Source organism: Helianthus annuus, chromosome 15 (assembly GCF_002127325.2).
Source record: "Helianthus annuus cultivar XRQ/B chromosome 15, HanXRQr2.0-SUNRISE, whole genome shotgun sequence".
Taxonomy (NCBI): domain Eukaryota; kingdom Viridiplantae; phylum Streptophyta; class Magnoliopsida; order Asterales; family Asteraceae; genus Helianthus; species Helianthus annuus.
The window spans coordinates 53,946,452-54,018,540 of NC_035447.2; the positions used below are offsets into that span (position 1 = coordinate 53,946,452).

At 36.8% G+C, this 72,089-nt stretch overlaps 4 protein-coding genes and 1 long non-coding RNA gene across 5 annotated transcripts in view; all 5 read right to left on the reverse strand.

The window, feature by feature from the left end:
• Positions 1-21,861: 21,861 nt before the first annotated feature.
• On the reverse strand, positions 21,862-40,216 carry LOC110876393. The gene is made up of 5 exons (XM_022124566.1): positions 39,805-40,216; positions 39,030-39,721; positions 38,712-38,949; positions 22,061-24,888; positions 21,862-21,909 (listed from the first exon to the last, which is right to left on the reverse strand). Exons 1-5 carry the CDS (start codon positions 40,214-40,216, stop codon positions 21,862-21,864), a joined length of 4,218 nt encoding a protein of 1,405 aa, XP_021980258.1.
• A 249-nt stretch (positions 40,217-40,465) lies between these two features.
• On the reverse strand, positions 40,466-41,524 carry LOC110876392 (F-box/kelch-repeat protein At3g17530). Its single transcript, XM_022124565.1, has one exon. The coding sequence runs from the start codon at positions 41,522-41,524 to the stop codon at positions 40,466-40,468; it is 1,059 nt and encodes a 352-aa protein (XP_021980257.1).
• A 193-nt stretch (positions 41,525-41,717) lies between these two features.
• Positions 41,718-43,434, reverse strand: LOC110876391. Its single transcript, XM_035984325.1, has 5 exons — positions 43,009-43,434; positions 42,665-42,808; positions 42,298-42,592; positions 42,142-42,211; positions 41,718-42,037 (listed from the first exon to the last, which is right to left on the reverse strand). Exons 1-5 carry the CDS (start codon positions 43,432-43,434, stop codon positions 41,875-41,877), a joined length of 1,098 nt encoding a protein of 365 aa, XP_035840218.1. The 3' UTR covers positions 41,718-41,874.
• Positions 43,435-44,994: 1,560 nt separating this feature from the next.
• On the reverse strand, positions 44,995-45,875 carry LOC110874696. The gene is made up of 3 exons (XR_002556147.2): positions 45,720-45,875; positions 45,263-45,569; positions 44,995-45,189 (listed from the first exon to the last, which is right to left on the reverse strand). It is a non-coding gene; the product is annotated as an uncharacterized LOC110874696 (long non-coding RNA).
• A 25,588-nt stretch (positions 45,876-71,463) lies between these two features.
• LOC110924873 (leucine-rich repeat extensin-like protein 5) overlaps positions 71,464-72,089 on the reverse strand; it is a 1,194-nt gene continuing 568 nt past the window's right edge. The window contains exon 1 of the mRNA XM_022168852.2: positions 71,464-72,089. This exon is cut by the window's right edge and continues 568 nt beyond it. Coding sequence (XP_022024544.2) covers positions 71,464-72,089 — 626 coding nt within the window.

Sequence of the window (72,089 nt, forward strand, 5' to 3'; positions counted from 1 at the left end):
TTGTGGATGATATGCAGTACTTAGATTGAGTCGGGTTCCCATTGCTTCTTGGAAACTTGTCCAGAAACGGGAAGTGAAACGACTATCTCTATCCGATACAATGGAGAGTGGGACTCCATGTAAGGATACTACTTCATCCACATACAACTTGGCTAACCTTTCCATGCTAAGGGTTTCTTTCATAGGTAGAAAATGAGCAGCTTTGGTTAATCGGTCCACAATTACCCAAATTGCATCATTACCTTTTCTGGTTTTGGGTAACTTAGTAACAAAGTCCATTGTTATGAGTTCCCATTTCCATACAGGCATTTCTAACTGTTGTAGTAGACCTGAAGGTTTCTGATGTTCGGCTTTAACTTGTGAACAAGTTAGACACTTAGATACGTATTCGGCTATATCCTTTTTCATTCCTATCCACCAGAAATTCTTTCTTAAATCTTGGTACATCTTATTGTTTCCTGGGTGAATAGTATACCTAGATTTATGAGCTTCGTCTAAAATCTTTGACCTTAAATTTCCCTGTTTAGGTACCCAAATTCTTCTTTTGTGGAATTTCCAAATTCCATTATTTCCTTGTTCCAATTCTTTTAGGTAACCTTTCATTCCTTCGGCATCGTCCTTGATTGTCGTTTCCTGAATTTCCTTCAATTGTTCCATTAAATCTACTTGTAGATTTATTCTAAGAGCACAGACTCGCCTTTGCTTTTCATGGTACTTACGACTTAAAGCATCTGCGACTACGTTTGCCTTTCCTTCGTGATATTGAATATCACAGTCGTAATCACTCAGGATTTCCATCCATCTCCTTTGCCTCATATTTAACTCTTTTTGCCCAAATATATACCTTAAACTTTTATGATCTGTATAAACAGTAAACTTACTTCCATACAGATAATGTCTCCATATCTTAAGGGCAAAAACTATAGCTCCTAATTCCAAGTCATGAGTCGTATAGTTTTCCTCGTGTTTTTTCAATTGTCTGGAAGCATACGCAATTACCTTCTTGCGTTGCATTAACACACATCCAAATCCTAATTTTGAAGCATCACAATATACTTCAAAATCTTCTGTTCCTTCTGGTAAGGTTAAAATTGGTGCATTGGTTAATTTCTGCTTCAAAATTCTAAAGGCTTCTTCTTGTTTAGGTCCCCATTCAAACTTAATGGCTTTACAGGTTAGCTTAGTTAATGGTATGGCTATCTTGGAAAAATCCTTAATAAACCGTCTATAATATCCGGCTAAACCTATAAAACTTCTAATTTCCATTGCAGTTCGTGGAACCTTCCAATAGGTAATTGCTTCTATCTTAGCAGGATCTACGTGAATACCTTCGTGATTCACAATGTGTCCTAAGAATTGCACTTCTTGTAGCCAAAATTCACACTTCGAGAATTTAGCGTACAACTTTTCTTTTCTTAACAAAGTTAAGAGCGCATGCAAGTGCTGACAATGTTCGTCCTGACTTTTTGAATAAATCAGTATATCGTCTATGAAAACAATTACAATTTTATCCAAATATGGTTTACAGATTCTGTTCATCATGTCCATGAATGCTGCAGGTGCATTAGTTAACCCAAAGGGCATGACTGTAAACTCATAGTGTCCATACCTAGTTCTAAAAGCAGTTTTAGGTATGTCTTCTTCTTGAACCTTTAATTGATGATATCCGGAACGCAAATCTATCTTAGAAAAGTACCTAGCGCCTTGTAATTGATCAAAAAGATCATCAATCCTAGGTAATGGGTATCGATTCTTAATTGTAACCTTATTCAACTCTCTATAATCGATACACATTCTCATCGATCCATCTTTCTTTTTCACAAACAATACTGGTGCACCCAAGGGGATGAACTAGGTTGTATAAATCCTTTGCTTAGTAATTCATCTAATTGCTTCTTCAATTCTAGCCTTTCGGTAGGAGCTAATCGATAGGGTGCCTTGGCTATCGGTGTAGTTCCTGGAATTAGATGAATCCTAAATTCTACCTCCCTATCTGGTGGTAACCCAGGTAAATCTTCTGGGAATATATCTGGGTATTCTGAGACTACAGGAATTTCCTTAAGTTCTTTACCTTTAGTATTAATGATTACTGAAATCATATATACTATTCCTTGTTTTCGTTCATAATTAGCAACTTTCATTACTGATATGAACTTCAGTGGCTTTCGAGGTTTATCTCCTGTAATCATGATTACTTCTCCAGTAGGTGCTTGAATTTCTATAGAGTTTTTATCACAAATGATTTGAGCATGGTTGGCTATTAACCAATCCATTCCTAACACAACATCAAATTCAGCTAATTTCATAGGTAATAGGTTTGCAACAAATTTATGACCTGAAAGTTCTATTCCTACTTTTTGCAAAACCTGATTGATTTTTACTGAATTCCCATCTGCGGTTTCGACTGTAAAAATCTGCCTAATGGTAGTTAAGGGTAACTTAAGAGCTTGGCAGAATGAAGTATTTATAAAACTTTGGTTTGCACCAGAGTCAAACAATACTTTTGCATAAACGTCGTGAACTAAAAACGTACCGGCTATCACATCCGGGATGAGCTCTGCTTCTTGAGTGGTTAGCTGGAATGCTCTGGCGTTCTTCTTAGTAGCTCCTTTGGTCGCCTTGGGTTTGTTGTCTACTGGTTTGACTAACTTAGGACATTCTGTTTTGAAATGTCCAGCTTCTCCACAATTGTAACAAATTATGGATTTCTTCCTGCAGTTTTCTTCACGATGTCCTATCGTTTTGCAAAAAATGCAAAGTTTATTACATTTTCCAAAATGTTTCTTTTTGCAAATTTTGCAGAATGGCTGAGTTGAAGATTGCCCTGCTCCTCTTTTCTTGAAGTTACTACTATTACCCACCCTAAATCCTTGGGTAATTTTCTGAGCTAATTCCTTCTTCCTGTCTTCATCTCTTGTGCGTATCAGTTCATCGGTTAGGGTGTTAGCTAATTCTACTGCATCGTCAATAGTGCGAGGTCTCGCAGCCTTAACGATATTGCGAATTTCGCTAATTAATCCCCAAATATAACGAGAAATGAGTACCGGTTCTGGCGAAGCCAATGTTGGTACCACTCTAGCATATTCAAAGAATGTCGAAGTATAACCACGACAATCCACACCTAACATCCGATGAGTTAGGAACTTATTTGCCATTTGTTCCTTTTCATACTCAGGACAGAATTTTCTTTCTACGAGATTCTTAAATTCTTTCCAAGTCATAGCATAAGCCCTATTTCTTCCTTTAGCTTGTAACACAGTGTTCCACCATTCGAGTGCTCCTTCTTTAAACAGATTTGATGCGTACATGACTTGATCATCTTTGGCACACTTACTTATTGCAATTACTGCTTCGGTTTTCTCTAACCAACGCAGTGATGCAGTTGTCCCTTCATTGCCTGCAAATTCAGTGGGTTTACAAGCAAGAAATTCTTTGAAAGTGCAACCAGGTGTTGCAGTTTTCAGTTTCTTAGGGAGTGGCGTGTGCTGAGATTCATTATCATGATTAACTTGATTATTGCCCCCGTTTATACTATTACTGAAGTTATCTTCAGAAGTACGTTTACTAGGAACGATATGTTGCGGTTCGATTGGACTTTTTACAGCAGCAACGAATGCTGGAATAGCATTGGCTATCCCTTGAGCAACAATATTTTCAATATCTTGTCTAGTCATATATTGATCCCCTGGATGTTGCTCCGACTGATTAACCTCATTTACCGGTTCATTACCAATATTGGCCATCTGATAATATATATAATTTTATTAGTATCTGATAAATAGCAATTATATACAAACAATCACACAATTTACAATACACGTATAGTCAAAACTATCGATTTCTCGATTCCATTTTATGGACAATTCAAGAGATCAAGCTAATTTCGCTTTTGTGGACAATTCAAGAGTGATTTCGCTCATAAGACATAGTGTGGTTTCGCTCTTGTGACACTCAGGATTTCGCTCTTGTGACACTCAGGATCTCGCTCTTGTGACACTCAGGATCTCGCTCTTGTGACACTCAGGATCTCGCTCTTGTGACACTCAGGATCTCGCTCTTGTGACACTTAGGGTTTCGCTTATTGTGACACTTAGGGTTTCGCTTATTGTGACAACTCAAGGTTTCGCTTTTTGTGACAACTAGGGTTTCGCTCATTGTGACATTTAGGGTTTCGCTCCAAGGAACAAGTTTGATTTCGCCTTTGTGGAACTTTGGGATTTCGCTCCAAGTATCAATTTTGCCTAAGCTTGGAAATTTGTGAACTTGTGAACTTTGAACAATGGACAACGAATTCTATAACGCCTTTGCTAGTCTGATTACAATCACACAAAATGCTTTACTTGAAAATGAAACCGGAACATCTCAGAAACCGCCTAAACTCATGGATATTGATGATTACAATGCGTGGTCTGAACGGTTTGGAAACTGGGTTGAGGCATATCATTTGGATGCGTGGGAACACACTGAAGAGCCGTATGAAAGACCCACAAGGAATAACAAAGAGTTACCAATTAGAGAAATGAGTACTGAAGATAAAAAGAAATATAGGGATGAGAAATTGATGGTGAGTCTGCTTCAGCAAGCGATAAAAGAAGACATTTTGATACTGCTTCAACATGATGGAACTGCTTATTCAATTTGGACAGAATTGGAAGCAAAATTTGTTGGAAGTGATGATATGCTCAAAAACAAAATGTCTCTCATGAAGAAAGAGTTTGATCTGTTTCGAGGATTAAAATCTGAAAACACCAAGCAAATAATTGATAGATATTGTAACTTAGTGAGAAATATGACAAAACTTGGTATTAATAAAGATACTGATGAATTGATTGAAAAACTTGCAGATGCGCTACCACATGAAACTTGGGGAACATTTCTGATGATGCTGAGATCCAACAGAAAGGATTATAAAATTTGACACTGGGAGACTTCATCAAACATCTGGAAGCTCAAGAGATGTAGCAGAGAAAGATTGCCAGGATGAAGAACTATGATGGAGAACAGGACATCAGCTTGTACTACAAGAGTGGTGTTACTGGAACAACAAATCATTCTCCAAAAATTGAAACTGCTTTCAGTGTGAAAGACTCTTCTGAAAAGAAATCATCCCTGGGATCAAGCAGCACAAGATTTTCATCATTCGATCCAAACATTTCTGCAACAATGAATGGAAGAAAACTTCAATGTAATATTGTATTAAATCTTGAAAGTGATCAAGATTATGCGGAAGAATTAGCAAAAAATCAAATGTCTTTGTTGGGAATGGTGTTAGAATCCTATAGTAGTTTTGTGGCCGGAAAGATCGGTAATCCAATGCTCACGAAAGAGGATTATGATCAAATAGATGCTGAGGAAATGGAATTGATGGACATTAAATGGTGCATGGCTAGTGTGTTGAGACGAGCTGAGAAATTTAAACAAATTAAGGGAAGAGATGATTTCCGTGATGCAAATGTTTCAACTTTAGGCTTTGATAAATCTAAAGTTACATGTTTTCGTTGCAGGGAAAAGGGGCATTTCAAGAGGGAGTGCAAAAATCATGAAGCTAGTGGAGCCCAAAATCCTTTTGGAAACAACGATTATCACAAAAAGGCGATTTATCATCAAGTCACACCACCAGCACCGCATCAGGCACAAACTGCACACGGGAGAGATGTGATTGAAGGTTCAAAAAGAGCATGTCTAGTTAATCAGGGAAAATATGATAATTTTACCTGGGAGAAATAACTTCCAACAAACAGTAAAGTGTGTTTGGCAGAACAAGATGATGAAAAATTGGCTGAAGGTTTTCTGTTGGGATAATTTTTGCCCAGATCAAGAACTCATGGCCAAAGAGATATCCAAAAACACTTCAAATGTTAACGCTTTTATTGCAACTGCCTATGATTTAAAATGTGCCGAAAAGTGCAGAAAAGTAATGGAAGCTGCTGAAGCAAGACGGAGAAAGCTTGAAGAAGAGGAAGAAGAGGAAGAGAGATTAAAAGCTGAAACTGAAGCCGAGAAAAAGAGAAGAGCTGAATTTTTACGATCAAACATAACAGTCAAGGATGTTCCTGAATTTGAAGTCAAAGTTGATTCAGAACCTGTTAAAGTTTCTGAAAAGTGTATGAATTGTGATTCTTTAATTAAGCAGAACAATGAGTTGCTGCATAACATAAACAGATTGAAAGAATCCTATGATACAATGAACAGAGAAATCAACAAATATACTGATTCAAATGGTGAACAAGCTGTGGCAATGAATACACTGAAGAGAGCTTACATAGGACAGCTTGATAATGTCAACTTTCACATAAAGAAGTGTGCTGAGCAGGAATTAAAGCTGGAAACACAACGAATTGAAACTGAAAGAGTTAACAAGTTATTAGAAAGTTACTCATGTTCTACTTTTGTTGTTGACAGGATTTATCCAGTTGTGGAGAATTTGAAGACTTTTGAAGAAGTAAAGACTTCAGAAGAAGAGAAATCTGTGATAAACGACGAAGATAAAGTGAAGATTTCTGTTAAGAAACCAACTGTGGTCTACAATAGATGTCCGCCCCCGGTCGAAAATGGATATTCACCTCGAAATCCAAATTTCGAAAGAGTCGATAAGGCAATAAACTTACAATGGGAGTCTGGGCCGTCGGATAACTTGCCAGAAAATATTGATGTCACATACACGTCATCCGACACTGATCATGAGTCAAAGTTGATAAAAAGTGTGGTCGATCAGGTGTTAGATAAAGATGACTGTGAGGAGTCAAAACCGGAGTCCAAATCCAAGTCAAAGTCCGAGTCCGATACGTCAAAGTCAACAGTCAAAAAGGACAAATGGGTTTATGATAAAGAGTTTTTGCTATCAAAATCTAATTTGAATGATGAATCATTCAAAGTGGCATATACTTTGAAAGATTCTGACAAATTATATTCTGATGAAGCTTTTCCAATAAGAAGTGTCAGATTTGAAATGATTCAAAAGGTTTTCAAAATTACAGAAATTAATATTTCTGAAATAAAAGATTTAAATCTGTCCGGAAAACCTAAACAATACACTTCAAGAGAACAACAAAGAATTAACAAGAAAATGGGTTACAATTGTGGTTATAGTTTCCAAAAGAAACCAAACCATAATCGTAATTTCAAAAAGAAAGGATTAGGTTTTAATCAACCGAAAAACTATAAAAATGAAAAAGTTTATAAACCAAAAACTATGTTTGTTTCAGGGAAAACGACAGAGGCTGAGAAAGAACAAGATTTTAGAAAGCAGACGAATCAGGAATTCCTTGCCAAGAAGCAAGAAGAACTGAAGAAGAATGTTGTTCCAAAGAAGTTTGAAAAGAGAACCTGTTTTCAGTGTAAAACTGTTGGTCATGTTGCTAAGGATTGTCTGAAGACATTCAAACCAAAACAGAAAATCTCTGGTAAATTGAAAGAGAAAGTTGTGGATAACACTGAACTGAAAACCCGAAAATTTACCGGCTTTGAAAATTCAACTTTTGAAAAAGGAGAATGTTCGAAGAATGTTTTGAAAAGAAAAGAAGATTTGAAAAATCAAAAATGGGTTGTGAAGGGTTCAGGTAACAAGTCTGGTGATGAATCTGATTCCACAAAATCAGAGGAGCCACGTGTTGAGAAAAAGGTTGACAAATCAGTTCTGTAGGATCGTTTTCGGCCCTGATTGAGTCGATCAGAAGAATTCCTATCCAAAACAAGAGGCGGAAACTAATGCTTTGGTGCGATTTCAGCTAGATTCACTTTTAACTGTTGTTGTATTGATCACTGAAGCGATTACAAGCTCTAACAACACTTCGGCAGCACTTCGTGGCTTACCGGAAGACAACACCTACAACTATTCTTATGATTTCGCTCATACACCCTATATATAGGTAACATGATTTTGCTCATACAGACATGACACAAGAGCGAAACCACCTGATTACCACATAAGCGAAATCAGAACTTGACATATAAGCGAATTCACATGACTACACATGAGCGAAATCTGAACAATGTCACATGAGCGAAATCTCTATCTAATACACATTTCTTGGATTTCGTGCTCTAATCTATCCTATACACTGTAAGACTCGATACAGGACGTAGTCGACAGACGGATGCACCAACAAACTCCCCCTCTAATGTTGACGGAGTCTTCAGTGTCGAGTCTTCGATTGTCAACCTACAGCCTTTATCAGTCTTCAATCTAACTCTGAAGTATTTGTCATTGCAAGAATCCTCATTCTCTATCTTCGTCATCAACAAACTCCTCTCTCTCGGATGTTGACACGGTGTCTTCAGACTCCCCCTCTCAATCTGCTGGGATCGTAGTCTGGAGTTCTTTCATTCATTCTAAGATCGTGATCAGGTTCTTATCTGGTTCAGGATCATCACCTGGCTCAAATTTACCTGCACAATCTCTACCTAACACATAAGTTTATTAAAAAATTAAATCTTGTAACAATTTAGAAACTATGTCAGACATTTTATAAAAGATTTGAACTCTAAAAACCACTTGTAAATACAAAACATTTTCACACTCTCTTCCAAACCTGTTCTTTATGTTTAGCACTCAGAATTCCAAAAATCAGCTTCTCAATACCAGTCATCGAAAATATTTTTTTGAATTTTTCAAAATTTATGCTAAAACACACTAAAATCTTTTTGGATTTTCTAAAAGAAAGTAAATGCAAAAACTAAATATTTACATACAATATTTTTGTGAGTTCGTGCAAGAGGATCATATCAGTTTATGAGACATATCACTAACACCGTTAAGCTTGATTACATTTTAAGTTCTAAACAATTCACCTAGATTGTCAGTATGTTTGTCCACTTAAATTTTCACACAAAGTTCAACTGTTTTGAGATACGCAATTAGTGTCTTAATTACTTAAACTTATTCGTGTGTCACACTACTTGAATATACTCCCGTATCCAGATCCCAATATTCAGTCTTACAGGTGAGTATACCACAGATGATATCTGTAAAGGGGTGAGATGCGAGGGCCGTGAGAGCTCAGGTCGATACTTCCGTATACGCAGAGAGATGACGGCTTCGACTTTCGGTGTGTCCCCTTTAGAGGCTCTTTTATTACAACAGCAGCGACTATCAATTTTATTGTTTCATCAACTTGCTGAGGGTGATGATGCTTATACAAGCTTTTGCAGAAAGCATTATCCGGGGACTAGGTCAGTATTTCCATACAGCAGAAGTCCCGGATAATACCCCAGATATCGCTGAGTATAAAGACCTAGTATCTCAGAGTAAGGGACCTTTCAAACAAGATTTCAGGGGTTACCTATATATCCAAGAAGTTTTGTTAACCCACAGACTAAGCAAGTTTGAAATTAGGTTTATATCTCGTCTCAGTTTACTAAATGTGCGAAAACCTACTGACACATCCACAGTAAGATTGTTTATCACATTTTTACTTTACATTTCGTTAGCGTGTTGTGATAGTCCACTGATGTACTATCATTTCCTCTTTTATGCAACAAAAACTCATTTTTCAATTTTATCATGTTTTTGGCTTTTTCAAATTTTCTGATGTTTTTTTTGGATTTTCTAAAATTTCTTACTCCCCCTAAAATTCAAATACATCTAACGAAAATTGAAAACAAACTGTACAGAATATGACAACTGATATCGAATTGCCTCAATTTTCATCCGTTTGGCTTAAACAATCAGAACTCCCCCTCACAACAAACTATTTTCCCATAATGATTTCAAAACACTCAAGTTTGTTTTAATCAAAATGGTTTTTCCGGAAAATAAGTTTTGTTGATTTTACCACTTGTAAAGATGGGGATTAAATCATCACGTTGTTTGCCAATTTTGTGAATGATAAGTTAATTCAAGTTCAATTTAATGACCTTGATTTAACCACTTGTAGCATCAACCTGGATCACTTGTAAAAACAATCATACATACCACTTGTAGAATTTTATAATTCAGCATTTCAAACCTGTTTTTCAACCAATTACCATCTGTTGGTTAAATTCTCAAGATACCAATTCCTACTCCTCGCTTACAAACCTGGGAGTTCCGACAAGTCTTGCAAAACTTCTCAAACGCAAATTAAGAAAGATGCCGATTCATGATCCGCAATTACCAACTTGGGATCTCCGGCACGTCAGGTTTTTATTCTTTGAAAAATATATCCACCCAAGCCTGACCTTCCTTGGGTGTATCATCCTCATTTTCTTCATCTTTGCTTTCAACGGACTTGTGAACACGTCTTTTAGAAGCATAAAATTCTTTGACACTTTTGGCCTTACCATTGACCATTTGTCCAAAGATACGTTTCACATTTCCGTTGAAAGTCTTTTCAACATCAAATTTATTCTTGTCAGAATAAAATTGATTTGAAATTTCAACTTTTCCAACTTTCTTCATAAAATTTTCAGCACGCAGAGGTGGAAAATTTTCATCGTTCATAGTTGGAACTGATTTGTCAACCTTTTTCTCAACACGTGGCTCCTCTGATTTTGTGGAATCAGATTCATCACCAGACTTGTTACCTGAACCCTTCACCACCCATTTTTGATTTTTCAAATCTTCTTTTCTTTTCAAAACATTCTTCGAACATTCTCCTTTTTCAAAAGTTGAATTTTCAAAGCCGGTAAATTTTTGGGTTTTCAGTTCAGTGTTATGCACAACTTTCTCTTTCAATTTACCAGAGATTTCCTGTTTTGGTTTGAATGTCTTCGGACAATCCTTAGCAACATGATCAACAGTTTTACACTGAAAACAGGTTCTCTTTTCATTCTTCTTTGGAACAGCATTCTTCTTTAGTTCTTCTTGCTTCTTGGCAATGAATTCCTGATTCGTCTGCTTTCTAAAATCTTGTTCTTTCTCAGCCTCTGTTGTTTTCCCTGAAACAAACACAGTTTTTGGTTTATAAACTTTTTCATTTTTATAGTTTTTCGGTTGATTAAAACCTAATCCTTTCTTTTTGAAATTACGATTATGGTTTGGTTTCTTTTGGAAACTATAACCACAATTGTAACCCATTTTCTTGTTAATTCTTTGTTGTTCTCTTGAAGTGTATTGTTTAGGTTTTCCGGAAAGATTTAAATCTTTTATTTCAGAAATATTAATTTCTGTAATTTTGAAAACCTTTTGAATTATTTCAAATCTGACACTTCTTATTGGAAAAGCTTCATCAGAATATAATTTGTCAGAATCTTTCAAAGTATATGCCACTTTGAATGATTCATCATTCAAATTAGATTTTGATAGCAAAAACTCTTTATCATAAACCCATTTGTCCTTTTTGACTGTTGACTTTGACGTATCGGACTCGGACTTTGACTTGGATTTGGACTCCAGTTTTGACTCCTCACAGTCATCTTTATCTAACCCCTGATCGACCACACTTTTTATCAACTTTGACTCATGATCAGTGTCGGATGACGTGTATGTGACATCAATATTTTCTGGCAAGTTATCCGACGGCCCAGACTCCCATTGTAAGTTTATTGCCTTATCGACTCTTTCGGAATTTGGATTTCGAGGTGAATATCCATTTTCGACCGGGGGCGGACATCTATTGTAGACCACAGTTGGTTTCTTACCAGAAATCTTCACTTTATCTTCGTCGTTTATCACAGATTTCTCTTCTTCTGAAGTCTTTACTTCTTCAAAAGTCTTCAAATTCTCCACAACCGGATAAATCCTGTCAACAACAAAAGTAGAACATGAGTAACTTTCTAATAACTTGTTGACTCTTTCAGTTTCGATTCGTTGTGTTTCCAGCTTTAATTCCAGCTCAGCACACTTCTTTATGTGAAAGTTGACATTATCAAGCTGTCCTATGTAAGCTCTCTTCATTGTATTCATTGCCACAGCTTGTTCACCGTTTGAATCAGTATATTTGTTGATTTCTCTGTTCATTGTATCATAGGATTCTTTCAATCTGTTTATGTTATGCAGCAACTCATTGTTCTGCTTAATTAAAGAATCACAATTCATACACTTTTCAGAAACTTTAACAGGTTCTGAATCAACTTTGACTTCAAATTCAGGAACATCCTTGACTGTTCTGTTTAATCGTAAAAATTCAGCTCTTCTCTTTTTCTCGGCTTCAGTTTCAACTTTTAATCTCTCTTCCTCTTCTTCCTCTTCTTCAAGCTTTCTCCGTCTTGCTTCAGCAGCTTCCATTACTTTTCTGCACTTTTCGGCACATTTTAAATCATAGGCAGTTGCAATAAAAGCGTTAACATTTGAAGTGTTTTTGGACATCTCTTTGGCCATGAGTTCTTGATCTGGGCAAACATTATCCCAACAGAAACCTTCAGCCAATTTTTCATCATCTTGTTCTGCCAAACACACTTTGCTGTTTGTTGGAAGATATTTCTCCTAGGTAAAATTATCATATTTTCCCTGATTAACTAGACATGCTCTTTTTGAACCTTCAATCACATCTCTCCCGTGTGCAGTTTGTGCCTGATGCGGTGCTGGTGGTGTGACTTGATGATAAATCGCCTTTTTTTGATAATCGTTGTTTCCAAAAGGATTTTGGGCTCCACTAGCTTCACGATTTTTGCACTCCCTCTTGAAATGCCCCTTTTCCCTGCAACGAAAACATGTAACTTTAGATTTATCAAAGCCTAAAGTTGAAACATTTGCATCACGAAAATCATCTCTTCCTGTAATTTGTTTAAATTTCTCAGCTCGTCTCAACACACTAGCCATGCACCATTTAATGTCCATTATTTCCATTTCCTCAGCATCTATTTGATCATAATCCTCTTTCGTGAGCAATGGATTACCGATCTTTCCGGCCACAAAACTACTATAGGATTCTAACACCATTCCCAACAAAGATATTTGATTTTTTGCTACTTCTTCCGAATAATCTTGATCACTTTCAAGATTTAATACAATATTACATTGAAGTTTTCTTCTATTCATTGTTGCAGAAATGTTTGGATCGAATGATGAAAATCTTGTGCTGCTTGATCCCTAGGATGATTTCTTTTCAGAAGAGTCTTTCACACTGAAAGCAGTTTCAATTTTTGGAGAATGATTTGTTGTTCCAGTAACACCACTCTTGTAGTACAAGCTGATGTCCTGTTCTCCATCATAGTTCTTCATCCTGGCAATCTTTCTCTGCTCCATCTCTTGAGCTTCCAGATGTTTGATGAAGTCTCCTAGTGTCAAATTTTTATAATCCTTTCTGTTGGATCTCAGCAACATCAGAAATGTTCCCCAAGTTTCATGTGGTAGCGCATCTGCAAGTTTTTCAATCAATTCATCAGTATCTTTATTAATACCAAGTTTTGTCATATTTCTCACTAAGTTACAATATCTATCAATTATTTGCTTGGTGTTTTCAGATTTTAATCCTCGAAACAGATCAAACTCTTTCTTCATGAGAGACATTTTGTTTTTGAGCATATCATCACTTCCAACAAATTTTGCTTTCAATTCTGTCCAAATTGAATAAGCAGTTCCATCATGTTGAAGCAGTATCAAAATGTCTTCTTTTATCGCTTGCTGAAGCAGACTCACCATCAATTTCTCATCCCTATATTTCTTTTTATCTTCAGTACTCATTTCTCTAATTGGTAACTCTTTGTTATTCCTTGTGGGTCTTTCATACGGCTCTTCAGTGTGTTCCCACGCATCCAAATGATATGCCTCAACCCAGTTTCCAAACCGTTCAGACCACGCATTGTAATCATCAATATCCATGAGTTTAGGCGGTTTCTGAGATGTTCCGGTTTCATTTTCAAGTAAAGCATTTTGTGTGATTGTAATCAGACTAGCAAAGGCGTTATAGAATTCGTTGTCCATTGTTCAAAGTTCACAAGTTCACAAATTTCCAAGCTTCGGCAAAATTGATACTTGGAGCGAAATCCCAAAGTTCCACAAAGGCGAAATCAAACTTGTTCCTTGGAGCGAAACCCTAAATGTCACAATGAGCGAAACCCTAGTTGTCACAAAAAGCGAAACCCTGAGTTGTCACAATAAGCGAAACCCTGAGTGTCACAAGAGTGAGATCTTGAGTGTCACAAGAGCGAGATCCTGAGTGTCACAAGAGCGAAACCACACTATGTCTTATGAGCGAAATCACTCTTGAATTGTCCACAAAAGCGAAATTAGCTTGATCTCTGGAGCGAAATACTAACTATCTTGTTTCTATGAGCGAAATCAAAGATCAATTATGAGCGAAATCAACTGATGACATCATCATTCTCACGAGTCACTAAAAGCGAAACCTCAAAAATCCTATGTTTTAAGTCGATTTTAGCTTTGAAACTTTCAAGGGTTTATTAATACATGATTACGAGTGCAGTGTGTGAATTTGAGCTGGTTTTACTGAGAAAAATTTTCAAAAATGACAAAGAAGGTGTAGAAAATCAGAATATGCAGCTGAAATGGCAAGAACTCTTCCTCCTGAGCTCTGATACCACTTGTAGGATCGTTTTCGGCCCTGATTGAGTCGATCAGAAGAATTCCTATGCAAAACAAGAGCGGAAACTAATGCTTTGGTGCGATTTCAGCTAGATTCACTTTTAACTATTGTTGTATTGATCACTGAAGCGATTACAAGCTCTGACAACACTTTGGCAGCACTTCGTGGCTTACCGGAAGACAACACCTACAACTATTCTTATGATTTCGCTCATACACCCTATATATAGGTAACATGATTTCGGTCATACAGACATGACACAAGAGCGAAACCACCTGATTACCACATAAGCGAAATCAGAACTTGACATATAAGCGAAATCACATGACTGACACATGAGCGAAATCTGAACAATGTCATATGAGCGAAATCTCTATCTAATACACATTTCTTGGATTTCGTGCTCTATTCTATCCTATACACTGTAAGACTCGATACAGGACGTAGTCGATAGACGGATGCACCAACAAGTTCCAACTATGAACGATGAAAATTTTCCACCTTTGCGTGCTGAAAATTTTATGAAGAAAGTTGGAAAAGTTGAAATTTCAAATCAATTTTATTCTGACAAGAAGAAATTTGATGTTGAAAAGACTTTCAACGGAAACGTGAAACGTATCTTTGGACAAATGGTCAATGGTAAGGCCAAAAGTGTCAAAGAATTTTATGCTTCTAAAAGACGTGTTCACAAGTCCGTTGAAAGCAAAGATGAAGAAAATGAGGATGATACACCCAAGGAAGGTCAGGCTTGGGTGGATATATTTTTCAAAGAATAAAAACCTGACTTGCCGGAGATCCCAAGTAGATAATTGCGGATCATGAATCGGCATCTTTCTTAATTTGTGTTTGAGAAGTTTTGCAAGACTTGCCGGAACTCCCAGGTTTGTAAGTGAGGAGTAGGAATCGGCATCTTGAGAATTCAACCAACAGATGGTAATTGGTTGAAAAACAGGTTCGAAATGCTGAATTATAAAATTCTACAAGTGGTATGTATGATTGTTTTTACAAGTGATCCAGGTTGATGCTACAAGTGGTTAAATCAAGGTCATTAAATTGAACTTGAATTAACTATCATTCATAAAATTGGCAAACAATGTGATGATTTGATCCCCATCTTTACAAGTGGTAAAATCAACAAAACTTATTTTCCGTAAAAACCATTTTGGTTAAAACAAACTTGAGTGTTTTGAAATCATTAAGGGAAAATAGTTTGTTGTGAGGGGGAGTTCTGATTGTTTAAGCCAAACGGATGAAAATTGAGGCAATTCGATATCAGTTGCCATATTCTGTACAGTTTGTTTTCAATTTTCGTTAGATGTATTTGAATTTTAGGGGGAGTAAGAAATTTTAGAAAATCCAAAAAAAAAACATCAGAAAATTTGAAAAAGCCAAAAACATGATAAAATTGAAAAATGAGTTTTTGTTGCATAAAAGAGGAAATGATAGTACATCAGTGGACTATCACAACACGCTAAAGAAATGTAAAGTAAAAATGTGATAAACAATCTTACTGTGGATGTGTCAGTAGGTTTTAGCACATTTAGTAAACTGAGACGAGATATAAACCTAATTTTAAACTTGCTTAGTCTGTGGGTTAACAAAACTTCTTGGATATATAGGTAACCCCTGAAATCTTGTTTGAAAGGTCCGTTATTCTGAGATACTAGGTCTTTATACTCAGTGATATCTGGGGTATTATCCCGGGACTTCTTCTGTATGGAAATACTGACCTAGTCCCCGGATAATGCTTTCTGCAAAAGCTTGTATAAGCATCATCGCCCTCAGCAAGCTGATGAAACAATAAAATTGATAGTCGCTGCTGTTGTAATAAAAGATCCTCTAAAGGGGACACACCGAAAGTCGAAGCCGTCATCTCTCTGCGTATACGGAAGTATCGACCTGAGCTCTCACGGCCCTCGCATCTCACCCCTTTACAGATATCATCTGTGGTATACTCACCTGTAAGACTGAATATTGGGATCTGGATACGGGAGTATATTCAAGTAGTGGGACACACGAATAAGTTTAAGTAATTAAGACACTAATTGCGTATCTCAAAACAGTTGAACTTTGTGTGAAAATTTAAGTGGACAAACATACTGACAATCTAGGTGAATTGTTTAGAACTTAAAATGTAATCGAGTTTAACGGTGTTAGTGATATGTCTCATAAACTGATATGATCCTCTTGCACGAACTCACAAAAATATTGTCTGTAAATATTTAGTTTTTGCATTTACTTTCTTTCAGAAAATCCAAAAAGATTTTAGTGTGTTTTAGCATAAATTTTGAAAAATTCAAAAAAAGATTTTTGACGACTGGTATTGAGAAGCTGATTTTTGAAATTCTGAGTGCTAAACATAAAGAACAGGTTTGGAAGAGAGTGTGAAAATGTTTTGTATTTACAAGTGGTTTTTAGAGTTCAAATCTTTTATAAAATGTCTGACATAGTTTCTAAATTGTTACAAGATTTAATTTTTTAAAGAAACTTATGTGTTAGGTAGAGATTGTGCAGGTAAATTTGAGCCAGGTGATGATCCTGAACCAGATAAGAACCTGATCACGATCTTAGAATGAATGAAAGAATTCCAGACTACGATCCCAGCAGATTGAGAGGGGGAGTCTGAAGACACCGTGTCAACATCCGAGAGAGAGGAGTTTGTTGATGATGAAGATAGAGAATGAGGATTCTTGCAATGACAAATATTTCAGAGGAAGATTGAAGACTGATAAAGGTTGTAGGTTGACAATCGAAGACTCGACACTGAAGACTCCGTCAACATCCGAGGGGGAGTTTGTTGGTGCATCCGTCTGTCGACTACGTCCTGTATCGAGTCTTACAGTGTAGAGGATAGAATAGAGCACGAAATCCAAGAAATTTGTATTAGATAGAGATTTCGCTCATGTGACATTGTTCAGATTTCGCTCATGTGCCAGTCATCTGATTTCGCTTATATGTCAAGTTCTGATTTCGCTTATATGGTAATTATGATTTTTCGCTCTTGTGTCATGTCTGTATGAGCGAAATCATGTTACTTATACATAGGGTGTATGAGCGAAATCATAAGAATAGTTGTAGGTGTTGTCTTCCGGTAAGCCACGAAGTGCTGACGAAGTGTTGTCAGAGCTTGTAATCGCTTCAGTGATCAATACAACAACATTTAAAAGTGAATCTAGCTGAAATCGCACCAAAGCGTTAGTTTCCACCTCTTGTTTTGGATAGGAATTCTTCTGATCGACTCAATCAGGGCCGAAAACGATCCTACAGTCAAGGGGGTGAAACTGTCATAGTAGGGGGGTTGGTCCCCTTCCCTAGGGCTTATAAGGGGAAAAAGTAGGTCGAGACCTGTCATGCTGCATTTTATCATAAACAGGTCTCTTGGAGTAAACGTTACCTTTCTCTTATGGTCAGGGAGCGGTGTTGGTTCTGCTGGATCCAGTATCCAGCTCCTTAGCCTTGCTGGTGGTGTCTTTTCCCCTGAAAAAGGCTCTGACCTTTTCCATGAGGCTATCGAATGTCTCGAGGAATTCCTCCCCTAGCTTCTCGCATAGCTGAGTATGCTTTAGTCCATTGATGAAGCTGCTTATCTTCATTACCTCAGGAACTCCCTTGATATTCATGCTCTCCTTGATGAACCTCTCAATATACTGATCCACCCGTTTGTTGTCCCTCTGATGGATGTGTATGATCTCATTCAGTTTTTTACTACTTTCTTCTATTGGTTGAAGTTCCTTAGGAATTTTTCACACAGGTCTTCATAACTGTCTATATTTTCTGCTGGGGGGCTATCAAACCAAAGACGAGCTCCCTCGGTCAAAGTCTGTATAAACATGTAACACCATGTGGGCATGGACCACCTGTCCACCTGGTCGGCTCCCTTGAAGGCATGCAGGTGGTCCTCAGGGTCTTTGGTCCTATCATACCTGTCCAGGTTACTGGGCGGCTTGAGTTCCGGGGGTAATGGTGCTTCAGCTATTCGTCTAGTGAACTTGGAAACCTACAAGTTCCTTTTGGAAAATAAGGTCTATCTAGCACATTGTTGCCTTTGCCTCCATCATCTTTATGGTCTCTTCTTTCTTTATCATCTCCCTTCTCCTCCATCATCGCGGCCTTTTCTTCCGGTCTCATTTGTTTGAACACCGCCATGAAGGTAGCCAGAAGATCTAGGTTAACGTTCCCATCGCGAGAGGAGGTATTACCCTTACTCTAAGTGTGACAACTGGCACAAAACCGGTAATTTCCGTACAGTTTTAATTATTATTTAATATCTGCAATTATGTGCTTAAGCGTCAACATTGTCTGATTACATGCTATACATGTGAATTCATGCACGTTTTATACTTCAAATATTGCTTTATGCATTACTTTAAGCGTTGCGTCAGAAAGACTAGTAAACTCACCGGTAAGACACATTGTGTCAGAAGTTCTGCAGAAAGCAGTCAGATAATAGAATTAGGGCCTAGGAATAGGTCCAACATCTAAAATACCTTAAAACCCAAGTGTGGATACAAGGGTTAACATATAAACTTTTCGGAAGCTAAACTATGCACTAAAAGACACCCGAAACACACTTTAAATGCAGAATTCTGCATAAAACAGCCATAATTCAGCTATAATCAGCTTTTTAACATGTATATAGCATGTAATCAGACAACATCATGCAGAATTTATGTTTTATTGTCCAGAATAACTTACAAAGTGTCGGGAATTAAAACTGCCACAAAAGGGGCTTCATACTTAGTAAAACTGCGCAATTTAGCACTTAAACGAACCGTAACGAAACGAATAACCGGACACTACCCGGAACTTCAAAATTAGACTAGAAGTAATGTTTTTATGATATTAAACTAGTATTGGTGTTAGAACACCTTAAAAATCATAAAAACACCTAAACACAATTAAACTAACTTAAACCCCCTCGTTTGCATTTTAAACCCCTAAGTTCCAAAAATTTACACTTTACCCCCCCCCCTCCCCCTCATCCTTGGCCGGCCCCAATAGGCCCCACTTGTCTTTTGATTATTTTATTTCCCTTGTCCCCTTGATTAAATGCATAAGAATCTTGAAAAGATTAACATGTTGGAAGTTCTCTTATAAGACCCATAAGTTAGTAAACATTAACCTTCATCCCAAAAATTCTTCATCTTCTTCCTTTGCTTCTCCTTTGGTCTCGGCTCAACCCACACACAAACACACTTTCATTTTCAAGCTTCAACCTCACAATCCAAGGTTACTAGAAGGTGTATGGAGGCCTCTAAGAAGGTGTAAGGTGCTAGAAGTGGAAGGACCTCACTTTAGAGCTTTTAACCACTTGATTTCTTCCATAATCATCATCTTCATTCTTGTGCCACTTACCTAGCCATTAGAACTAGTAGTAAGCTTCTTGATCACTATATTAGTTCATGTTTATGTTATGTACAAGTTTCACCATCTAAACAACTTAACTTTTAAAGTTAAAAATAAGAAGATCTAACATATTCATGAAGAAAACAAGTGATTAAATTGATTTTAGTGTATGTAATGAAGTTGTTGATGTTATATCTTGTGTTTATGCTTAGATCAAGTATGTTAAAGCTTGGATCTAACAAGTTTAAGCATGGATCTTGAAGGATCCATGGTTAAACCTGAAGATGAACATATGAAGCATTATGTGAACATGAAAAATGGATTTTTATACATAAACTTGTAATCTTGAAGTAATAAAGTGTGGGTTAAACTAATTTTTGAAACTAAAAACTATGAAAAGTTTGTTAAAAGCTTAACACAAAGCTTGTTTATGAAAGATCTAAAGATATTAAGCATGGATCTTGAAAGATCCATGGTGAAACATGATGTTACAAATAATGATCTTTCTAATGGATATAAAAATGGTTTTAGAACATGATTTACAAACTTAAAGACCATTAAACTCATGGATGAGTTGGTTAGTAAAATAAAGTTTCATGAAAGTTTGTTTAAAATACTCAAGAACACTTATTTTTGAAAAGGTCATCTTATGTAAAGTGTAGATCTAAAAGACTGCACATATTTAACAAAAATCAAGTTCACCATGATGTTTCATATGAAGAAATTAGTGTATGTTGTTGATAATTATTGTTGAAATTTGTTTTTTTGGTGTTGAAAAGAAAATAAACACATGTTTTGAAAACATGAGAAACCTCCATTTTTAGGGGAAACTATGTCATAATTTTTATAAAATTTTGACACTTAGAAAATATAAGTTGTGGTGAAACTTATTCCCCAAAAATTCACCCAAAAATATTTATCAAGGTTTCCCTAATTTTTTTGTAAAATTCCAAGTTAAGAAATGGTGACTTCTTCAAGTTAAAATATATATTAAGTATGTATATTTTTAGGGAAATTATATATATTTAGTGATCACCAAATTTTGTGCTAAGTGTATATTATTTGTATTATATATAGTAGTGTATTAGGAACTTGAAAATACACTAAATACTCCCAAGGAGTATGAATACAAAAATACACATACAAATACATAAGTATACAAGTATACAAAAATTCCTCACAAGGAAATACATGGACAAATACAAGAAAATATATTTATGAAAATATATTTCTTAGCATATTATTAAACTTGGACAATATATGGACACTATGGACTTAAATATATATTTTTGGACAAATATATATAACCATTACCAAGTAATGGAATTTATATAAAAATCGGGTGGATAACAAGCATGATTATATATATATATATATATATATATATATATACTAGTCACTTACCCGCGCGATGCGGCGGGAGTGGCGATTTACAATAGGATACTCGTTTACCGTTAGTTTATCCGTCGTCTCGTGATATATCGTATAGTACTTAAGTTAGTTTTCTTATTCGTGATCTTCTACAAGAATAGTACAAAACAAGGAAGTAGATGTAATTAAAAACAAGAAGAGTTCAAAACAGTCAAGTAGCTAGACAAAACAATAAAAACAAAATGCGGGGAGTCTCTTGTATCTCTTCCTGTTTTACCAATACATCCGTTCGCTTATGACTTTCTTGTATCTTCTCCTCTCCTGTACCAGATTTCGACACATAACAAAATGTTACACGCTTACAGGTGCTTTAAAATAGTAATTAAAAAGTAATTTCTGGAAGCAAATAAGGCACATAATCTACTAACTTACCTTCGTTTTGATACGGATGCGATTAATTAATCACGCAACACTTCCTGGTAGACAACATTTGATGTGTAAACTCCGCGTTGTTTGAATTCTTTGGCGAGATGTACCAACACCTTCGTACTTTGTCTTGAAATCCCTCTCGATAACGCGACATAAAGTTGTCCATGTGAAAATACAGAATCCGGTAGATAAATACCAACGTTCGGAATTGTTTGACCTTGAGCTTTATTAATCGTCATGGAAAAGCTAAGTCGAATTGGAAATTGTTTTCTTTTCAGCTTAAATGGGAACATGTCATCTTCAGAAAGGGTTAGAGGGATTCTTGGCAAAAAAACTCTTTTTCCGGCATGTTGACCGACTGCAATTTCCGCATCAATAACATTTCGCATGAAACCCTTACATATCAACCGCGTGCCATTACACAGGCCATGTGATGGATCGATATTACGTAACAATATTATTGGGCATCCAATTTTTAAATGAAGCTTATGAGGCGGCAATCCACTAACATTTAGCGAATTTAAGAACTCGACCGGATAGAAGTTGCGCTGATCGTCTTCAGCTTCATCAAAACTGTAATAAACTTTTTCCTCCCCTTGAAAAATTTCAATCATTTGATTATTAATCTCGTCAACACTATCATTTTTAGTGGACAATATTGCTCTAGAGATTATATAATCTGAAGAATATACATTATCTTCAATTGATGGAAAGATGGCATGGATCAATTCTTTTATAGCGTTTTCTCTGTTGCTGCACTGAATTGTCATGTCATCGGGTATGCGGATATAGTTTCCTTCGATTGGTTCTTCAGTTCCATCACCGACTCTTAAAAGAAATTTAGAAAACCATGGATCTTTCAGCGCTCTCATATTTATGGTCAACCGCATCTTCTTAGTCAAAGACCAAAGAGGTGACATTCGTACGCTGGAGTCTACAATCTGTGCTCGAGTGCCACGTTTGATAACCGGCAACACCTGTCTGAAGTCACCTCCCATAACCATTATCTTTCCACCAAATGGGAGACTAACACCTATAATGTCTTGGAATGTACGACCGACTGCCTCTATCGCTTGTCGTTTAGCCATCGACGCTTCATCCCATATGATTATTTTGGCAGAGCGAATCAGTTTAGCGGCCCCACTCTGTTTTTTAATATTGCACATTGAATTATTTTCAAGATTAAGAGGAATCTTGAATCTCGAGTGAGCCGTTCTACCTCCTGGCATATTATTAGCCGCTGCACCTGATGAAGCTGTTGCGAGAGCAATAAGACCACGTGACCGAATTTCAGCAAGCAAGGCAATGTACAAAAATGTTTTTCCAGTTCCACCTGGACCATCAATAAAGAACACGCCTGGAAGATCATTATCAACATGCATCATGATCTCATCAAACACATTTTTTTGGTCCGGATTAAGTGAATGTTTGGCACTCAAGTGTTCAGGTTCCAAAACAATCCCATACTCTTCTTGTAACTCACGATAACCTGCATCTTGTAAGTTAACATCGTCAGTTATCTTAGGAAGGTCGAATTCATTGAAATTTTTACCCATGGATTGTACCAAGACACTTATTTCGGTAAGAACCATATTTTGAACTCGTTCTATACTTTGACAGTGTAACCGATGATCTTCAGATAGTGAATCAAAGTGGTCATTCCATAACTTTCGAACATCTCCAGGTTGGCAAAAAATCATTATGGTCGCAAATAACCTTCTAAGAGCATTGGGAAACTGAAACGTAGAGGCTTCTTCGAGACATTGTGATAGATATTCATCGTCTTCTATTAAGCCTAACTCAAGAGCTGCTTTCCGAAATGTCGCACACCGTTGACCATTAACTGTGCAAAGATGTTCGAAAGAAGTAGGCCCTCTGACATTTGACAAAAGTAGGCGTAAGTAGTACCTTTCTCCTTCGGATGGATTAGCGGAAACGATACGACCTCTTTGTTTTTTACCGAAATGACGACTCCAACGGCGTGTGCTTCCATTCCAAGTATAGTGTTTTGGAAAATCTTTATACAAATGTACCCTTGCTGTTTCATCGTTTCTATTCTGATCAAAAAATGCTGTTAGCATGGTTCTCTTATCCCTTTCCCTATCAACAATATTAGGCATCAAGTCATCATCTCTAAATCTAACCATCTGATTATTTGGGAGATGAAGTTGTAAGGCTAGAACAGCAGGAAAGATTTGAGAAAGAGAGAAGGAAAAAATTCGCCACATAGCCTCTGGGGGCGATATGTAGCGTGCATCTTGAAATCTTTTTATCTCATTAATAACAACCCCGGGCTCACTTTGATCGACTTGAATAACCTGTTTGTCATGTCCTTTATAAACATACTTGAAAAGATATTTCACAGATTTTATACTTGAGCAAACTTCAACATTCATGTGGCAGTTAAACATCATCAAAAGCCTTGGGTTATATGGGACCACCCATCTATTATCAAGTGTTTGTCCTCGTAGGTCCACTTCTATCCCGGTGTCTCTCCTTCGATACAACGGATACGAATCTTCTCCTTGTGTCGTCTGTTCGTTAAATTGTCTAGGATAGTGAAAACGACAAATTTTAGGATCACCCTGCATACAAGGACTGCTTGATCGTAAATTGCCGCAAGGACCGTGAATCATGTGCTGGACAACCATCTCATGCAATCTGGGATGTGTTAGTTTGTTAGGAATTTCAGCACACACAACCTTATCATAATGGTCCGCGTTATTGATCTTGTGTTGCGGGTACATGATTAGGAGAAAATGTGCGTGCGGCAAACCCCGCTTTTGAAATTCAATGACATAGACGTATGACTTAACTTCCCCGAGGACATGTTTCTTGAAGAGTTGATCCTTAAGATCTTCTAATTTAGCCCGGAACACTCTTGAAACAAGGTCTGGACGATCTATAGCAGTTTGACCAACATGTAAGTTATCACATATCTCAGGCCACTTAGGATTACATGTCATTGTAAGGAATACATCAGGCTTGCCGTCGTCTTGAACTAACGTCATCGCATCTAGAAACCGACGTCGCATGTCGCGAGGCCCCCCGATGAAAGATGCAGGCAACACAATTCTTTTCTCGACTCTGTTTGCATGAACCTCGCCAGTATTGACGCAATCCACAATACCTTGGTACAATTCGGCTCGAATTTTTTCCTGGTTTCTCTCACAAAATTCTAAGCGTGACGTCTCAATTTTGATGTAAACATCAACCACAAACTGCTGTAGCAGCCTACCACCGAACAAAAGCACATTATCGGTAGATCGAATCTGGAACTTGTAACAGTAGTACTCTCGCATAGCCACGGTTGTTCTACCACTTCGTGTGTTAGCCTCTGAACGATGAAGTGTGACAACCCTCACAAAACCAGGTATCCGTACGACTTAATTAACTATTAATTGTTGCCTAATTACTGTGCTTGACTGAGTTTGCTGATAAACTGCTACTTGATTTCTGATAACTGTACATGTCTGCATCATACTTTGATTTCCGTCACTACATTACTTAATTACCGAACTTTAGTGACAAACATGATGCACAAAGGCACAGTAGCATTTGAACGGATAACCTATTGAACATGCTGATATAGCCAGCATCAGGCAAACACTGCCTCTAAAGGCCTGTAAGAGCCAGAATTATTTTACTACACCCGTAGTGTGTGTAGGGATACAAGGGTTGTATAGTTGCGTCTCTAGGAATAAGATACGAAGATTGGATGTGCCTAAAAACGTACTTTAAGCACGAAACACAGCACTTTTACTTACACACTAGCTTCTAGCTAATTAATAAAGTGCCAAAACGTAAGGAATTATTCCTGACACTTTGCAGAATAAATTGTGTCGCTAAAAATATTACTTACGACGCTTAAAGGATATCTTAAGCACTTTAACGGATTCCTATCCGACCGAACAACCGGACAATACCCGGAACATAAAAATATTGCCAGGATTATTATTGGTATTTTTCTGAGCCAGTTAGGGTCCTTGATTACCCTAACACCCGCAATATAACACATTAAACAACTAACGGGGTTAGACCTTAAAGTTAACTCACTTAACTAAACTAAACTCTAACTGAACAATCGAGATCGAACCGGATACCATTTCTTTCCAATGGAATCGGTCACTATGATGTGACATAAAGAGTACACTTTTTATTATTTAATTAGATTACGTGGATATCGAGACGACTTAGATCCGTTGGACGAAAGGACTAGATTTCTCCTATAAATACCCACACACACTCAACACACACACACACTCACCAACTCTCTTCTCTCTTTCCCTCCCTATTCTCGGCCGAAGAGAACCCCCACCATCCATCCATTTTTCGGTTCAAGTCTTGCCATTCCAAGTGCACACTAGTGTCGGGGATCACGTACAACGAAGCTTCGAGCAAACGGAAGCTAAAGAACCTCGTGCATTTGCTTTTATCCACGCCGTTTTCGACTAGATTCTTCCCTAGCCTTGAGCTAGAGGTATATTGTTTAAAACTCATTTTTAATCGTGTCTAAAGTGGTTAAAAGGATTTTTGACGGATAAAAGTCGGTAACCCACTTCTTGAATCATTAAAGTCTACTAAAATGTGAATATCGTTGGTTAAAAGCACATAACGCGTGTAAATGTCGTAGTATTTGAATATGTTGATTGTTAAGACCCGAACTATGATGTGGTGGCTCTCATCATCGTTTAACCCGACTTTGTTAGGATCACGTATCTTAACATAAGCTTGCTTCTAGCGGTGCGAGGGTTAAAAGGTGAAACTCCACAACACGGGAAACATGAACTTGTGTAAAAGTGTTTTAACATGAAAAATAGTATTTAAAACGAGCCGATCTACGTATGTACAAGTGGTATATTCGTAGGACCGGGTGTCGAGAAAATCATATTTTACAAAAGTGGATAACATGTTAATAAAAGATGAATTCTATAAACTACAAGTGTAAAAACACTTGTGAAACGAAAGATCCGACAAAATAACAATTTTTATAAAAATTGTCGGAAGTTGTAAAGAGTGATTTGTTCCAAAAACGGGGTTTTTGCAAGACTAAACTATTTTATACATAGATCCACTAAATATAACGAGATCTACATAATAGTTTTAGAAAAACTACAAGTTCATGTAATATTGTGATTTTACATACTAGTCTACGAGTTTAATGTGTTGAAACTAGTTTGAAGTATCGGAAATTGAATTGGTTGATTTGAAGAATTGTTGAAATGATTTTGTAAAAGAAAATGATACGCTTGAAAGCGTGGCCACCTCCAGTTACAGGGGAAACTCTGGCGAAATTTTCTAAAAATATAACACTTAGGATTATTTACAAGTGTTAAACTATTTTGAGATGTTTTCAAACTATATTTCGCCATGACTTTATTTATTAAATAATCGGAGGTGGGATTTTCACAAAAATAAACGTGATAAATATTTATTCGATAAATATATTTTTCACAACACTGTTTATGATTATTTTGTGAAAATGTATAAATATTATTTTTCGAGTAAAGAAATAATATTTACTAACTTGTCGAACCCAAAATAATACCAACGCCTTCACGACAAACATATAAGTTACAACCGGTAATTACTATTACCACTTAATCGCCAAAACGTAACTTACGCTTTATTCGGAAATATTCATAAACGCATGTATTGTCAACGTATTATTTTGGAAAGTATTATATGAAGAGAAAATATATTATTTTTGAGAAAAATAATTATATTTTGGGAATGAGAAATAAAATATATTAAGTGAGACTTAATGTTATAAACATGCATGTATTAATTCCCCCATCCTTGGGAAGGAGATTTTCTACCAAGTATATACACGGAACGGTTGTCTAACCGTTTCCCGAAAATTAAACTATAAAGCAAAGGCACGGCCATCCGTCTAATAGAATTAGCACATGTAGGTCGTTGCGCAGCAGTTGGATATTTGGATTACTTGGTATTGTGACGCACTCACTGTGAGTTCATGTCCCCCTTTTCTCTAACTGTTTTCAGTTTACTTAACTGCGGGGGTGAAATACATGTTACTATGATTTACGAGTACTTTACAACGGTATGTTTAACGTAAGGAGGTGTTATACGATCATGTGAGTGGATAGGAACAACATGGGGCCATTAGTCCTCATGGAGGGACCGAGGGACAGGAGCGGTAGATCTATCTGGGTGTAGCGAGCCCAGCCCCCGGCCAAACTAGAAACGGACCGTGGGGTGACTTTGTCCACATACTTTGCCGTGGCGAAATCTGCTAGGTTTGAGTCTCCCTATTTGCACTTCGCATATGTCAGTGGCCTTGCAAACCATTGATGATCACAAGTCCTCTTACACTGCTACATACCACAACTATTTTTTTATACTCACAAATGTTTTACATACTCACCTACACGTGAACTCGCTCAACATTATTGTTGATTTTTCAACTCACATGTATTTCAGGAAATTAAACGGATCTGGCACGGTATGGAACGTTTTCCGCTGCACTGGTCATGAAGTCATCAGGGTTTTGGGTTGTGTCTCTTACCTGGACAAGACACAATCCCTAAATCACGTTTATGTTTTGTTATAAGTTGTAATGTTACTGAACAAGGTTATGGTTGCATGTTAAAAACAATGGTATTGTATGATGTTTTCAAAAACTTAATGGATGACTTGCATGGTTTTTAAATTCATATAGCTTTGTTATGATTAAGCTATGGTATTAAGAAGTCACACAAATTAACCACGCTTCCGCAAAGCCAGGGTGTGACAGCTTGGTATCAGAGCTCTGATCATAGCGAACTAGGATTCCTTCCCGAGTCTAGACTATGATCACTAGGGCTCTCACGAAAACATTTTTCTGCATACCACTTAAGTCCAGATCCACAAACTTTTTACAAACAAATGTTGAGCACATTTCATTTATTCATTGTTAGGCTCAGTCTTGGAGGCTGAGGCTCGGTCTTGGAGGCCGAGGCTCGATCTTAGAGATCGAGGTAGATGTTTGTTGTTTTAGGCTCAGTCTTGGAGGCTGAGGCTCGGTCTTGGAGGCCGAGGCTCGATCTAAGAGGTCGAGGTGGATGATAGAGCAGTCTTAGAGACTGGGAGGAATTTGGCTAGTGGGACTAGGAATGTCAGTCTAGGAGACTGGGAGGCTAGTGGGACTAGGAGAATTATTTGATTGTTTATTGTTGACTTACATGTTTACATGAATATATGATTGATTATTATACGTATATGTGTTTGTGTTACAAACGTCATGCTTTCACCATGTACTAGAAGGATGGACACTACGAATCCCATGGCCATAGTATCAGACGACATAGTTGCAGCGGAGCACGAGGTGTACATTTCCGATACTACCAGCATAGACGATGACGACTCTCAGCCCCTTTTGCGCTGCCTGATGTCGTAGCAGAGCCTACTGATGGCCATCTTGTTGGGAATTTGCCACTCGTGGCGATCCCTGTTCCTGTACCCCTTGCCGCTTACCCTATTGTTGATATGCCCCCCTGACGTGGCCTCTGACGACGATAACGATCTACTAGAAAGAGGACCCATTTGAGGGCGAGGCCCTATTGCTGCTGGTATTAACCTACTGCTTGCGGACGCTCCTGCAGGGGAAACTTATGCCCATTCCCCTGTCCCAGACTCATTTGAGTTCCTGACATCAGCATTTTCGCATATACAGGGAGTGCAGCACCATTCACACGACGCCGACCCTGATACAGCATCATCAGCTGCACCGGTTCCCGCACACAGCTTTGGGTTGGATCACAGTACTGAGGGTGATCTTGTTCTTCCACCCGGTTTTGATCCAGACCATGACTCTGAGTTCATATACTTAGACCAGCCCTTGGAGGATCCTGTAACCCTCTATGATGGTTGATCCAGCTGATTTTGAGATGGAGTTTGTTGATCCGGAGCCAGCCGTGGCCCCTGAGCCAGGCGTTGCTCCTAACACCGCATTGGAGTATGACCCTGTTCATACCGATGCACCTGCTGTTGCTCCTTGATTGATCATCTGCTTGGACGAGAGAGAAAACCTGGGGTAACTGTGCAAGACAATTTATTATTACGGGGGCCCACGTAATAACGACTTGTAATGCACAGAAATCCTGGTGGACTCTGCGGGTCAAGCTAATGAAAACCAATGTAGCAGGAAATAACTCAAACACGAATGACCAAGGCGATGAAGCCTCGAGTTCATTCTATTTCAAACAACAAGCCAAATTGGCAAGCCTATGTGGAGGCTCAGAAAATTTATTTCCCCACCCATACATTGAGTATATTTATGTGTAAAATTGGGTGAGTACATGATGGCTTACGGTGCTATGTATCTCATAGACAATTGGAAAGTTGTCTAACCCACTTCATGCCATTCCGGCAGAAGAGAATGCCACCCAGGCGTGACACAAACACCAGTATGTTGCCAAGGATAGGAGCCGAGCTGCAAAAACGCAACTCACAGGCAATTGCACGACATGAAGCTCTCCGCCTCTAGCACAGCAATGGCACTAATCCCCAGCTGACCGCACCTATAAGCAGTTCCTAAACTGCAAGCCTTTGAACTTCGACGAAACAGAAAGCGCCATTGCATTTGTTCGTTGGCCTGAAAAGATTGGCTCCATTCTAAGAAAGACAAACTGTTCGCCCCAAAGGGAGTGATACCTTTACCTCAAGGTCATCACTAGACGGCACACTCTCATGGTGGGACCATCAGGTTCAGGCCCTTAGCACGTATGCTACCTATGCACTGAGCTGGGATGAGCTCAAGGAAATGATTGAGAAGAAATGTTGTTCTAGGACTGGAATTCAGAAGCTTAAGGTGGAGTTCTGGAATTTGAAAATGGAGAGACCCGAGATTCCTTAACATGTCCAGAAATCGCACGACTTGCCTAGGGTCGTCCCCTACTAAGTCATTATTGTTGTATGATACAGTTATGTACATATAAGCTTTACATTGTGGTCTCGATTTGTGGTAATGCAATCGTAGTATTCTCATCACTTGTGATGTTTGATCTATGGTTTATGTTCTATGACATGAGATGTTATGTGGCTGATTTATTGATAGCATCAAATGTTATGTGCTGATATTGTTGAATGCATACGTACATTTTACCTGCTACGACCTAACCTATGTGAAACATCTTTTAGAAGATGCCACCAAGACGCGAAATGCGCATGCCCACCTCAGAGGCGGAACTTCAAGAGATAATTGCCGCAGCTATAGCACAGCATGAGGCCCTACGCTCCGAACCTAGCAGAGGCACCTCAGAAAATAACGGTTGTTCCTACTGGCACTTCCTCAATTACAAGCCTCCGAAGTTCGACGGCACTGGGGGTGCCATAACTTTTGTGAAATGGATTGAAAGTATGGAATCCATCTTTCGAATGAGTAGTTGTACGCCAGAACAACAAGTCCCATACGTTACGGAGTTGTTTCAAGATGGAGCTCGATTATGGTGGAATCTTCAGGTTCGAATAATGGGCCTAACTACAGCATACGCGTTAACTTGGGATGAGTTGAAAGGAATGATGCATAAGAAGTATTGCCCCCAAGCGGAAACCCAGAAGTTGGAAGGGGAATTCCAGAGCCTGATGATGGAAGGTCCAAAAATGTTGGGATACATGCAAAGACTTCATGACTTGGCACGAGTTATTCCCCACTTAGCGGAACCAGAAATGAGGAAGTTGGGACAGTTCATTTGGGAATTGGCACCACAAGTCTTGAGCTTGATGACAGCATCTACGCCACCAACAACTATTGCTGCAAGTAAGATGGGCTTGGCACTCGTTACGGAAGCCGTAAGACTAGAAAAACTTGCAAACCCTGATAGGGAGACTCAGGTAGAGTCGTCTGGAAAGAACAAAAGGAAGCTTACCGAAGATACCCGAACAAATAATGATGAACAAAGATCTATTCGAGGTTGTTTTGACTGCGGAGACAAAGGGCATTTCAAGAAAGATTGCCCTAACAACAGACAGGCCAATGATAAGATTTGCTTAGAAACTAAAGCAAGACGTGCTGGGTGCAAGTATCACCATGAATGTGGATGTCGGGAGCCTAGGTGCGGGAGGAAAAGGCACAACAAGGATGGTTGTGGGATGAAGAGTCCCAAACAAGGAGAAAATCGTAACAACGCTCAAGGTGGAAGCAGGAAAGGAAATGGCCGAATGCTAGGATGCTTCCATTGTGGGGACATTGGACATCTTAAGAGAGAATGCCCGGAGTTGAAACAAGACCGTGAGAAAACACCCAGCATCGGAGTTTGTGAAGCATGCCAGGATCCAGGCATGATTACTGGTACGTTCTTTAGCAACCAAAACTTTCGCATCTATCTTGTTTGATACTGGTGCCGATTATAGCTTCGTATCATTAGAATTTAAGAATATGCTTGGTTTAGCCGCTAGTAAGTTAGATACTCCGTACTCGATCGAATTAGCGAATGGGAAGTTAGTAGAAGCTAACGAGGTGATTCGAGGTTGCATAATCGAGCTGGGAGAGCGTGAGTTTGCTCTCGATCTACTACCAGTCCAGTTGGGAAGCTTCGACGTGGTAGTAGGGATGGATTGGTTATCGAGTAACAAAGCAGAGATAGTTTGTCACGAGAAGATAATTCGTATCCCGACCGAGGATGGTGAGACCATTGTTGTTCATGGGGAGAAGCGTGAGATGCCGCTAAGGATGATTAGCTGCCTGAAAGCGAGGAAGTGTTTGCAGAAAGGATGTGTTGCTTTTCTAGCACACATTGTAGATAAGAAGGCTGCTGAGCCGAAGATCGAAGACATCCCTGTCGTGAGGGAATACCCAGAAGTCTTTCCAGAAGACTTGCCTGGCTTGCCACCTCAAAGGCAAGTGGAGTTTCGCATCGACTTAGTTCCAGGCGCTGCGCCTATGGCTAAGGCACCCTGTAGACTTGCTTCATCTGAGATGCAAGAGCTGTCAACACAACTTCAAGAGTTGTTAGACAAGGGTTTTATCCGACCAAGCTTCTCGCCTTGGGGAGCTCCAGTTTTGTTTGTGAAGAAGAAAGACGGCAGTTTCCGTATGCGCATTGACTACGGAGAGTTGAACAAGCTGACGATCAAGAATAGGTATCCCCTGCCAAGAATCGATGATCTATTCGATCAACTTCAAGGTTCAAGCTTTGTACTCCAAGATCGATCTTCGATCTGGATACCATCAGCTACGGATACAAGAGGAGAGTATTCCGAAGACAGCCTTCAGAACTCGTTATGGACACTACGAGTTTCTCGTTATGCCGTTTGGTTTGACAAACGCACCTGCAGTGTTCATGGATTTGATGAACCGGGTTTGTAAGCCGTACTTGGATAAATTCATGATTGTATTCATCGATGACATTCTGATTTATTCGAAGACAGAGGCTGAGCACGAGCAGCATCTTAGAGCCATTCTAGAGTTGCTAAAGAAGGAACAATTGTACGCCAAGTTCTCTAAGTGTGAGTTTTGGCTACGTGAGGTGCAATTCCTTGGGCACGTGGTAAATGGAGATGGAATCCATGTGGACCCAACCAAAATCGAGGCGATCAAAGATTGGGAAACGCCAAAGACGCCAACTGAGATTCGGCAATTCTTAGGTTTGGCTGGCTATTATCGGAGGTTCATCGAGAACTTTTCAAAGATTGCTCAACCGTTAACACTCCTCACGCAAAAGGATAAAAAGTTTGATTGGGGAATCAAACAGGATGAAGCATTTCAAGTGTTGAAAGACAAGCTTTGCAACGCGCCAATCTTGGCTCTACCGGAAGGTACCGACGATTTTGTGGTATATTGCGACGCATCGCGTCAAGGATTGGGTTGTGTGTTGATGCAATGTCAAAAGGTTATTGCCTACGCATCACGCCAACTGAAGGTGCACGAAAAGAACTATACCACTCATGATTTGGAGCTAGGCGCAGTGGTTTTTGCCTTGAAGACCTGGAGACACTACCTTTACGGTACAAGGTGTACAATCTTTACAGATCACAAGAGCCTCCAGCATATATTCAACCAGAAGGAGTTGAATATGAGGCAAAGGCGATGGGTCGAGTTGTTGAGCGATTACGACTGCGAGATCAAGTATCATCCAGGGAAGGCGAATGTGGTCGCCGATGCCCTAAGTCGTAAAGAGAGAATCAAGCCCATAAGGGTTAGGGCTATGGAAATGATTATTCAAACCGATCTTTCCTCGCGCGTTCGTGCAGCACAGAAGGAAGCTCTCAAGGAGGGAAACCTTGAGGCAGAATATCTCCGTGGGATGGAGAAGATGTTGGTGCCAAACAGGGAAGGAACATTGTGTTTTGGGAAAAGGATTTGGGTTCCTCTGTTTGGTGGTTTAAGAGAGGTTATCTTTGAAGAAGCTCACAAGTCACGGTACCCTATCCACCCTGGAGCGGATAAGATGTACCAGGATCTTAAAGATTATTATTGGTGGCCTAGGATGAAAGGCGATGTTGCTATTTACGTGAGCAAATGTTTAACTTGCGCCAAAGTTAAGGCGGAATACCAGAAGCCTTCAGGACTTCTGCAGCAACCGAAAATTCCCCAGTGGAAGTGGGAAGAAATCTCCATGGATTTTATTACGAAGTTGCCAAGGACGCCAAGAGGCCATGACACTATCTGGGTGATAGTGGATCGCTTAACAAAATCAGCACACTTCTTGCCTATCCGCGAGAAGGATAATACAAGCAAATTGGCTGAAATCTACATGAGAGAGATTGTTACACGCCATGGAGTACCTCTCTCGATTATTTCTGATAGAGATGGGAGGTTCGTATCAAGGATATGGCAATCCTTCCAGGAAGCTTTTGGCTCAAAGCTGAATCTGAGCACAGCTTTTCACCCGCAGACCGACGGCCAAAGTGAGCGGACAATTCAGACGTTGGAGGACATGCTGAGAGCATGTGTGATGGATTTAGGTGGTAGCTGGGATAAGCATTTACCCCTGGTTGAGTTTTCATACAACAACAGCTACCACACCAGCATTGGTGCCGCGCCGTTCGAAGCTTTATATGGGCGCAAGTGCAGGTCGCCGCTCTGTTGGTCTGACGCAGGTGATAGACAATTGGTAGGTCCCGATGTAGTTCAGGAAACTACAGATAAGATTGCGCAAATCCGAGATCGCATTAGCACGGCTCGTGACCGTCAAAAGACCTACGCAGATCTGAAAAGGAAACCTCAGGAGTTTGAGGTTGGGGATATGGTTTTGTTGAAGGTATCACCCTGGAAGGGTGTGGCACGATTTGGGAAACGTGGGAAGTTGAATCCGCGCTACATTGGTCCTTTCAAAGTCTTAGAAAGAATTGGGACCGTAGCATACAAGTTGGATCTACCTGCCGAGCTGAATAATGTTCACGATACATTTCATGTATCCAATCTAAAGAGAAGTCCAACTCAAGTTAACGTTGCCATTCCTACCGACGAAATTCATATTGATGACACGCTCCACTTTGTTGAGGAACCTGTTGAGGTCACAGATTGGAAAATAAACAAGACCCGCCGGAGCAGTGTCAAACTCGTCAAAGTTCGCTGGAATGCTAGACACGGTCCTGAATTCACCTGGGAACGTGAGGACCAAATGAAGAAGAAATACCCTCACTTATTTCCTGAGAACTCTACTTCTACAAGCAGAATTTAAAATTTCGGGACGAAATTTATTTAACGGGGGGAGAATGTGACAACCCTCACAAAACCAGGTATCCGTACGACTTAATTAACTATTAATTGTTGCCTAATTACTGTGCTTGACTGAGTTTGCTGATAAACTGCTACTTGATTTCTGATAACTGTACATGTCTGCATCATACTTTGATTTCCGTCACTACATTACTTAATTACCGAACTTTAGTGACAAACATGATGCACAAAGGCACAGTAGCATTTGAACGGATAACCTATTGAACATGCTGATATAGCCAGCATCAGGCAAACACTGCCTCTAAAGGCCTGTAAGAGCCAGAATTATTTTACTACACCCGTAGTGTGTGTAGGGATACAAGGGTTGTATAGTTGCGTCTCTAGGAATAAGATACGAAGATTGGATGTGCCTAAAAACGTACTTTAAGCACGAAACACAGCACTTTTACTTACACACTAGCTTCTAGCTAATTAATAAAGTGCCAAAACGTAAGGAATTATTCCTGACACTTTGCAGAATAAATTGTGTCGCTAAAAATATTACTTACGACGCTTAAAGGATATCTTAAGCACTTTAACGGATTCCTATCCGACCGAACAACCGGACAATACCCGGAACATAAAAATATTGCCAGGATTATTATTGGTATTTTTCTGAGCCAGTTAGGGTCCTTGATTACCCTAACACCCGCAATATAACACATTAAACAACTAACGGGGTTAGACCTTAAAGTTAACTCACTTAACTAAACTAAACTCTAACTGAACAATCGAGATCGAACCGGATACCATTTCTTTCCAATGGAATCGGTCACTATGATGTGACATAAAGAGTACACTTTTTATTATTTAATTAGATTACGTGGATATCGAGACGACTTAGATCCGTTGGACGAAAGGACTAGATTTCTCCTATAAATACCCACACACACTCAACACACACACACACTCACCAACTCTCTTCTCTCTTTCCCTCCCTATTCTCGGCCGAAGAGAACCCCCACCATCCATCCATTTTTCGGTTCAAGTCTTGCCATTCCAAGTGCACACTAGTGTCGGGGATCACGTACAACGAAGCTTCGAGCAAACGGAAGCTAAAGAACCTCGTGCATTTGCTTTTATCCACGCCGTTTTCGACTAGATTCTTCCCTAGCCTCGAGCTAGAGGTATATTGTTTAAAACTCATTTTTAATCGTGTCTAAAGTGGTTAAAAGGATTTTTGACGGATAAAAGTCGGTAACCCACTTCTTGAATCATTAAAGTCTACTAAAATGTGAATATCGTTGGTTAAAAGCACATAACGCGTGTAAATGTCGTAGTATTTGAATATGTTGATTGTTAAGACCCGATCTATGATGTGGTGGCTCTCATCATCGTTTAACCCGACTTTGTTAGGATCACGTATCTTAACATAAGCTTGCTTCTAGCGGTGCGAGGGTTAAAAGGTGAAACTCCACCACACGGGAAACATGAACTTGTGTAAAAGTGTTTTAACATGAAAAATAGTATTTAAAACGATCCGATCTACGTATGTACAAGTGGTATATTCGTAGGACCGGGTGTCGAGAAAATCATATTTTACAAAAGTGGATAACATGTTAATAAAAGATGAATTCTATAAACTACAAGTGTAAAAACACTTGTGAAACGAAAGATCCGACAAAATAACAATTTTTATAAAAATTGTCGGAAGTTGTAAAGAGTGATTTGTTCCAAAAACGGGGTTTTTGCAAGACTAAACTATTTTATACATAGATCCACTAAATATAACGAGATCTACATAATAGTTTTAGAAAAACTACAAGTTCATGTAATATTGTGATTTTACATACTAGTCTACGAGTTTAATGTGTTGAAACTAGTTTGAAGTATCGGAAATTGAATTGGTTGATTTGAAGAATTGTTGAAATGATTTTGTAAAAGAAAATGATACGCTTGAAAGCGTGGCCACCTCCAGTTACAGGGGAAACTCTGGCGAAATTTTCTAAAAATATAACACTTAGGATTATTTACAAGTGTTAAACTATTTTGAGATGTTTTCAAACTATATTTCGCCATGACTTTATTTATTAAATAATCGGAGGTGGGATTTTCACAAAAATAAACGTGATAAATATTTATTCGATAAATATATTTTTCACAACACTGTTTATGATTATTTTGTGAAAATGTATAAATATTATTTTTCGAGTAAAGAAATAATATTTACTAACTTGTCGAACCCAAAATAATACCAACGCCTTCACGACAAACATATAAGTTACAACCGGTAATTACTATTACCACTTAATCGCCAAAACGTAACTTACGCTTTATTCGGAAATATTCATAAACGCATGTATTGTCAACGTATTATTTTGGAAAGTATTATATGAAGAGAAAATATATTATTTTTGAGAAAAGTAATTATATTTTGGGAATGAGAAATAAAATATATTAAGTGAGACTTAATGTTATAAACATGCATGTATTAATTCCCCCATCCTTGGGAAGGAGATTTTCTACCAAGTATATACACGGAACGGTTGTCTAACCGTTTCCCGAAAATTAAACTATAAAGCAAAGGCACGGCCATCCGTCTAATAGAATTAGCACATGTAGGTCGTTGCGCAGCAGTTGGATATTTGGATTACTTGGTATTGTGACGCACTCACTGTGAGTTCATGTCCCCCTTTTCTCTAACTGTTTTCAGTTTACTTAACTGCGGGGGTGAAATACATGTTACTATGATTTACGAGTACTTTACAACGGTATGTTTAACGTAAGGAGGTGTTATACGATCATGTGAGTGGATAGGAACAACATGGGGCCATTAGTCCTCATGGAGGGACCGAGGGACAGGAGCGGTAGATCTATCTGGGTGTAGCGAGCCCAGCCCCCGGCCAAACTAGAAACGGACCGTGGGGTGACTTTGTCCACATACTTTGCCGTGGCGAAATCTGCTAGGTTTGAGTCTCCCTATTTGCACTTCGCATATGTCAGTGGCCTTGCAAACCATTGATGATCACAAGTCCTCTTACACTGCTACATACCACAACTATTTTTTTATACTCACAAATGTTTTACATACTCACCTACACGTGAACTCGCTCAACATTATTGTTGATTTTTCAACTCACATGTATTTCAGGAAATTAAACGGATCTGGCACGGTATGGAACGTTTTCCGCTGCACTGGTCATGAAGTCATCAGGGTTTTGGGTTGTGTCTCTTACCTGGACAAGACACAATCCCTAAATCACGTTTATGTTTTGTTATAAGTTGTAATGTTACTGAACAAGGTTATGGTTGCATGTTAAAAACAATGGTATTGTATGATGTTTTCAAAAACTTAATGGATGACTTGCATGGTTTTTAAATTCATATAGCTTTGTTATGATTAAGCTATGGTATTAAGAAGTCACACAAATTAACCACGCTTCCGCAAAGCCAGGGTGTGACATGAAGATGTATTAAAAACAAACAGTTAATAAAAATAAAACGCATTACGCTATTTTTATGATCTTCACTTAAAAAGGATAACAAATTGTTGGTACCTTCCATTTCTCCTTCGATGTTGTCATTGTTGCGAACCTCATTTATTGATACTCCTTGACGTGGTATGTTAGCATGCCAACCCGACTCACCATTAGGAAAAAATAAAGGATACGACAATGGATCGTAACAACTGAAGTACGGCTGAATAGTTTGTCTATATTCAGACCTACCGTACACTACAATACTTCGTTTATACGAAGTGATATTGTCATTACCTTCAACCCAAATACCAGCAACCTATATAATTGTGAACTATAAGTAAGTAAAATAAGCAATTATATTAAATAATTGCAATTAATATAATATATTATATATACCTCCGATGTCGTTGGTCGGTTGTACACCCTTTGGTCAAGTTCAACCGAAGTATTCAAAGTGACTCTATAGTTGTCCAGAGGTCCTAGTTCCGCAAGTCTTCTAAATGTATCGACATATGGGTTTGTAGAAAGAACGCGTGTTAAAATCTGAGTAATACGCCGATCAAGATTTGGCCATCGGAGTCTGTGATCTAACTCAGTATCAGGATCGTAAAAATACAACTGCAAGTACCTAGGAGTCCCATCCCTCGGAACTAATTGGTCGATTCTGTGATATATTCCTTTATGTGCACGAAAAGTATATACGCCGTCTCTCATATTGTTCAATGTATCATCCAATGTCACACCCATTGAGGCAAAAGAAAAATTGGTGTTATAAGCACGGATGTTTTGCCTAAACAAATCTCCAATTTCATCTTGAGACGTGAAAAGTCGGTACAATTCCTCTGGAATTTCTAAGTTTGCTGACACGGTTTTCCCACTCATACAACAAAAGGTATCAAATTCAAATTGAAATCGTTTTGCTCCACAATTAGGACATGCGCCTCGTTCCTTTAAAACACGATGCTCTCCAGGTACACCATTGTAAACAAAATTATAAGGATCATCTTCTACGCTCCCATGTTGGAGGGAAGGTTGATCAACTACTTCAGCAAATTGGGGTAATAAAATACGCGGATGAATTTGAATACCTAAAAAAATTGGTGTATTAAGTAATGAAGGTTGTAAAAGATGTCAAGTTCGAAAAAGAAATCTTTGTTAAATAAATAGAAACCTCGTGATGTTCTATGCCTGACTACGTCAATTACATCATCTATCGGGGTTTGGTTGACTTGACTGCCATTTGAAATACGCATTCCATTATCGTTTGGTGTATTAGAACATCCTTCATTGTACTCCTTGCATTTTGTAGTAGAAACACTTGAGGCGTTCTCATTTGTTGATTGTAGAAATTGAGTAATATTAATTTGTAAACTTCTTAACGGTGTCCTTTCTGTTGACCTATTATTCATTAAAGATATTGATGAAGCACTTTGGGGGGCATCACCACTCCCAAATTTAGATACTTTGTTATTTTCTTTGCGTGCAGCATAGTATCTTTTTTGATACTCTTTTCGTTTTTCAGCTTTAGTAGATGCACTCGAGCTAGAAGCATGATTTCGAGGGTTTGAGAGTCCATTAGTCATTGTAAATTGAAAAAATGACAAATACCTTGCAAATTAAATAAAAGAGAGTTATCATAGATGATGAAATTCTCAAATCATAACAACATTCCAACACATAACTTAGAGAAAAACAAACCGAAGGATAACATTGAAATACATAATGATAACATTAAAATACATGACTTAAACGGAATATCATGACTTAGAGAAAAAAAACACAAATCCTTAAAACATTGACATACATAATGATAACATTAAGTGAAAGCCAATCTAAATACTTGGTGAAACAATGGTCTGCACAAACACCGCACCCTTAAAACCTCGAAACCAAGAAACGGGATAAAAACATTCGAAGGGCTTCATATCCATTTCAATTGTAAACAACTTCCCTAACTTAGTCATCACAAACCAATTACCATTTGTCACATAATGTGTTATATCGCACCACAATGACAATGATATCGGGGGGACCGGAGGACATGATAAGACCTTAATCCAGTAATCCCCTTGTAGTGTCCATAGGTCAATTGTCATCTCAAACATGCCAGTGCTAGCAAACATGTGAAGCACATTTTTTACATTAACTAAAACACCTTGAACCATTCCATTAGAAGGAACGGGTGGAAAGCTTATCTCCTTGAACTGCTCCGAATTAACATCAAAACAAATCACCACATTCGTACCTCCAATCCAACATTCGCAAACAGTGAAATATAGAGTACCACCACAAAATGTGCCAGCTGACCAATTGAAATGACGGCTTAGGTACTCTTGTCTTGTTATGAAAGGAATATTTCTCCAAGAGTCTACTTCCCTAGAATAAACATAGACACCAAGTACACCACTCCTACGCTTTATATGCAAGACCTTGTAATCATCGTCAGCGTCAACGTACAAACCAATGGCATCAAGGTTATTTATATAGAATCCATGAGAATCAGGGGTTGACAAACGCTTGAAAGCAGTAGTTGTTGGATTCCAAAGAAGCAGCTCGTATGTATGATTCAAGCAAACACACAACAATCCGTTCAAATGTGAAAGTATTGAGACATCATTATTTTGGTGATGGAATGGAAATGTAACTGTTGAGCTTGGACCATAGTCATTGTTATTAGAGATGATTGGACGAACAGAACACGTTAGGTCGTCAATTAGTAGAACTCTCTGGTTAGATGAAACTACTGAGCGAGAACAATGTATCTTTACGAAATCTTGTGTTGACAATAACGCATACCATTGCTTACATACACTCTTAGAACGACCTACATCCTTTGCTGGCAGCCTCGTTAATATCTCAAACACGATTGTATGAGTAGGAAGGTCAGCCATGGTTATACCTTCGTTTAATACAGATAATGATTATTTAGTTGTCCAATCTAAGAAGATTATACCTTGGTGATAGATTATAAATACTTCTACAATTACATCAATATGAGGGAAACAAAAAGCAAAACACGAAACACCAAGAGAGACTTTAATATCAACAACTAAACAAATAACAACACCAAATGTTTCTAACTTAAACACAAATTGGATAACGATCCATAATTTACATATCCCGTGCCTCGACCATATCCGGTTCGTACGTAATCGTACTCAACTCCGTAGACTTCAAAATATTAACTGAAATAACAAATAAAATATAACTTTTATTAAACTACATGAGCCATTAGATCTAACTAATTATTAGAATGTTCATGTGTAAAGCATAACATACTATCTGGTAGATGAACCAACTTGAGACGTGATACATATATGATGGACCTTTGTTGCACGGCTCGAATGGAACGTATAACATCGGAAGGCTTCAGGGCAGACAAAAACAATTGTATTGTGTGACCACTGTATATTACGATTTTGGGTTAAAGTTCTTCTAATAATAATATTTTCTTACATATAACGTAAATATTATGTTTGTAATATGTTAATAATAAATAATAACGTACGTCTTATCTTGAAGAGAAAGTTCAAAACAACATCGATCACGTTTGCCTTCTATTATTCTCCCAACCACATCTAAAACCAAATCAGTTAAATCGTATAGACCATATGTAAAGTTTTATATATTTAATAAAAATTATAGATAGAGAATTAATATGTACCAACAATATCCATTTGAGGTCTCCTGTCATGCTTCAATTCTATAATGGAAGGGACCAATGGATATAAAGAAGCACCCCTTGGAATCGTAAGCGTAAGTGAAGAAAGCTTTGTATATTCGTTGATGACAATTTTCTTCTCGGACCAAACTAACACGTAATTCTGGTACTTTGGGCACTCAAGATAGTTGAGATTCTCAATTTGGAAATGATTCAACGAAAAAAAACCACCCATCAATGACGCGTCATTATATTTGTGTATCAAATTTTGTGGGACGAACGCAACAATTTTTTGTCTCTAAAATGAAAAGAAATTTAGTGGTGGAAAAACGCTTATATAACACAAAGTAAATTAAAATAATGTTCTTACGTGTTGATCAAGAAATATAACCACTAATCTCTTTCCATCGACGTCATGCCAAATAAACTCCACCTTAACAAAGATTATATTATACCATGCTCTATCATTTGTCAATGATGAAAATTCTTCAACGGAAAAATGATCAGACATATCCTATTAAGTGTTCAATATTAGTTAACTAAAAAAATAAAAACTCCATAAATAAAATTTAAACTAAAACATGATTAAAATTAAACAGCAACAAATTTAAATTTAAACTAATACATAATTAAAAGTTACATAATTAAGATTCAAAGTAATTCGAGAAAAAAAAAACTACAGTCATCATAAAAGTTGTTCTAAGGTTCCCAAACCATTTTTTCATCCAATGGTGGTTCGTAAACCGCCCCAGGGTCAGTTTCGTACCCTTCAGCCCAGGTCGGTAGTTCTTGTGTTTGACTGTAGTTTTCCACATAAGGGGGGTTTGAAGGTGGAGGATGCATAGGAAGTATAGGAGTGTTTGGCACCGGACGATGGCACCCCTCAATTTGTAGTCCACCAAATTGTAGTTGAGCGAAGGTATAGTCATACGCCCAATTCAACTCTTCATCCGTCCAACCAAATGGATCATCATATTCAGGGTTTGCCAATGGAGGTGGGGTTGAAACCGAAGGTGGGGTTAAAACCGGAGGTGGGGTTGACACCGGAGGTGGGTTTGAAGTTAGAGGGTTTGAATCAGGAAGGTTTAAATGGTTTGTTGATCCTAGTGATTCAACGGGAATTGGATAACCACCGCCCATACCTCTCAATTGATATGTGTTTGGAGTGATTTGTAAACTGAAAAATACACATAATTACTATAACAATCAGCTTTGTGAATACAGTATTGTTTTAAATACAGTATTGTTTTGAATACAGTATTGTTTTGAACACAGTATTGTTTTGAATACAGTATTGTTTTGAATACAGTATTGTTTTGAATACAGCTTTGTGAATACAGTATTGTTTTGTGAACACGGCGTTTTATTTTGTTTTGAATACAGTATTGTTTTAAAAAAAATTCCTGTAATGATGAAGGAAAAGATCAAAATATAACAGAACAAAGTAAATGAATGAAAAGATCATAATTATCACAAAACCATGACACATATCAGTCCCAAAAATGAAGGAAAAGATCAAAATATAACAGAACAAAGTAAAATCAAAACTACAAAAACAATTTACTATAATTTACACATACACATAATAACTATAACAATCAGCTTTGTGAATACAATATTGTTTTAAATACAGTATTGTTTTGAATACAGTATTGTTTTGAATACAGTATTGTTTTGAATACAGTATTGTTTTGAATACAGCTTTGTGAATACAGTATTGTTTTGTGAATACGGCGTTTTATTTTGTTTTGAATACAGTACTGTTTTAAAAAAAATTCCTGTAATGATGAAGGAAAAGATCAAAATATAACAGAACAAAGTAAATGAACCTAAATATCATAATTATCACAAAACCATGACACATATCAGTCCCAAAAATGAAGGAAAAGATCAAAATATAACAGAACAAAGTAAAATCAAAACTACAAAAACAATTTATCCTTTCACTATCCCGAAAAATGAAAAAATATATCAAAACATCCCACAGAACAAACTAAAATAAAAAGTACACAACAATTTATCTTTTCACTATTCCATATCTAAAATTGACCTAACTATCATAATTTTCATTGAACTACAACACGTATCATCCCCAAAAATGACCTAAATATCATAATTATCACAAAACCATGACACATATCAGTCCCAAAAATGAAGGAAAAGATCAAAATATAACAGAACAAAGTAAAATCAAAACTACAAAAACAATTTATCCTTTCACTATCCCGAAAAATAAAAAAATATATCAAAACATCCCACAGAACAAACTAAAATAAAAAGTACATAACAATTTATCTTTTCACTATTCCATATCTAAAATTGACCTAACTATCATAATTTTCAATGAACTACAACACTTATCATCCCCAAAAATGACCTAAATATCATAATTATCACAAAACCATGACACATATCAGTCCCAAAAATGAAGGAAAAGATCAAAATATAACAGAACAAAGTAAAATCAAAACTACAAAAACAATTTATCCTTTCACTATCCCGAAAAATGAAAAAATATATCAAAACATCCCACAGAACAAACTAAAATAAAAAGTACATAACAATCTATCTTTTCACTATTCCATATCTAAAATTGACCTAACTATCATAATTTTCATTGAACTACAACACTTATCATCCCCAAAAATGACCTAAATATCATAATTATCACAAAACCATGACACATATCAGTCCCAAAAATGAAGGAAAAGATCAAAATATAACAGAACAAAGTAAAATCAAAACTACAAAAACAATTTATCCTTTCACTATGTCATATTTGAAAGAACTTACAACAATGCAAGAGGGAGATGTGAAAAGCCGACAAAAATTTTAAAACCTTGATGTGAGAGCCGAGAAACAACGCAAGATCCGAATGCAAAGAGTTGATATATTCTGAAATCGAAGTAAATAGAAGTTGTTAAGTTGATGTTTTGAAAGTAGGATTATTCAACTGAGATAAACTTACAATTTCAGTTGAGTGTAGTTGAGAGTTTGTAAAGTGTGAGTAGAGTGTAGATATCTCTGGATTATTTATAGAGACTGAAGGAAGCAGTGCTGTCTTTCAAACAGTGTATGGAAGAGTGTTGATATATTATAGAGACTGCAGCAAGCAAGCTGTCTTTCACACAAAAGTAAAGTGTTGCTTTTTCCTGTAGATTGTACTTCCCTGCTTTTGGCATCCCTTTTTGTCAGATGTGTGAGCATTGAGAGAGAAAGCAGATGGTGATCCGTGTGAAGTCAAATGGACGGTCCCGATCTTGATCCCTTTTTGTCTGTAGCATAAGTCAAATGGGTTAAGATCAGTTAAAAAACAAAAAGCATAAAAATAACAAAACACATCAAAAAACAGAGAATATAGTCAAGTTTATATTCTCTCAGTAGCATAGCATGTTAAAAATTAATATTCAAGGCTTAGAAATTACCAAAAAAGAGCGAAAAACCGACTGAATTCGAATCTCAGCCCATTCTTGACACTAATGCTCCGTTAGTTCTCGCAAAGTCAACCATCATAAAAAGAAATCAAGTATTAGTAAAGATTTGATATTAGTTATAACCAGTACACTATTAACTTAAAATAAATTTAATATAAATCACATTTTGTCAAGTTGCAAATATAAAAACCTTTATTATAAACAAAAAAGAAAAGAAAATTGATGAATGATAAGTCAAATGGGTTAAGATCAGTTAAAAAACAAAAAGCATAAAAATAACAAAACACATCAAAAAACAGAGAATATAGTCAAGTTTATATTCTCTCAGTAGCATAGCATGTTAAAAATTAATATTCAAGGCTTAGAAATTACCAAAAAAGAGCGAAAAACCGACTGAATTCGAATCTCAGCCCATTCTTGACACTAATGCTCCGTTAGTTCTCGCAAAGTCAACCATCATAAAAAGAAATCAAGTATTAGTAAAGATTTGATATTAGTTATAACCAGTACACTATTAACTTAAAATAAATTTAATATAAATCACATTTTGTCAAGTTGCAAATATAAAAACCTTTATTATAAACAAAAAAGAAAAGAAAATTGATGAATGATGATAAACTTTACTTTACCTCTGATCAAAAAACAGAGAATATAGTCAAGGTTATATTCTCTCAGTAGCATAGCATGTTAAAAATTAATATTCAAGGCTTAGAAATTACCAAAAAAGAGCGAAAAACCGACTGAATTCGAATCTCAGCCCATTCTTGACACTAATGCTCCGTTAGTTCTCGCAAAGTCAACCATCATAAAAAGAAATCAAGTATTAGTAAAGATTTGATATTAGTTATAACCAGTACACTATTAACTTAAAATAAATTTAATATAAATCACATTTTGTCAAGTTGCAAATACAAAAACCTTTATTATAAACAAAAAAGAAAAGAAAATTGATGAATGATGATAAACTTTACTTTACCTCTGCTTGAGTGAGCATGAGACCACTAAGTGAGGGAACATTCTGCATATGAAGCCCCCATCGATTCGAATGAAGCAGCGTTCAGCGTCGCCAAAGCCAATTCCGAGACTCTCCAAGCAGATACACTTTCTCCGGCAGCCAGAAGATCGGAGTGAGCTTGTTCTGTAATAATAGTGATCGTGACAGTCGTTAACCAAAGGTATAACTAATTAAATTCAGATCCTAAAAAAAGGTTTCCTTGCGAGTTGCGAGTGACATACCTGAGTCGATTCATCACAAAACACATGCGAAAATCCTTCGTAAACCTCAGATTTCGTCCTTCGAACATCCGTCAACCGCTTCACCTGAAAAGTAAGAATCACAAAAGAACATGGTAAGATATATAACACTCATTGCAACTTATCAGAACATCAAACGGATCCCTTGTTCAAATCTGTGGATCCCTTGCCAGATAAAGCTTGTGATACATCTCATGAAACCCTAGATCTGCTCATCGAGCATCCCACAGAACAAACCAAAATCAAAAATAATAACAATCTATCTTTTCACAATTCCATATCTAAATGACCTAAATATCATAATTATCACACAACCATGACACTTATCAGTCCCAAAAATGAAGGAAAAGATCAAAATATAACAGAACAAAGTAAAATCAAAACTACAAAAACAATTTATCCTTTCACTATGTCATATCTGAAATTAATCTAACTATCATCACCAAAAATACAAATTCAAATATCACAAAACTTTCAACCTAATTTGAAATAACCGCATCTACTAACAAATCTACATCAAGATTAAAGATAAGAATCACAAAAGAACATGGTAAGATATATAACACTCATTGCAACTTATCAGAACATCAAACGGATCCCTTGTTCAAATCTGTGGATCCCTTGCCAGATAAAGCTTGTGATACATCTCATGAAACCCTAGATCTGCTCATCGAGCATCCCACAGAACAAACCAAAATCAAAAATACATAACAATCTATCTTTTCACAATTCCATATCTAAATGACCTAAATATCATAATTATCACACAACCATGACACTTATCAGTCCCAAAAAATGAAGGAAAAGATCAAAATATAACAGAACAAAGTAAAATCAAAACTACAAAAACAATTTATCCTTTCACTATGTCATATCTGAAATTAATCTAACTATCATCACCAAAAATACAAATTCAAATATCACAAGACTTTCAACCTAATTTGAAATAACCGCATCTACTAACAAATCTACATCAAGATTAAAGATAAATCAACATTTAGAACCTAACCTGAGTCGATTCATCACAAAACACATGCGAAACTCCTTCGTAAACCTCAGATTTCGTCCTTCGAACATCCGTCAACCGCTTCACCTGAAAAGTAATAATCACAAAAGAACATGGTAAGATATCTACTAACAAATCTACATCAAGATTAAAGATAAATCAACATTTAGAACCTAACCTGAGTCGATTCATCACAAAACACATGAGAAAATCCTTCGTAAACCTCAGATTTCGTCCTTCGAACATCCGTCAACCGCTTCACCTGAAAAGTAAGAATCACAAAAGAACATGGTAAGATATCTACTAACAAATCTACATCAAGATTAAAGATAAAGCAACTTATCAGAACATCAAACGGATCCCTTGTTCAAATCTGTGGATCCCTTGCCAGATAAAACGGATCCCTTGTTCAAATCTGTGGATCCCTTGCCAGAACATCTCATGAAACCCTTGATCTGCTCATCAAACGGATCTGGTGATAGATTCAAACGGATCTGGTGATAGATCTCATGAAACCCTAGATCGCCGAGAAGAGAGAAAAGAGAGAGAGAAGAGAGAGAAGAATATCTGATGTTGTTTTGTGAGATGTGTGAGCATTGAGAGAGAAAGCATATGGTGATCCGTGTGAAGTCAAATGGACGGTCCCGATGTTGATCCGTGTGAGAAAGTAAAACATTTGGACGGCAGATGTATACCCTTGTAAAGGGTAAAAGGGTTTGTGTTTTCTTGTGCCTTAACAGTTGTACATTGTGCATTAAGTGTTTTTTCAACACCTTGTTCAATTACCATCTTGTCCTTCACATATCCTTATTAAAGTAGTATAGATATATATATTATGGCATAACAAAATATATATATTTCCTACAAGACTTCAAAATACATTATTTTTAAGAAATATAATTCCGGAAAGTAATAAAAAAATCAAAGTATTGATTTCTCGTGGAAAAATACAAAATACACAAGCATTTACATAAAATACAAGTATACTTTCCTAAGAATACTTGTACAAAAATAATATTGAAAATATTATTTCACAAAATACTTATAGTTATTTTTGAAAAATAATATAAGTAACATACATGAAAAGTTAAAAATATAAATCATTTCTAACACTTATTACCTTAAGAAAGACTTTATAAATGAATATATATTTGAGAAGTGAAATATATACTTACAAATAAACAAGATATGCTCAAAGGGCAAGACCCGACAAACAAGGGCACAACCCTCATAAAGAACGAACGTACAAAGAACATATACATAAACAAAAGATGGTGACTTGTACTTGTGTGATACAAGTCTAGTGACTAACGTTAATAGAACACGTATAGGTCACGATGCTCTAAAACCAACCGGTGAAGTTTACAGCGCAGGATACGCAAAGTTGTGAGTTCATGTCCCCACTTTTAAACTTTTACTTGTTTTCTAAACTTGGGAAAATACATGTGCTATGGTATGTTGAATACAAAAACTAAGGAATGATACTATAGATCATGTGACATATAGGGTGCCATAAGCACCATTAATCAATTACATACTAAGACCGCGAAACAAAAGGTTAGATTTAATGGGTTTCAGGCAACCACACTTTTACCAAGCAGTGCTTTTGTGTCTCTAGTCGTGAATCGACAAGTAAAAAAAATGCATATGGTTTGGATGCTTCCTATGTCGTTACATATGTTAATGGCCTCGGGAACCATTAGCGATCTCGTATTCCTTACATTTACAGAAATACTTATTTCATACAGTTACATACCATGTTTTCTACAACGAATGCTTAAATGTTTTACACAAAACTGCATGAATTCACACCAACATTATGTTGATGATTTTCCAAAACTTACATGTATTTCAGGTAACTAAAGTGGATGTACGTGCGGTCTTACTCTTGCTCTTGGATGTCGCTTTTGTTTCTAGTATGTTGTGTCAAGACTCTTATGCCTATTTTGTGGGATTTGGTTATTATATCCCATCCTGTGTGGTGATATAAGGATCAAAACCTTGATGTCTGTCTTTAAAATAATGTTGTAAAACTTCACAGACAATATTTTATCTTGTGATATAAACACTAAACTTATGTTATGTTTTGAATATGTTATGTCAATGGCATTTTGGAGTTATTTTATGAGCATGTAGTATGTTTACCATTCGTATGAAATGAGAACCTTTCAGGATCACACCTCGTGCTTCCGCCTTAGAAAGGGGTGTGACACTAAGGTGTGTCAAAAACAAGCCTTTATCGTAAGCTTTCCAACTTTTCCATCTTATCTAGGTCATCGAGTTGTTTTCGTAGCTCATCTTTGTGTCTTGACACGAATTCTAGGATGATATCACTCCTCTTGGATGGTGGTGGCTCTGTGACTGTGACATTTTCAAACTCGTCGGTGATGTCTTCGACTATGACATGTTTCTCGGTTGTCTGAGTCACCTTTGAAATCTTAGCGTTGGTGGGAGGTGGTGTCGTCATCTTGTATGCTATTTCCAAGAGAAGACCTTTCCGAACGTAAGTGTTCTTGTTGGAATACCTTTTTTGACAAAGGTCCCACGGATGGCGCCAATGTCGAATCCCCTAACTCTGGTTGGTGGTTGAAGAGACTCGTCAACGTCTTTAGGGTCTACAAAAAAGAGCACCGTTAGCCTCGCCACGGAGGACCCCCGGAGGGGAGTACGTGACCAAGCTCTAGTGTGAGAATAAGTAAACTTGCCGGAGAAAAAATGATATTCCGGCGTGATGGTGTGGCCCGAATATATGGTGTGAACTCTAAGGATCGAGTATTCAATGTAAATCAGAAAATGTTCGAAGTGAATGCCTTTTCTTATGTGTGTGGGGAGGAGTGCTGAATGCATACCTTTGATCACAAGCATGGCTTATATAGAAGAGTAAGTTTATCGGGCAACGGGAATCCCGTTGAGATCTATATAAGCCATGCTTATGATCAAACGTATGCATTCAATACTCCTCCCCACACACATAAGAAAAGGCATTTACTTTGAACATTCTCTGGTTTACATTGAATACTCGATCCTTAGAGTTCACACCATATATTCCAGCAACACCATCACCCCGGAATATCATTTCTTCTTCGGCAAGTTTACTTATTCTTATGCCGGAGCTTGGTCACGGACTCCCCTCCAGGGTCCTTCGTGGCGAGGCTAACGGTACTCTCTTTTGCAAACCCTAAAGAAGATCTCTTTAGACGTTGACGAGTCTCTTCAACCACCAACCGGAGTTAGGGGATTCGACGGTTAGTATCAGAATTTAGTTATTTTGGCAGAATGTGGTTAGTATCAGAATTTGGTTAGTATCAGTCTGCTAAATTGAAATCATAAATTTCAAACTAAACTAAACTAGATTGAAATCAAGGTTGAATCGCTTATATTATAAACACTCGTGAAACAAACAAGCATCTACACATTCATATTGAATTGTTTATACATTTTACCAAAGAAAGCTTATACTTCAGTATGTTCATGCTAAATCAACACAACATAAAATAACAGTTAAAAGTCAAAGTTTATGCTACTTGATATTAAGCTACTTGAACAAGTTTTGTTTCAAAATCTAACCAAATATAATAAGTAACTTTTATCTAAATATACTCAAAAGTTTATGGCCCGGTACGGTTTTATACAGCCGGTTTTTGTATAAACCATAAACCAAATCGTTCATTGCGGTTTGAAATTTTATAAACCGACCGGGCGAAAGTTAAAGAAAAAACGATCATAAAACTGAACCGATGTCTAATTTAAACGGTTACACAGTTTCAAACCGAAGTATAAACACCCCTAACAGGTGTATAATCAATTACTATTTTGCAGGTTTTTTTTAAATAGGTCAATATTCTTAAAAAACTTAAAACCCATTAAAGAAAGTCAAACGATTTCATGTTTCATCTTTGAATTGATAAAGCCTAATGGGCCACACTCTCAAACAAATATAAATTAGGATTAGGAGATCCTAATTGTAACAAGGATACAAAGCCTTCTAAAAAAACTCACTACAAAAAAATAAAAAAAACTTAAACATCCACCACCACCCAAAAATCTAAGCCCCCACCCACACCCACCCCCTCCTCCATCACCCACCCAAAAAAAAAAAAAAATTTGCCGAGGGGGTGAGGGTGAGGGTTTAGGTTTATGGGTGGTGGTGGATGGGTGTTTAGTTTTTTTTTAGATTTTTTGGGGTGGGGGGTTAGGTTTTTTTAGGTTTTTGGGGGGTGGGCGGAGGTTAGGTTTTTTTTTAGGTTTTTGGGGGGTGGGGGTTAGGTTTTTTGGTTTTTTTTTTTTTTTTGTGAGGTATAGTTTTTTTTTTTTTTTTTTTTTTTTTTTTTTTTTTTTTTTTTTTTGCCGGGGGGAGGGGTAGGTTTTTGGGTGGTGGTGTGGGGGGGTGGGGGGTTTAGGTTTTTGGGTGAGGGTGGGGTGGGGTGGGGTGGGTGTTTAGGTTTTGGGTGGTGATGTAGTGAGTTTAATTTTAGGTTATTGAACACTTGTCACTCTATAAATTCTTCTTACATTTCTTACAATTAGTAGTATTTGTAGAATAACTTGACCCAATTAAATTAATATTATTATTATTATTAAGCTTATTGCTTAAGCCTTAAACTTTTTTTTTTTACCTTTTTAGTTTTTTTATGCTAGACTTCTTTTTTATTTTTTTTACCTCTTTAGATAAAAGGAGAGCATCCAATTGCCGGCACAAACAATGAGTTAGGCCGTTTTTTTATGAAGTTAATCTTTCAAAAAAAATTACAATTCCTAGATTTTTTTTAAATAAATATACTATCACTTTGTGATTCACCATTTATCACCAAGATCTCACATTAACTACCACTTACATAATATGGGCTACTACGTCAGTCCATTTGTAAACTGCCAAGTTCCTGGTGAACCAAGTCCGTTCATGACATAAGATACAGACAGACAATGTTTTTTTGCCAACCTTTAAAACACACCGGGATATGATTTACAAAATAAATTTAAAAATTATATTCCTCGTACTAGAAAATACCAGTTACAACTAACTCCCAAATGCCCGTTTATCCAAACCTTATTTTTCAAATTCAAATTAATATGATAAGTATCTTTTGTATCTTTATTTTTAAATAAATTTCAATTACAATTACTTCCATAACACCAATTAAAAAAAAATACTTTGTTGTACTTTATATTTGTGCGTTATGTTATTTAGATAGAAAGATTAGGAAGTAATCTTGACTATTTATTTATTTAATCAAGGGCTAAGATTAAATGAGTGAAATTGAAGGAGAAAAAGGAGGCGCATGAGTTATTCTAGAGCATTGTAGTCAATCCGAAACAATAGTTTCTCTCTCCTCCAATTCCCCCCCCCCATTTTATAAACGTTAATAACTCTTTCATACGACATTATTTTTTTATAAAAATTGAACCAAAAAAAACGAACGTTTTTTTATCTTTAAAACGAATATACTATTGCTATATTTTCGAAAAAAAATTTCGAAAACCCAGTTGCGTAAAACGCAATGGAAAAAACCAATTTGCGTAAAACGCAATGGAAAAAAACCTAAAAATGACATTTTTCTAAAACGCAATGAGCCAAAAACACAAAAAAAATGTCTTATTTGTAAAACGCAATGGCCAGAAAACACAAAAAAATGTGTTATTTCTAAAACGCAATAGCCTAAAAACACAAAAAAAAAATATACTTTCTAAAACGCAATGGACTGAAAACACATAAAAATGTGTTTTACCTAAAACTTAATGCACCAAAAACACAAAAAAAAATGTCTTATTTCTAAAACGCAATGGCTAGAAAACACTTAAAATGTCTGTTTTCTAAAACGCAATGGACTGAAAACACATAAAAAAGTGTTTTACCTAAAACGCAATGCACTAAAAACACAAAGAAATGTCTTATTTATAAAACGCAATGGCCAGAAAACACTTAAAAATGTCTCCTTTCTAAAACGCGATGGCCTAAAAAACAAAAGAAAATGTTCTCTCTAAAACGCAATGGACTGAAAACAACTAAAAATGTGTTTTTCCTAAAACGCAATGACTAAAAACACTTCAAAAATGTGTTTTTCTAAAATGCAATGGCTAGAAAACACATAAAAATGTCTTAGTTCTAAAACGCAATGGCCTAAAAACACCAAAGAAAGTGTTCTCTCAAAAACTGTCTACGTATGCAGTTTTCCAGAGGCAATTTACATAAAACTAAATTTTCTGATGCATTTTTATTAAAGCAATTTAATCGAAAAACGCCAGGGGCTGCCGCCCCTTGGACCCTACTACCATGGGCGCTGCCCCCAGACCCCCGCCAAAAACGTAAACCGCAATGACTAAATCAAAAACCCATATCGTAAAAATGAAATTAAATAATTTCTTACATGGATCGATGCCAATTTCTTCAACGATTGACGAAATTTGAATGATTGAAACACTTATCAGCGATCGAATCCAACGGATCGAGTTATTATCTTCAAAACCACTGGAAAAAATGAGATTTTGTATGAAATTAAACTGGGTTTTCTTCAAAAAAGCTGAAGAACACGTTGATCGGGTGTTTGAGTCATTGATTGGTGGCGAAAATCGCACAATAATGAAGTGATTATTGAGATAGTAAGTGAAGAAAAGGTTGAAGATGGTGGGTTTTGAAGTTACTGGGGAGAAGAAGGAAGAAGAAAGGATACGATTGACTAAAATACCCTTTCTCTTTATTTTAAATTTTGCCACATGTCATAATCCTATTGCTTCCTATCCTTACTAGCCAAAATAAACTTGCTATTTGATCCTCACCCTTATATTTGTTATTGAAAATGAATATAAATAAGTTTTTGATAACCGATATGTTTTTGGGAGACTTTAACCTTTACCATTAGATCACATGGTATGGGCATGGATTTGTGGCATTTTGGCCACTCCATGTCGCACACACCACACCGCAAACTGTGTTGTTACTGGTGTTGTTTAGTGGACGGGAGGAATTCCACCGGCGTGGAAGAGTAAATGGGTTCAACATGACATGCTTTTATTGGATGTGGTAAGTAGTCGTTTCCCCAAACGGCTAGTAAAAATAAAATAAAAAATTTACTTCTTCCATTTTATATATAATATACCACTTCTCAACCCACATATCACTTTTTCTATTTTACATGTCAAAACACCCGACTAAAAAACATTTGGAAATGTCGGTTATTCCATGGAGCTTAGAAGAGGACATTGCGTTATGTGAATCGTAGGTCGTGGCAGTGACCAACCATGAGGCTCCGTTACCAACGTCTCCGTTATGGGATCGAGTTTACCATGAATTTTGTATACGTAGGGGTGAGGCCAGCCGAAGAGTGCACACTTTGTTCGCATTTTTGGATGACTCATATGGATAGTGAGAGATTTGAGGCGATAGTCTACGGTGTGGACAATGACGATGATGAGCTAAACGAAGGCGACATCATCCAAGTCGCTTGCATCGAGTACCATAACAGGTACGGTGGTGACTTCAAACACTACACGGCGTGGCAAATAATATGTTTTTTTTATTAATGTTTTATTTTAAGTTATGTAATGTTTTTTTTATATTTAAGTTATGTCATGTTATTTGTTTAGTTATTATTAACTTGTTTTTATTTAAATATAAAAGGTGTGTGCCATGTGTCGAAAAACGCCACGTCTCCACGCTCCGGGCCAAACCGTCCGTTTTAGCATCACGCCACATTTTGATGCGTGGTCCATGTGTCACATCATGCCTCATCTTCAAGCCCCCAATACCATGTGGTCTTAGAAAAGAAATAAGTATTTTCAAGAGTTTTTTTTCTAAACTAGTGTTGGTTGAAAAACTATTTCCTATTTTGGTGTTTTTTAAAAACTATTTACCTTAATGGTGTTTTTCATTTGTTTTGCATTTACCTTTTCTTTTATTAACATACTAGGTTATAACCCCGTGTATTACACGGTGTTGAATAAATAAATTATATATACTAAATAATAAACCAATATATCTTTAAAACCTCATTTATTGTACGGGTTGAATAAATATAATTTTATATATTAAATAATAAAAAATTATATCTATAAGAACCATATTACAGGTTGAATATATGTAATTTTATATACAAAATAAAAAAGTTATATCTTTAAAACCACGTGTATTACACGGGTTAAATAAATGTAATATTGTTTATCAAATAATAAAATAATACATCTTTGAAAAACCTCATTTATTACACGGTTTGATTAAATGTAATTTTATATACCAAAAAATAAAAAAAAAATACATCTTTAAAAATATGCGCATTACACGGTTTGAATAAATGTAATTTTCTGTACTAAATAATAAAAAATATATATCCTTAAAAAACCCCGTGTATTATACCAATTGAGTAAATCTAATTTTATATATCAAATAATAAAAAGTTATGTCTTAAAAAATCTCATGTGTTACATGGGTCGAGTAAATGTAATTTTATACAGTGAAAATAAAAATATTTAATATATTAATACAAAGTTTGGTTTTCGTGATAAAAATAGATTATTCTGTTGTTGCAAAATTTGTTAACGAAATCTCAATAAATTTAACCCTTTATTTAAAACTTCGTAAATGTATAAATGATAAATAATATTAGTTAATTTTATTTTAAGTTTCGTAAAATTTATTTTATACCAAACTAAACAAAACGTTCAAATATAATTAATTCAAATAAATAATATTATAAATGAGAAGTAGATCAAACTAAATAATAATTATTCATAAGATATTAAACTAATAATATTTAGTAGGAGAGTTATCTATAATAAAAGATACTAAATTAAATAATATTTTGTAGAAGGATTATCTATAATTAATTAGAAGAGATTAAATTAAAATAATAATTATTTATAAGAGATAACCTAATATGATAACAAGTGTCCCTAAAGTGGTTTATTTTATTATAGTAGTTAGATTCAAGAGTAAATTACAAAAATTGTCCTTTATGTATGTCATTTATTGCAAACTGTGTCCTTTATCTTCAATAATTACAGAAAACGCACTCGATGTTTGCAAACCATTGCAAGTTATGTACTTTAGCCCTAACTCAGTTAATTTTTTGTGGTTAAATCTGACCAAATGGACCCCACATGAGGATATTTTGGTCATTTTACTCTCATGTGGGGTCCACTTGATCAGATTTAACCACAAAAATACCCTCATGTGGGGTCCATTTGGTCAGATTTAACCATAAAAATTAACTGATTTAAGGCTAAAGGACATAACTTGCAAGAGATTGCAACATCGAGTACGTTTTCTGTAATTATTGAAGATAAATGACACATTTTGTAATAAGTGACATACATAAAGGACGATTTTGTAATTACTCTTAATGCAAATAAATAATATTATAAATGAGAAAGAGATTAAACTAAATAATAATTATCCATAAGATATTAAACTAATAATATTTAGTAGGAGGGTTATCTATAATATAAGATATTAAATTAAATAATATTTAGTAGTAGGGTTATCTATAATTAATTAGAAAAGATTAAATTAAAATAATAATTATCTATAAGAGATGGCATAATATGATAACAAGTGTCGCTAAAGTGGTTTCTTAAATCTGATCAAGTGGACCCCACATGAGAGTAAAATGACCAAAATACCCTCATGTGGGGTCCATTTGGTCAGATTTAACCACAAAAAATTAACTGAGTTAGGGCTAAAGTACATAACTTTGCAAGGGTTTGCAAACATCGAGTGCGTTTTCTGTAATTATTGAAGATAAAGGACACATTTTGTAATAAGTGACATACATAAAGGACGATTTTGTAATTACTCTTAATGCAAATAAATAATATTATAAATGAGAAAGAGATTAAACTAAATAATAATTATCCATAAGATATTAAACTAATAATATTTAGTAGGAGGGTTATCTATAATATAAGATATTAAATTAAATAATATTTAGTAGTAAGGTTATCTATAATTAATTAAAAGAGATTAAATTAAAATAATAATTATCTATAAGAGATGACCTAATATGATGACAAGTGTCGCTAAAGTGGTTTCTTTTATTATATAGTATAGATTCGACTTTTTTATATTTGATCAATCCATTTTCTATTTTCTTCATATGTACAAATTCACTAAATCCAGTATTTTCTTTCAGTCAACCCTCTTTTTATCAACTCAATCATTTTTTTAAATTAATTTGTAACATGGAACGGAGATTACATAGCATTTGTACTTTGTTTGAGATTATTCTAATTTTTATGATGCATGGAAAAGAAATTCTAACAATAGATTTCATAATTAAAAAAAATGGGTTTGTTTTACGTAATGAACCCAAATAAATGTAGTATTATATACGATTGAAAATGACATAAAAATGCTCGTTCTTGCTCAACAATTATATTTCTAATATGAACCAGATTAAAACCTTTTTTACAGCTATTTTTTCCCTTAAAATACTTACACCTTCTAAGAATTGAACTTTGTTCTCCACACAAGAGGTAAAACCTTTTATTTTGTTAGATATTAAGACCGGTAGTGACTCGCTTTTATTTGACATGTTTACTTTCACTAGTATATGATATTGAGACCGATAGCGACTCGATTTTATTTGATATTGAAACAAGTAGCAAGTCAGGTTATAATTTTTGATTATTTTTATGTTTTTCTTTCATTATTTAAATTATTTAGGATGATTTGTATAGTTGAACTTTTACATGAGTGACTGGAAAAAGAAAGAATTATAAAGAGTTAGAACAAAACACACGGGTGATTGATAAAAGAAAATATTGAATAAAACGAATTTATACATTAAAAAGAAGAATAAGAAAATAGAAAATGGATTGCTGAATTTGAATAAAAAAAAAGAAGAATAAGAAAATAGAAAATGGATTGACTGAACTTGGATAAAACAAATTTATACAGTAGAAAGAAGAATAAGAAAATAGAAATTGGTCTGACGGAAAAGAAATAAAGAAAAAAAATAAGTCTAATATGTTAATTAAAGAAAAGGAAAATGCAAAACAAATAAAACACCATTAAGGTAAATAGTTTTCAAAAAACACCAAAATGGTAAATATTTTTTCCACCAACACTAGTTTAGGAAAAAAGTATTAATTTTTAACTATTTAAAGATAACCTTTTCTTGACCAAGTAATTAGTTTTTGGGAGTTTTTTTCCTAAACTAGTGTTGGTGGAAAAAGTACTTACCATTTTGTATATATATATATATATATATATCACCAAAGAACCCCCCAAAAAACCTAACCCCCCCCTCAAAAAAAAAAAAAAAAAACAAAACAAAAAAAAGACCTAACCCCCCCTCCCCACCAAAAAAAACTAAAAAAATCTTAAACACCCACCACCACCCAAAAACCTACCCCCTCTCGACATCTTTTTTTTTAGGGGGTGAGGGGTTTAGGTTTTTGGGTGGTGGTGGGTGTTTAGGTTTTTTTTTATGTAGTCAGGGCCGGCTGAAGGGGGATCCAACTCAAGCTAGGGCTTTAGGCCCCCACTTGAGAAGGGCCCCAGTTTCTAAAATACAAAATTTCATATAGACTAATTAAGTAATTAGGGCTTGGATATTGAAAGAATTTTGAGCGGACAGTGAGTTTCAATGGCGGCTTTCATGAATCCAGGCATGAGACACATTTAGTATTTGCAGGTAATCTTTATTTTATTGAAGTTTCTGGCCCTAGTTATTAATCATTTAGTTTAAATTTTCTGCCCTCTTTTGCTAATTGTTTATTGCTAATCTGTTAGTTTGCCTAAACCATTGATCACTTGCTCATTGTTAATTTGCCCACAAAATTTGTTAATTTTTAGTTTACCCAGACAACATGTAGTAATAGCTTTTTTTACATACAATTCTTTTAAGAGGGTTTTACAAGCTTGCATAACTTGTTCCAACTGTGGTCTGTGGGTGTTACCCAATGACAGATAAGGTATTCATGGAATTATATATGCCCAAAATGTTATATGTACTCTAATGTCATATTTTCTATAATCATGTTTCAGCTTTAGTTTTTAAATTTTATAATCTTGAGTTATTCGGTCAAGTATTACCACATTTAACCATTTTTTCACATCATGTTACATATGAAATTGCAAAATGAAAAAAATGAAATTAGAATGAAAGGAAAAAAAAAAAGGAAAAGAATGTTTACACTATGAGGTGGCAAAATTTATTTAATATGATCATCAAATCTGTAAATATATACACTAACCCATTTCTGATGTTCTCTTCTTAACTAAGTTTTAACAATTACATTCAGAAAAAGAAAAAGGGCCTCAAAATTTTATTTTGCTTTGAGCCTCCATAAAGGTTGAGCCGGCCCTGTGTGTAGTAGGTTATTTTTAGAAGCTTTTGTACCCTTCTTATAATTAGGAGCCTTTGTATTTGATCCTAATCCACTATTATATATATCAAATTACTTTGAATAAGTTATAAAGTTAACAATAAACAGTAATAATAAAATGAATTATTAGACAAATGACTATTATGATCATGTGTATTCGAAAAACTAGAGTTTTTTTCCATAATAGTGTTGGTGGAAAAACTATTTACCAAAATAGTGTTGTTAGAAAAATATTTACCTAAAAAGTGTTTTTGAAGATTTGTTTTTTATTTCTCACTCCTATTCTAATTGGATAAATCCAATTTATTAAATAACTATTGAGCTAATCATATTTTTTAAGAATATAAAAAACAACTTTTTTTTATAAAACCTACTTTGAAACAAAAACATATTTTAAAAAAGCTAATCAGTTGTAATTAAATCTACAAGCTTTGTTTTTGGAACAAAAAGAAAATTATAAAAAAAAGCTTTTTTTTTATTTTCCGGTTAAACTTAAACGGTTTTAAAGTTTTATTTAATATATTATGTTTTATTTAGTATAACAATATATAAAATAATTCTAAGATTTGTTGAAAATATCTTTAAGTAATGTTATTTAGTTTTAAAAATTATATTGTAGTGTTTTGTTTACATAAATAAAAGGTAAACTGCGATTTTACTCCCTGAGGTTAGGGGTCATTGGCACCCTTACCCCTCCTAAGGAAATAATTGCAATTTTACCCCCCAATGTTAACTGTTATGTCGCAATTCTACCCCCCAGCTTCAATTTTGTTGACTGGTCTGTTGACTTGGGGGTGAAATGACTATTTTACCCTTTTATTTTACCCCCCAACGTTTGTTGTTATGTCGCATGTTTACCCCCTGGAATCAAATTATTAAAATACCCTTTCTTATAACCCCCTATAATTTGTGTTTACAAGCAAAATTACCCCCTGGAACTTCCAAAACCTTTCCCGCCACCATCCATATTCGATTCAACCACCCATATAAACTGGAACTTCCAAAACCTTTCCCGCCACCATCCATATTCGATTCAACCACCCATATAAACCCCCTGGCATCATGGTTGGATTCATGGTTGGAATGTTATATCACAGCTTAAAAGCATTTTGGAATGCAAATGCATCAGAACAAATGCATCAGAACTATTGCTAAATCAGTAGCATTAAAACTGCATTGATAAAGGCCTCAATTGCATCAGAAACAGGCTTAAAAACCATTGATAAAGGCCTCAATTGCATCAGCCATAGCTTAGGCATGTTACTCGATTGCAATTTTGGAATGCAAATGCATCAGAAACAGGCCTCATTTGCATTTGCATTACACACAGCTGCAACTTAACAACAGAGTAACCAAATATACAGTCAATGCTTCTGATGTGTTCTATGACCAACATTAATAGCAGAGCAACTTAACAGCAATGCTTCTAAGTTAACAGCAGCAACTTAACATTAACAGCAGCAACTTAACATTAACATCAGCAACTTAACATTAACAGCAGCAACTTAACATTAACAGCAGCAACTTAACATTAACAGCAGAGCAACCAAATATACAGTCAATGCTTCTGATATGCAACTTAAGAGCAGGCAACTTAACAGCAGCAAGTTAACAGTCAAATATAACCAACATTAACCCACATTAACAGTCAATGTGTTCTATGATCAAACATAACCTGTTCTATGATCAAACATACCAAAAGATCCTAATATATAACCCACATTAACAGTCAACTACACTACATATTAACCCAAAACATCCTAATATGTGTTAGAGTTTTACACAACCATTTCCTGCTGCGGGGGAAATTGGAAGTGCAGGAAAGGGCGGCCTCACATTTTCACCACCACTGAGACCATAATCGATCGGACTGACCACCGAATCCTCATGTCCACTGCAAACACATAAAGATGGATGTTTCAATAACCCCCTGTTTTTAACTTGTTCACACAGATCGGTTTATACCTGACAGCAGAGACCAAAAGGAGGAACGGTTGTTGTCGCCGGAAACCATGTGCATCCGCGGAGGTGTGGTCGCCATTGTGGTCTTTAGAGGTGGAGGTGGAAGGATGGGGTTCTCTTCACTCATTGTTAGTTGGAAGCCGGTGGTGGAGGTGGAGGTGGAAGCCGGTGGTGTGTCACACCCCAATATTTCCACATATTACCGGTGGGCCCGGTGGGGAGTATCGTGACGTAGTTGATATCATCATTGTCAACACACACAATAATATAGCACAGCGGAAGGCTGGGTAAATAAACTATTACAAACCATACTGTCTGTCGATGTTCGAATACAAGAAAATACAGACTGGAATGTAATAAGATCCACAGGCGGATCATAAAGTACAAAGAAACAAAAACTACAGACTCAGGGTATCTATGGGATTTGCAAGATCCTCTACAACACCCTATAGCTCCAGCCTATTTCGATAAGTACCTGTCAAATCAATCTTTAGGAAAATACGTCAGTATACACTGGTAAATACAATTTAACTGACTCGTTTTGAAAACAATTAAGAAAATTGGTTTAGATGCACAAGGCACAAATCTTTTATAACTTGGGACAATCTTATTAAAATCTTGTATACAGTTTTACATGCTTGTCATACATGTGGGGCCGGTTTGTAAGCCGGACATGATTAACTGACTCACCACTTATAGAACCCACAAAGGAGTTATCCCCAACTTGTGGGTAAATTAATATTTAGCATTTGCATCTGTCGGGTGCATGCCTGCACCCCGTGCATAGTCGTGGCCATTAATAACTTAAATGAGCCAAGGATATCCAGGACACGGTCGTTAACCCCCAAATGTTTATGTTATCAAACAATACATATTAAAACGGGTTATGCGGATTTATTAAATCACAATCCGACATAATAATCTCATACCCGACCAAGCGGTATTAATATACCGTATCCCAAGCCCGTATAGGGAAAATAAGTTAAAAGTATTTACCTGATGTAGCAGTAAATTCCTAAGATTCTTGAAAGATACTTTTTACCGGAAGCTATAAATCTGTATAGAAGGTTTAATTATCTATTAGGATGCTAATGGGTCTTTACTTAAGTCGGAGACTTAGACCAACTAGCTAGAAAGAAACCTTACGGACCTAACCGGTGGATTAAACGGAGACCGGGATAGAATGTGATTTAGACCCGACAAGCTTGGATACTTGTATAATATGGGTAAACTAAATACATTCTGGAAAATGAGGTTTTAATAACTAGGTTAAGCCCGTTTCGGCTATTTTACGTAAACTAGTCACGTAAACCGATCCGAACGCGTAAATGCGTAACGGGTAACCGGACAAACTATAAATAGGTCTTAATCATTATTATGCTCATAATATGTCAATATATCAGTAGTATATCAACATTTATGCCCAAAAAGCAATTTAAACCAAAATAAGTACCAAAAGGGCATTTTGGTAATTTTGATGCTTATAAAAGAATTTATTTATAAAACTGAGTTCCAGGTCTGATTAGATTAGTAAAGACATGTATTTTATTAAGTTACATCAGTAGGATACTTAATATATGGAAAATATACCTTTTATAACCAATTATGCACCGTAGGGGCATTTTGGTAATTTTACATAGGCTTTTAGGGGTTAAAAATAAGTTTCTGAGTTTAAAACATTAGCTTACTGTAATATTATGTAAATTAGTTTAAAACATCAGTAGGTTATGAGTTTTATATGATAAATATAGTTTTGACCCATACTAGGTGCTAAAAACGCTAAATATGCGATTTAAAGGGCTAATATGGTAAAGATAGGAAATCTGATATTTTGGTCAGTTTATAGGGTTCAAAATAATACATTTATCATTTAGGATCAGTAGCAAAAAGTTTGGTTTCAAAAAGTTATGTAAAACTCATTTTATGCATGAAAAGGGTAAAATTGGTAATTACCGAAACTAGACTATAATCCTATGTTAAGTTCAGCTTAAAAATAAATAAAAATCTTTAAAAATCCCAAAATATTATTTAACATCAGTAGGTAAAAAGTTTGGTAATAAAAATCGGGTTTAGATGGGCCTTATGCTAATTACGCTTTCTAATTACTAAGAAGTCCCTTAATTACGCTATTGAGCATAACTCCCATTCTAGACCCCAAACTGATGTCAAATTTTCGGGACATGCCTAAATATCAGTAGCAAAGGTTTTAGTTCATTCACATTGCTAAAAATCTCGATTTTATGCAAAAAGGGCGTTTTAGGCATTAATGAGCATAATTACGATCAAGAGCATAAATGACAAACGATTAGGCACCATGCAATATAACTTCAGAGAGTTATACTACAATGTAGTATGGTCCTAATGGAAGCTTAAAACATGGAAGAAATAAGCTTGAATGGGTCAGAACTGGAAGTCATAGCAAAAGTCAAGCTTTTGCGACTTTCGGTTATAATCTGCCCTTAGATGATTAATTGTCGGATTAGGACTGATAAAACATGTTTATACAATCATTACCAAGTCATTAGAATGTTATAATATAATTTAGAACCTCTGGTTTATTAATTAGAATCATTTTTGTCATTTCTGTCCAGTTTGACTTTTTGTCAAACTACTTTGACCCGACAATTAACCAGTCAAACGAGATAATTAGGAGACACCCTTTTAGGGGTTAATCACCTATACTAATGTGGTTTCATAACCACTTTCAATTTGATCAGTGGTTAAGCCACATGTAATTAAAACGAAAGTCAAACTGATTAAGCACTAAGTTTGACTTTTAAGCAATTAAGCTAAATTATTTAACTAAACAAGTAATTAGAAACTTACTAATGGTCCTAGCAATCTTTTCTACACTTGAAAGTCTTCTCCTTATTGCTGGAAGCTCCAGATTAATTCCCACAATGAAATGTTGCAAGTGTGAGTCAAGAACACAAGAGGAGGTGCTCTTATATAGGGATTTCTATGGAACTTGATCACTTCCAGGTGTTTTTGGGGGCCCTAGGATCACTCCAGGTGTCCTAGCTAGTGAATTAAACCGACATATAGCTCCAATCTTCGTTACAAACTAGATTAAGGCGGTGGAGAGCCAAACCCACACCTGGCAGGCTCATTCTGTCCAGCGAAGGCCGTCGCGTAGCGCGACGGCAAAAGGTCTCAGGCTCGCGCTACGCGAGCACCCAGGTTACCAGCTCAACAAGTTTAAAAACTTGCAATTTCAGCCCCTGCATGTTTTTAATCCTTTTTAACTCCACTTTCGGTAATCAAGGCCCTTGTAATTACTTTCTTGGAGCCCAAGGAGGTATAAACAAACTTCGTTAGACTCGGTTCGTTAAATTCCTTTGTAAATGCAAGTTTCATCAAGTTGACGCTTTTAGCCCAAAGTTTGGAAAAATGCTTAATGATCTTGGAATCACGTGAAATTTTTATCACACATTCTCGGGAGTATATTTGAATATTACGAAGCCTTGGTTTTGTTAAAGGGCCACTCAGAGGTCAGATTTGACATATTGACACTTTTAACCCATGTAATTTATAATCTTCCGATTATTTTCACAAACAGCTTCGCATACCCAATCAATCACCCATTTAAGAATATTTCTTTCACGTGTGGTCATTCAGAGGCCCAAGTTTGGCATATTGACACCTTTAGTCCTTTTGTTTGCATATTTTCACTTGTTGTCAACTTTAGTCCCTTAAACTCAATCTTTCGCATAACTGGAGTTTAGGACACGTGTCTATGTATAATTGGACACGTTTTTACGTGGTGTTACATCCTCACCCCCTTAAAAGAAATCTCGACCCCGAGATTTACTGGAACAAGTGAGGGTACTTCTGTTTCATAGTGGACTCAACTTCCCACGTATATTCGGGACCTCTACGAGCGTCCCATTTAACTTTTACTATCGGTACATACTTTCTTCGGAGCTTCTTGACTTGCCGATCTTCAATTGCTATAGGCTTCTCAATGAATCTCAAGCTTTTATCAACTTGCACGTCTTTATGAGACATTGCTAAAGATTCATCAGCTAAACATTTCTTGAGATTACAAATGTGGAACACATCATGAATTCCACTTAGCTCCTCTGGCAGTCTTAGCCTATATGCTACACTGCCAACACATTCGAGGATCTCGAATGGTCCGATATATCTGGGGCTCAACTTCCCCTTTTTACCAAAACGCATTACACCTTTCCAAGGTGACACTTTCAACAACACTTTATCGCCTACTTCAAATTTTAGAGGCTTTCGTCTTAAATTAGCATAGCTTTTCTGCCTATCCCTGGCCGCTTTTAGGCGATCTCGAATTTGAATAATCTTTTCCGTTGTCTCAAGGACTATATCAGGTCCTGATATCTGAGCTTCTCCCACTTCGGCCCAACAGACAGGTGTTCTGCATCTTCTACCATACAGTGCCTCAAAAGGCGCAGCCTGAATGCTGGTATGATAACTATTGTTATAGGAGAACTCAATCAAAGGCATGTGGTCGTCCCAACTACCACCCAAATCCATAACACATGCACGAAGCATGTCTTCTAAGGTCTGAATAGTACGCTCACTTTGACCATCGGTCTGAGGATGGTAAGCAGTACTAAAATTTAGACGTGAGCCCAATGATTGTTGAAAACTTCTCCAAAAGTGAGAGGTGTATCTAGTATCTCTATCAGAGATAATTGCCACCGGTACTCCATGAAGAGCTACAATCTTATCGACATATAACTGGGCTAACTTATCGGAGCTATGAGTCTCCTTAATGGGCAGGAAATGAGCTGACTTTGTCAGTCTATCAACAATAACCCATATAGTGTCATTTCCGTGCTTTGTTTTGGGTAACTTGGTTATAAAGTCCATAGTTACCATTTCCCATTTCCAAGTGGGAAGTTCCGGCTGTTGTAGAAGTCCTGATGGCTTCTGATGTTCGACTTTAATCTGAGCACATGTCAGGCACTTAGCTACATGGGTGGCAATAGATTTCTTTAAACCTATCCACCAATAATTGGCCTTTAAATCTTGATACATCTTATCACCTCCCGGGTGAACCGAATACTTAGAATTGTGGGCTTCCTGAAGGATTACATCCCGTATTCCTCCTTGAATAGGAACCCAAATTCTGCCATTCATCCTAAGAATTCCGTCTTTTCCAGGTGTCAACTGTTCAGCAGTTACACCTAACTTTTCATTTAAAAGATTATCTTCCAACATGGCATCTTTTTGTGCAGCCAACAGTCTTTCGTTCAAATTATTCTTCAACTCAATGCTCTTTGCATTGATCCTAATTGGCTTAACTCTTTCCTTCCGGCTTAAAGCATCTGCGACCACATTCGCCTTACCGGGATGGTAGCGAATTTCGCAATCATAATCATTTAACGTTTCCATCCAACGACGTTGTCTCATTTTGAGTTCTTTTTTATTGAACAAATGTTGGAGACTTTTGTGATCTGAATAGATCACACATTTAGTTCCATACAAGTAATGTCTCCACAGCTTTAGTGCAAATACTACAGCACCCAATTCCAAATCATGAGTGGTGTAGTTCTTTTCATGCACCTTTAGCTGTCGCGATGCATAGGCAATCACATTGCCCCGTTGCATAAGTACACACCCCATGCCGGTGTGTGAAGCATCGCAGTAAACAACAAAGTCTTCAATTCCTTCCGGTAGTGACAAAACCGGAGCGTTGCTCAATCTTTGCTTTAAAGTCTCAAAGGATTCCTGCTGCTTGGGACCCCAGATAAATTTCTCCTTCTTACGGGTCAAGGAAGTCAATGGTGCAGCTATTCTTGAGAAGTTCTCAATGAATCTCCTATAATATCCTGCTAAACCCAGAAAGCTGCGAATTTCTGTGGGTGTCTTAGGTGCTTCCCAATTCATTACAGCCTCTACTTTGGCAGGATCCACTTGAATACCGTGTTCACTGACCACATGTTCAAGAAACTGGACCTTGCGAAGCCAAAATTCACACTTAGAGAATTTGGCATATAACTTCTCCTGTCGAAGCAGTTCTAAAATACATCGAAGGTGCTTTTCGTGCTCCTCTTGGCTACGCGAGTAGATAAGTATGTCATCTATAAAGACAATGACAAACTTATCTAGATATGGTTTGCAGACTCTATTCATGAGATCCATGAATGCTGCAGGTGCATTAGTGAGCCCAAAAGGCATCACTAAGAACTCGAAGTGTCCATACCTCGTTCTGAATGCTGTCTTCGGAACATCCTCGGTTCGAACCTTTAGCTGATGATACCCAGATCTCAAATCTATCTTTGAGAAGTAACTCGCTCCTTGGAGTTGATCGAACAAGTCATCGATCCTGGGTAAAGGATAACGATTCTTGATCGTTACCTTGTTTAGTTCCCGGTAATCAATGCATAAACGCATTGATCCGTCCTTTTTCTTTACAAACAAAATTGGAGCTCCCCAAGGCGAAGAGCTGGGTTGTATGAAACCTTTTTCCAATAATTCATCCAGTTGAGTTCTTAGCTCTTTCATTCCGGTAGGCGCTAGGCGATACGGAGCTCGTGCAATAGGGGCAGATCCGGGGAAAATGTCGATCCTGAATTCTACTTGCCTCTCAGGAGGTAATCCAGGTAACTCGTCAGGAAAGACATCTGGATATTCTGAAATGATTGGAATATCTTCGATCTTCGGCTTCGGCTCATTAACAGTCACTTGTGCCATGTAAATGACACATCCACCCTTCAAGCACTGGGATACCTTAAGAATAGACACATTGCTGGGCAACCCGTACTGTGTGTCTCCTTGAATAGTGACCGACTCACCGGAGGGGGTTTTGATAATGATAAGCTTTTTATCACAGGCAATTTGAGCTTGGTTATGGGATAACCAATCCATGCCTAGAACTATATCAAAACCAGCCAATTTCATTGGCAGGAGGGATAGCGGAATAGAATGGTCCCAAATGGATATTGAACATCCATCGAGGAGAGTTGAAGCAGATTCTAAGGTACCATCAGCAAGTTCTACCTCATATCTTATGTCTAGAGTCTTAATGGGCAAATTCAAAAGCTTACAAAACTTATGATCTACAAAGGACTTATCAGCACCGGAATCAAATAAGACTCTAGCATAGATATTATTGATGAGGAAGGTACCTGTTATGACGTTATCATCAGTCACCGCTTCCCTTGCCTGCATCTGGAACACTCGGGCATTGTTCTTCTTAGCCTCTTCAGGCTTCTTCGTATTCTTGGGGCAATTGGTCTTGATATGCCCCTTTTCGTTACAACCATAACAGGTTGCATCCTTGATGTTTCGGCACTCAACAGACTTGTGCCCCTTCTTTTTGCATATCCCACATGGTTTGGCCTGTGATTCCTGGTTACACTTGCCAAAATGCCTCTTATGGCAATTCTTGCACCTGGGCTTGTTATCAGTTTGCCCTTTCTTGGAACCAGAGTTCCCTTTTCCTTTCTTATTCGGCTGAGAGGACTGATCATCCTCTCTCTTCCTCTTCCCCTCTTCAGAATTTTTCTTCGCCCTACTCCTCACCACATCCAAAGTGAGGGATAATGACAGATCCACAACAGATCTATAGGTGGTTGGCTTAGAAGCCTTCACATTTCCTTTAATTTCAGGAGCCAAACCACCAATAAAATGCGCAATGCGCTTGGGCTCAGGTGTGACTAAATACGGTACCAGTCTAGACATGGAGTTGAAACTAGTCACATAGGATCTACAATCTAGATCCTTCATCACGAGGGTGAGAAAATCAGTCTCCACACGCTCTACTTCGTGTTGAGGACAATAAGTGTCCTTAACTAAATCGACAAACTTCTCCCAAGAAAGGTTATACAAATGGACTTTCCCGGTGGACTGCACGAGTGCTTTCCACCAAGTAAGGGCATCACCCTTAAAAGATTGGGAGGCGAACATAACTACATCTTCCTTAGCGCAGCCGCTAATGTCTATCACCGTCTCCATCTCATCAATCCATTTCATGCAATCTATCGCCCCTTTTTCTCCCGTAAAATCCCTCGGTTTACAGGAAACAAAATATTTGTAGGTACAACCCTTGGCGTACCTAGGGGTCGGCTCAAGATCTATCTGTCTTTTGGGTATACTACCCTGGTTAGACGAATGCACTGACTCACTCTTCTTATGAGTGTGAGATTTAGAATGAGCTTTCGAGTGAGTTTGTGACCGAACGATACTCGGCTCCTTAAATTTAGCATCAACCGCTTGAGAGACTGCAGCGGTGATCATAGCTTGTAATTCTGCACCAGTAATGTTAATTCTGGTATTGCCCTGTGCTGGATGACTGTTTACTTCGTCGGAGCCAGCCATTTCAGGATGCTATAATATAAACAATAATAGTAATTTAAATTACATATAAGTTCATCACATTGATGATTCATTGGTCATGGTATTATTAAACCATTTAGACCATTTTATAATATAACTGAATGTTTACATAATGCGTTTCTACATATTACTGGACAGGGAAAAGATAGAAATTTTCACAACTGTCCATGTCATAGAAGGCATTTTATTTATCTTTAAACTCGTTTCAAAGGACATTTAAATTGGCTTAAAGCTTGTCACAGAAACGAGTTGAGATTCAAATTAATGATCTCAAATATCAGTGATCTTTTAAGGTCTGAATCAAGTTCATCGCCTTTTTGACAAGAAGTTTATGAATCATACATTCATTTTCATTTTACACCTTTGCTTAAAGCATGCATCTCAAATGGATGTCTTGGTGTATTCATCACACTGATATTTTCTAGCCAGGATTCATATTGATCATTTTGGCTTTATATGAGTTGGAAGGGTCCAAGTACCTTTTTGGAAGTTTGTGTGGTTTCTCGTACCGCACAGCTAGGAGTGTTAACATGTTTTCAGATGTTAACAGAGATTTATTTTCTTAAAAAGGTTGTACCATCATAGCCAATTAATACTTTGGCTAGGTTATACCTCTAAGAATTTCTTTGGCAGATCAATTATAATTTGAAAGGAAATAACATGGTGTAATAAAATACACAATTAAAACCAAAGCTAAACTTCATTACGAAAAGAAACGAATACAATTGCCCTAAACGGGACTTAAGAAAGACAAACTACCCACGCAGGGGTAAACAGGAATGAAAATAAGTCCACGCAGGGACTTGATACAGAAATCAAACAAATGTCCACGCAGGGACATTATTACAATAAACAAGAAACAAAAACAACCCTCTATTTCTTCTTCCCCTTGATAAGGTTGGCAAGACCCTTCATGAAGCTATTGTGCCTCTCCTTGTTCTTCTTGGTCTTCTGCTCAACCCTGTCCAACCTCTCCAAGATTTCCTGGTTTTGTTGCTGCTGCTGTAGTTGCTGGGAAGGAGGTGGCTGATACGGAGGATACTGATAACCCTGAATAGGGTAGTCAGTTGGAGGCACAGGGGGGTAAGAAGAAGGATAAAGGTGGTGATACTGCGCAGCCGTAAGATATGGGTCATGGGTTCCGTAGCCCAATGGATATCCCGACGGGTCTCCATAAGGATTATACCCGGAAGAACCTGGGTATGCCGGAATTGGGTTATCAAATCCCACAGGCGGCATAGGTGGTGCATAAGAAGCTTGCGGAGGATCAACCTCCGGTGCCGCATTCGAGGGCCCACCCATTTGAGGGTCCTCGGGAATAGGGGGATAGGAACTCGACCCTCGAGGAGAACTAAAACGGGGTCCTCCTCTAACGGACATGCGAGCGTTCCTCCTTCGCCTCGAAGGCTCGGGAGGCGGTTGTGGTGGCTGCTGCGGTGGCTCCTCTACCGGAAGTGGTGGTGGTGAAACAGCTTGAAGTTGAGGATCATCTAAAGGTG

Excerpts from the sequence above, each read along its gene's own strand:
- LOC110876391 (XM_035984325.1), bottom strand. The coding sequence starts at position 43,434 with ATGGGCGGTGGTTATCCAATTCCCGTTGAATCACTAGGATCAACAAAC. Across the intron at positions 42,809-43,008 it reads CACCATTGGATGAAAAAATG|GATATGTCTGATCATTTTTC; the intron begins GTTTGGGAACCT and ends AACACTTAATAG. Across the intron at positions 42,212-42,297 it reads ACCTCAAATGGATATTGTTG|ATGTGGTTGGGAGAATAATA; the intron begins GTACATATTAAT and ends ATTTGGTTTTAG.
- LOC110876392 (XM_022124565.1), bottom strand. The coding sequence starts at position 41,524 with ATGGCTGACCTTCCTACTCATACAATCGTGTTTGAGATATTAACGAGG.
- LOC110876393 (XM_022124566.1), bottom strand. The coding sequence starts at position 40,216 with ATGACTAATGGACTCTCAAACCCTCGAAATCATGCTTCTAGCTCGAGT. Across the intron at positions 38,950-39,029 it reads ACCGACCAACGACATCGGAG|GTTGCTGGTATTTGGGTTGA; the intron begins GTATATATAATA and ends ACAATTATATAG. Across the intron at positions 24,889-38,711 it reads CATCGAAGGAGAAATGGAAG|AGGCTAACACACGAAGTGGT; the intron begins GTACCAACAATT and ends TTCATCGTTCAG.